The sequence below is a fragment of the Humulus lupulus genome, chromosome 9 (genome assembly GCF_963169125.1).
Source record: "Humulus lupulus chromosome 9, drHumLupu1.1, whole genome shotgun sequence".
Taxonomy (NCBI): Eukaryota; Viridiplantae; Streptophyta; class Magnoliopsida; order Rosales; family Cannabaceae; genus Humulus; species Humulus lupulus.
The window spans coordinates 128,068,202-128,140,290 of NC_084801.1; the positions used below are offsets into that span (position 1 = coordinate 128,068,202).

At 38.5% G+C, this 72,089-nt stretch overlaps 1 protein-coding gene across 2 annotated transcripts; it reads right to left on the bottom strand.

Moving 5' to 3' along the window:
* Positions 1 to 27,550: 27,550 nt before the first annotated feature.
* LOC133802406 (uncharacterized) lies at positions 27,551 to 31,009 on the bottom strand. 2 transcript variants are annotated; one of them, XM_062240701.1, is made up of 5 exons: positions 30,835 to 31,009; positions 30,070 to 30,123; positions 29,266 to 29,369; positions 28,672 to 28,710; positions 27,551 to 28,146 (listed from the first exon to the last, which is right to left on the bottom strand). In XM_062240701.1, exons 1-5 carry the CDS (start codon positions 30,908 to 30,910, stop codon positions 28,012 to 28,014), a joined length of 408 nt encoding a protein of 135 aa, XP_062096685.1. In that variant the 5' UTR covers positions 30,911 to 31,009; the 3' UTR covers positions 27,551 to 28,011. The 2 variants fall into 2 exon arrangements, with proteins under 2 accessions (XP_062096685.1, XP_062096686.1); XM_062240702.1 differs by having other exon boundaries at positions 30,070 to 30,142; positions 30,835 to 30,973.
* Between the last annotated feature and the right edge of the window lie 41,080 nt (positions 31,010 to 72,089).

Here is a 72,089-nt window from a genome sequence, read left to right on the forward strand (position 1 = left end):
GGGGCCCAGCCCTAAGATATGGGACTAATAAGTCACCCCGGGTCCCATTGCCTTATCCTCTGTATAACCAGCCTTGGAGCTGGCCCAGCGTACCTAGCGTTGAATTTTCCATGACCATTGGGTCAGACAAGCGTATGATCTGCTTCTAATTAGCCTAACCATTTCAATCAGCGTTTAGCGTGCTATTGCCACCCTTGACTTATGAGTCAATGCTTTCACCCAGCGCTCAGTGCACTATTGTCGTTCTTGACTTATAAGTCAAGTCTTTTCAATTAGATAATGCAGACAAGCATATATCATATATCAAATCTCCAGATACAGAGCATTCAACATGCTTAATCAACAATCACAGGCATAATCATAATCATGCACATTCTCAGAGGCCTAAGCCCTGATCAAATCTATATTCAACATTCAGTCCAAGCCTTAATCACGTACATCACGTATTGGGTGCAGTTTTCTTACCTTTGGTCCAAGCACAGGTTAAGAATGAACGACCCTCGAGCACGATCCTGGTTCTGATCCCCTAACGATAACCTAGTCACATCCAAGTATAGAATCCCATCAATAATGAATGAATAAAGGCTTCCAGACCGAGTCCTATCCTTCGGGATGTCGAATTCTACTAAACCGAGTAGTAGGATCGATCCCGAGCCCTTAGGCTTGAGTGCCCGAACTCAAAACCTCCTTGGGGTTCAAAAAACCCTTAAGCGTGGTGACCCAAACATTTGAGCCGCAACCCGACCTAAGTCAGAGAGCCCAAGGCTGTCCCCTGACTGCACCCGCGCCACGCCGCACCCTAACAGGCACCGCGACTCAAATGGCCCAAAGGCACCTGCTTCTCCCTTTGTCCAAGAGAGCTGTGATAGTCAGAATCCCGTGATCCATAAGGGGAAAGACCGGGTAAAGTTGTGCAATCACACACCGCCTAGGGAAGGTCAAGTGTGATGATTCTAAGACTGTGTAGGTATGGGACTACACAGTTGAAGAGGGCTTAAATGGATTGATAGGTACTACCTATATCAACAAGATGCGTCTTCTTTTTGGTAGCCAATCACTTAAGAACTCCAAAGTTAAGCGTGCTTGACCTGGAGTAATCTCAAGATGGGTGACCTCTTGGGAAGTTTTCCCAAGAAGCATGCGAGTGAGGACAAAGCACGCTGGAAAGACTCGTGTTGGTTTGTAGGGCCAGTCGTCATTCTAGAAAGTAGCCATAGTCACGTGAGGCGTTACAAATGGTATCAGAGCCTTGACCCAGCCGGAAGTGTGGCCGACGGGGACATTGGGACCGTAGGGGGGGTGATTGTGACAGTCAGAATCCCGTGATCCGTAAGGGGAAAGACCGAGTAAGGTTGTGCAATCCCACACCGCCTCGGGAGGTCAAGTGTGATGATTCTAAGACTGTGTAGGTATGGGACTACACAGTTGAAGAGAGCTTAAATGGATTGATAGGTACTACCTATATCAACAAGATGAATCTTCTTTTTAGTAGCCAATCACTTAAGAACTCCAAAGTTAAGCGTGCTTGACCTGGAGTAATCTCAAGATGGGTGACCTCCTGAGAAGTTTTCCCAAGAAGCGTGTGAGTGAGGACAAAGCACACTGGAAAGACTCGTGTTGGTTTGTAAGGCCAGTCGTCATTCTAGAAAGCAGCCATAGTTACGTGGGGCGTTACAAGAGTCGCGCCGCCCTAAGAATAGGGCCGTGGGTCAACATGAAAACTCTATTTTTTTCTCTGTTTTCTCAAGCCAAATCCCTCCAAAATCCTATCCAAACATAGCCAAATCCCAAAAGTAAAGTTCCCAATCAACTCAACAGCCCAAAACCATCAAAACCCGAGTTACAAACGAATCAAAAACTCATCAAAATTATAAAATCCAATCCAAGCATAAGGAAACCAAACTCAGAAACTTAAAGCTTATATTACCTCTGATTATGTTGTTTTCCAGCTAAATTCCCATGCTATTAAGCTTCTAATCTTTTCTAGAATTGTTATGACTCTAACCTCGCTTGAATCCCAGTTCTAAAACTCTAATTTCCTTTGAAAATGCTAACGAGCTAAAATGAGATAACAGGAGAGAGAAAGAGAGAGTTTTTTCTGAGTTATACGGTTATGAGAGGTTACTTCGAGTTCAAGTAACCTTAAGCAAATTCCGAGGCTCAGGGTACCCAAAAACGTCCCCGAGGGAAAAATGGTCAAAGTCCCCATAATTCCATCATAATCTCACTAACTTCAAATAAATCCTCAAATATTTATTCCCATTACCGAATATTCCAGTAATGTACTAAATACTCAAAATGCCCCTTGACTCATCCCGAGTCGAGTATTGGTCCCGTTATGACTTTCCCACTGCTTGCTCCCTAGGATCGCGTGTCGAGCAACCCAAATATATCCACATAATAACATGGTCTCACACATATATCACATATATGCACATATACTCAAAATATACCTGTAACGGGCCAAATTACAAAAATTTCCACAGGCCCACATGCATATTTAATACACCTAAACATGCATATCTAGTCGTATTATAATATAACTCATGTAATCATTTAATGATACACATATATATCACATAACATATAATCTTCCATAATTTTCCATCCTAGCCCCCTAAGCCTTATTAGGTAATTTGAGACATTACACTTGGATTAAGATGATTCTATCTCTTCTCAATGCTTCTAGAATGTTTAAAGGGCACCCAAAACTGAAATTATCTAGACCAAATATTACTGTTCCAAACTTTGATTGGCGACACCTATCGAAGGATATGGTCCCACAGTCGAGATCCAAGTATTAAGATGTACTAACCTTAGTGTTTCATAACTTTATTTTTCTTTAATTTAAAAAAATACTCACAAATGATTAATTGATTTTAGTGGAGATTGTGGTGTATTTTCCATCAAGCACTTGGAGTTTGTTCTTGGAGACGTTTCCTATCACATGCGATTGACGACCACATCTAGTACTTTAGGGATAAATTATGCATAAATATTTTTTTTATGAGAATGTGTACTCTTAACTTTTTTTAACTGTTAGAACACTAATTTTGATTTCAACATTGCATGGTGTACGTCCTAATATTTTAGCCCGGGTCTTTTGAGGCAGCTCGAGTACAGCTGGTTGGTCAAGGACAATGCTAGATGATTCACAAGTTCATATATCCTTTGCAAGGGTAGTGAGACTCCCTGGGGAAAATATCACGAGTTGAAGAATACGGAGCGGTAGGACACGAGCTGGACACGCATATAAAGCGCACCATCCTAGACGCGAGCTGGCGTTACGCCTAGGTCGGGGCACGTTGAAGATCTGCCATTTCCAGGAACCTTTGTAAACCTAGATACGCAATATAAACGTGTGTGATCAGACATCCCGTACGTTTATCCCTGAATTCTCGGACACGTAACATAAACGTGCCTAATCAGACATCACATGCCTGATTATGCTAGACGATCCCTGATCAATTTTACCTAATGATTAGACCTTACCTTAATATATATTGTAGTATTCATCATTTGTACAAGACAGGTCACAAAAAGGATGTATATTCACGTGATGACCCCAACACCTATCCTGGGATGGTTCTTCTATAAATACCAAGACCTTGGATAGAAAAGGGGGTTGAATTCTTTCTCTGTAATGCAAATACTCTGCCAAAATACAGAGAGATATACAGTAATAATATCGACTCGTGGACTAGGGGATTTTGGCCCCCGAACCACGTAAAAAGGAATGAGTGTTCTTAATATTTTATTCTGAGCATCCCTAAGTGTTATTATCCTTATTACTATTTATCCTTAAGCAGTAGTTTATTCCAGCTAATTACGTAATTCATTATTGGCGAAAAACCGCGTCAACAGTTTGGTGCTTTCATTGAGAGCTGCAAATTGGTGCTACTGAGAAAGATTCAGGGAAAAAGTTCATCATGCTAATTACTCATTCAAAGCATGGTAATGAAATGGATCAGCATGGTGGGCAGGAGGCTCACCATACCACTATTTCCAACAAACAAAGCCCAGAAATTCAGCAACGGTCAGGAAAGCAACCGATGGGCCACGGCGACACGGGAAGTTCAGCGCCTCTACCGCCAAATCCAAACCCAGATTACTTGACTATGGTGGAGTTGGAGAACATACAGTTGAGAAGCCATCTAGCCAAGGCAAACAAGCAAATCGAGGAGGTCTTAGCTCGGCTACCCCATCTTGTAACCGACGTTAACATCGGAAAGAGGCAAGGCGAGACTCGTAAGTCTCGCCGGGATAGTCGACCCAGGCCAAGTAAATCAGTTAGAACCTAAACTCCAAGTTCTACACCCATGTCGCACAATCACCAAGAACCCTTGTTTGACAACTTTCCCAGGGATCGTCAACGGACCAGTCGGTCGGTCAGGGCCTCGACTCCGAGTTTAGCACCACCGTCAAATGCGCCCAGGAGTGCCCATGGTAACCCACGTAGAGGGTCAAGGGAAAATTCACAAAGACGGCAGGCCACAACCGACTTCCCTTTACCGTGATTAGATCGCCAGAAACAGCGAATCAGGAATGATGGAGCAGAGCGACCGCGAGCTAACTTGGTCCGACCTGATGGGACAAGAATCGCCTCACTAATTAGACATCCTCTGTCATCGATAAGGCATCCATCCCCACCTCGTTCTGCTCGAGACGTTCCTACCTACAGAAACAACAGGAAGAATCCTCCTCTCGCCGTCCCTATCCAGGCCCCGCCAGCACGTGGAAATATCCCAGATCCTCACCCTCGACCACAAGCTATGAGCTTCTCTAATGGAAGCTAATGGACGGAGAGTTGTCGAAGTGATAAGACCAGCGCAGACGTGAGGAATCAGCTGAGTTCAGCTCAGAATCCTCAATTTGATCCGCAGACCGACCTGCGAGATCACCTGAACTCACAAAGGAGAAATCCAGCTCGCGATGGGGTTAGCGGCACTTACCACGAGGGAAGTCCTTCTGTGGTACGTGATAACAGGAATGTCCCACAAAACCAGGCTCGAGCTTGGAGGGACAATAACCCGCCAAACATGTACGGCCGAAAGGATGAATATGACTCGGGGGATGAGCTCGAGCTCTACCCCCCCAGCATCGCAGCAACACCATACCCGTCGGGTTTCAGGATGCCCCATTTATCAAAATTCGATGGAGATGGAGATCCATCTGACCACTTGGGAATGTTTAATACTCTGATGATGGTCGATAACATCGGACCTGAGTTAAGATGCTTGGTGTTCCCTTCGACTCTGGTCAGACCGGCCTGGAAATGGTTCAAGCAATACAAAAGGCATTCTATCAGCTCGTGGAAGAGCTTCTCTGCTGATTTCAAAATGGCGTTCCGGGCTTCTCAGGCAGCTCAGATTAAGGCAGACTCCCTTGCAAATGTGAAGCAGCAGCCTGGAAAGCCTCTGAAAGCTTACTTGAGCAGGTTTGCCAATATTACTGTGCGAGCTAGGGACGCGGATGAAAGTTCTAGGCTCATGGAAATGAGAACAGGAATCCTTGTTAGGGGCGACCTAAGGAAAGAAATCCAGAGAAAGGGCGTCAGCATCGTGGATGAGTTCCTGAACAGGGCTCAAAGGTGGATCAACTTGGAAGAGACATGAACTTCAGTCGAATGAACGAGCCAAGTCCCTACCCAACCCGTTGGAGCGGTAACGAATGCCACAGCTATGGCTCAAACCATTACCCAGAATAACCAAGGGGGAGGTAACAAAAGGAAGGGAAGTGGTGAGGGCAGCCAAAACGGTTCAAAGAAAAATAAGCCCATGGAGAAGTTCAAACTGGTCTATGCGACTTATGTCGACCTCACGGATACCAGAGAACGCATCTTCTTGGAAAATTCTGCCTGCCTTCTGTGGAAAAAGCTGGAGCATCTAAAAAATCAAAGGACGAAGAGAGACCCTTCAAAATTTTGTCGATTCCACAATGACATTGGTCACAACAGCGATGACTGCAGGCATTTGAAGGATGAGATTGAGACGCTCATCAGGGTCGGGCCTCTGGCTCAATATGCCTGGAATCGAGTCACTCCTAATCAGCTCGCTGGGCAAAACATTCAATTAGCTCTGGATTCTCCCACAAATCAGGCTGAAGCTCAGGTGAATCAAGATACCCCTCCTCTGATAATAGGGGGAGAAATAACAACCATCTCCGGAGGCCCTCATCTGCCAGGCACGAGTAAAAGTTCCCAGAAGAGGTATGTCAACGAGCTGAGGCTCACAATGGAGTTGAGTTCGTCCCAGAGCAGCGCCTACCTAAGCAGCAGAGATTGGAGAAGCAGCCAATCAGTTTTACTGAAGAAGATGCCAGACATGTACAGTTCTCGCATAACGACCCTCTAGTCATAACCGTCCAGCTCGCCAATCGAAGAGTTAGACGGACACTGGTTGATAACGGGAGTTCTGTGAACCTTCTATTCAGGACCACACTAGAGAAAATGGGATTATCTGTGACCGAGCTGAAGGCAACTTCCATGATGCTGTATGGATTTTCCGGCGAGGGGTCGGCGACTATCGGAACGATCGAGTTGGTGATAACCTTGGGTGAAGGACCACGAACTGTTTCCAAGATGCTCGAGTTTGTGGTTGTCGATTGTCCAACTGGGAACAATGCTATCCTGGGAAGACCCACGCTGATGGCATTCAGAGCCATAACATCTATCCGCCACCTCGTAATCAAATTCCCCTCATCTACAGGAATATGTACTGTCCAAGGCAATCAGCTTACTTCCAGGGAATGCTATAGCATTTCCAAGGCAATCAGCTTACTGTCCAAGGCAATCACAACCCAGGCAACAGACGATGGCCGTGCAGGATGGGGACAAGGAATCCCAAGAAGTAAGGACTGATCCTGGGATGGAAGAACCTCAGCAAGACAATGACAGGGGAACCACCCTGAATGATGATATTTATCCATGAATAGGCAAGGATAGGTCTGAGCTCCAGGCTATTGAAGAACTCGAAGAAGTGAACATCGATCCTAAAGATGCTTCGAGAGTATTTAAGCTCGGAAAAAGACTTGACGTTGAAAGAAAGGTGGAGCTGGTAACATTTTTACAAGAAAATCTAGATGTTTTTGCTTGGTCCCATGAAGACATGGTAGGAATCAGCCCGAGTGTCATCATGCATACACTAAACTTGGACAAAAGCATGCCTGCGAAATCCCAGAAACAGAGGCGTCTAGGTACGACCCGAGTTGAGGCCCTGGAAAAAGAAGTAGCTCGGCTTTTGAAGTGCGGTTTTATTCGCGAGGCTAAATACCCAATCTAGGTCGCCAATCCTGTCCTGGTCCCAAAGCCAAATGGGAAATGGCGGACCTGCATCGATTTCTCCGATCTGAACAAAGCCTGTCCCAAGGATTGTTTCCCTTTGCCAAGGATTGACCAATTGGTGGATGCTACCGCGGGGCACGAGCTCATGTCCTTCATGGATGCATACTCTGGATATAACCAGATCGCTATGAACCCCGCAGACTAGGAGCATACTAGCTTCATGACTCCAACCAACGTGTATTGTTATAATGTCATGCCCTTTAGGCTGAAGAACGCTGGGGCGACCTACCAAAGATTGGTCAATAGAATGTTCGCTGATCAGATCGGGAAAAACATGGAAGTGTATCTTGATGATTTGCTGGTCAAGTCAAAAAATGCCGATAACCATGTCTCTGATCTGAAGGAATGTTTTGGGATCCTAAGGAAGTATAGTATGAGATTAAACCCCCCAAAATGTACTTTCGGAGTGGTGTCGGAAAAATTTCTGGGATTCATAGTCAACACCAGGGGGATAGAGGTGAACCCCAACAAAATCAGATCGCTGCTAGAAATGCCTTCGCCCAGGTCGCATAAAGATGTCCAAAGTCTGATAGTAAGAGTGACAACCCTCAATCGGTTTATTTCTAAATCCACCGACAAGTGTTTGCCATTCTACAACCTGCTCCGGGGGAACAAAAAGTTTGAATGGACTGAGGAGTGCGAGCAGGCTTTCCTCGACCTGAAGGCACATTTGGCCGAGCCACCAGTATTATCTAAACCAACGGCAGGAGAGCCCATTTTTCTTTATTTAGCTGTGACGGAAAGTGCGGCCAGCGCCGTGCTGGTCGGGGAGGAGGACCGGGTTCAAAAGCCAGTATATTATATAAGCATAAGACTTCTCAGAGCAGAATCTCGGTATCCTCTAATGGAAAAGATGGCGTTCTGCCTTATTACGGCCTCCAGGAAACTTAGGTCGTATTTCCAATCCCATTCAATCCACGTCATGACCGATCAGCCTTTAAGGCAGGTGCTGCAGAAACTTGAGACATCGGGACGTCTGTTGAAATGGGCGGTCGAGCTCATCCAGTTTGAGATACTCTACGTACCCCGAACTACGATCAAAAGCCAAGCTCTGGCTGATTTCATGGCCGAATGCACTGGATTCCAGGAGGAGCCCTTGAGAGAACCGGTGCAGGAATTATTGAGAATATTCGTGGATGGCTCATCTAACGAGAACGGATCCAGAGCTGGGATCATTTTGATATCCCCAGAAGGGCATCGTTTCCACTCCGCGCTGCGGTTTGGATTCATAGCGTCCAACAACGAAGCCAAGTACGTGTTAGGAGTGTGTCCTAAAAGCATGTAAAGACATTTGTTTTTTCTGTGAATAAATAAATACGATGGGTTTATTATTATTGTTATATTTAGATTATTAAATTATTGTTTGAATAATTTTGTAAATATCAGAAAAATTCCATATTCATTATTGAGGATGTGATCTTGTATTAGTACGAGAGAATTAAGATCACATGAATGAATAAAAATAGTCAACAACAACAAATTAAAGTTATGGAATTCTTTAATTGGAGTTGTAAGTACGGTTTACTGGGTATCATTATGATACAAATAATCTAGATTCGGATTATTGATGTGGTAAGACATCTCGGTAAAGGTGCTTTATATAATATGATTATATATGACAAGGACCGATGTGAATTAAAGTCTTTATCCAAAAACCATTTAACAATAAAGACTTGTAATTCATATCATAACTGATGATCATTTATAGATCAACCTGAATCCTGAGTGTACATGAACTCCTGTTCATGTTTATTAAATCTTTTGATTCATTCGTTAAGGTCTCTTCAAAGAATGAGGCTAATGACTTTTGTTTTGGAGATTTAATATCATGGATGGCTGGGAACATGTATCAACAATACGGAATCTAATCTTTCCTAAAGGATCGTATATTAGTTCCCTTAAGGGTTAATTCTGGAACTGAATGATTTTGAGCTCAAATCTATAATTAGATTATAGATTAATTATTCACTAGTGAATTAATGGTACTTAAGGAATAAGAAGTAAATTAGAAAGGTTAAATGGCAATTCTTCCATTCTAATTTATGAACTAATTAATTAGAGGGTTGAACTATTGCAAGATGGTTATATCAATGGACGACTTAAGAAAAATATTTCTGTAAAAGTATATCTATAACATAAAGAGTGCAATTCTGAATTTATAGTGGAGTAATATCAGAATTAATAAATTAACTATTATAATTAAAGAGTTTAATTATTTAGTTTCAATTTATTGGAACTTAATGTTATAGGTCCATGGTCCCCGAAATGGCTCAAACAATCACTGTCAAAGGCAAATACAAAAATGGGCAAAAAAGGACTTATGTGATAAGTAAAATATTTTTCTATGTATCAAACATAATTATTGATTAATTATGTGTAATTAATTAATTAAGAATTAATTAATTATTTGATTTATCAGAAATATAATTAATTTTGAATTAACTTATTTTTGGGATTTTTTGGTATTTAAATAATAATAAGAATTGGGAAAAATCACATGCCTGCACATGCATGTGGTACACGTGTGGCACAGTGCACAGGCACTGTGCTACACGCATAAGAGATGGACTGAGTCTCTTGATTCCACAATTTTAGTTATTTAAATATTAAATAAATAATGAGATATTTTAATATGATTAAAATATTATTATTTAAACAAAAATCTGATAACTGATCAGTTATTTTGAATTTGTTTAAAATAACAAATATTTTAATATATTGGATATTATTAAATATTGGATATCAATTTTCACAGAACGTAAGTTTTCAGGGATAGAAAAATATCTAGGATTCTCTCAGAGAAAAAGATCAGTGACAAAAACAAAAGTCATTGTTCTTCATAAAACCTAGGTCCAAACTTTATCAGATCTCATGTGTTGAGAATATCTGATAAATAGTTATTGCCTATTATTTGTATAGCGAGCCCACACTCGTTCTTTGGGTGACTGAGAACATTTTGGAAGATCTTGGTTTGAGATCTCAAGGATTCAGCCATACGAAAAGATAGCAGCAAGGAAGGACCTGAGGTAATGTTTCTATTCTTGTCCTTGATTCAATATATATATGAGTGTGAAGAAGTAGATCTAGAAATCTTATGGGATTAATCTGACAATTTGATTGTTGTTCCGCTGCGCATAATCTCTGATTTGATCAATAAAAACCAACAGTACAAAACCTTATTGGTTGGGCTTAGAGTGGCGAAGGAATTGAAGGCTAGGGTTGTCCAATGCTACAGCGATTCCCAGCTCATGGTAAACCAAGTGTCTGGGGAATATCAAGCACGGGGGACCAAGATGGCGGCTTACCTGGCCAAAATAAAAAATGAGCTATCCGAGTTTGAATATGGCCTAGTCGAGCATATCCCTCGCGAGCAGAACGCCACTGCCGATGCTTTGGCTAGACTCGCTAAGACTCTGAGCATAGTACCAGTGGAATTCTTGGAAAGTCCGAGCGTGGCAGAAAGCGCGATGGAGGTCGAGATGATCGATATCAGTCCGACCTGGATGACTCCCATAATAGAGTATCTTATGACAGGGAAATTGCTTGATGAGCAGAAAGACGCGAGGAGAATACTCTATCACACTCCAAGGTATACAATCATAGACGGGGCGCTATACCGACGTGGACATTCCTTGCCTCTTCTACGGTATGTTCTACCAGAGGAAGCCAAAACTATTTTGCAGGAGGTCCATGAAGGCTTCTATGGGGATCACGCTGGGGGGCAAAATCTGGCATTGAAAATATTAAGGCAGGGGTACTTTTGGCCCACGTTATCAAAGGACTCCATATCCTATGTCCAAAAGTGTGATAAGTGCTAGCGATTTGCCACAGTCGCCCGAGCTCCGCCAGTCGAGCTAAAAATGATATCATCCCCATGGCCATTCGCGGTGTGGGGAATCGATTTAATTGGAGCCTTGCCCACGAGAAAGGGAGGAGTTCGCTATTTAGTAGTGAAAATCAATTATTTTACAAAGTGGGCGGAAGCGGAGCCCCTGGCAACAATCACCTCAAAAAGAGTCCTTGACTTCGTGGTCAAGAATATTGTTTGCCGGTTCGGACTGCCAAGAAAGATTGTATCAGACAATGGAACCCAGTTCGATAACGATTTCTTCACAGAATTTTGTGAAAGACACGGCATAATTAAAAGCTTCTCCTCAGTGGCCTACCCGCAGGCCAACGGGCAGGTCGAGGCCATGAATAAAACTCTCAAAGCAAGCCTTAAGAAGAGGTTAGACGAGGCTAAGGGAGTCTGGTCTGAGCAGCTCCCGTAGGTACTGTGGGTGTACCGGACCTCCCACCGAACTTTCACCTTAACTTTCGGAAGTGAGGTCGTCCTCCCCGTCGAAACAAAGATAACCACGCACATTCTCCATGTTGGGGTTTTATGCCCTAATTAAACCCCAAATTCTTTGTAATCTCATTTTATTATCAATAAAAGAATAGAAATCACTTTTTGACATTAATCACTTTGCTCACATGTTTTATTTTCATGATTATTTGTTTAATATAAACTTCTATTAAATCCCGAGCATATAGCTAATCTTATTTATAGTGACGTAATCACAGTGGAATATAAATATGATTATATGTTCAAAATAAGTTAGTCCTAAGATTAGTCAGTAAACCAGATTTACACTGACTTGCCAATCTACGATATGATCTACTTACACATTACAGTGTTATGTTCTTTCCAGAACATTAGCAAAGTAGATAAGATCATATGTATTTGTTACATCGGACAGGACCGATATTGACAGTTGATAAGATAAGTATACATATCGTTATTATCTATTCTAGTCATATCATATAGTTGACCATAGGTCAATTCAATCTCAATTCTGAGTGGTTAGTATTCTAACTGATTGTATTATTTGAGTTCTTTGACTTGTTCGTTACTAGCTTACCCTACGGACTAGCCCATACTTACATCTTGGGAACTTGGTAGTATAATTGAGTGGGAGTGTTAATCATAGATATGAACATCTATAGCTTCTGATGAAGAAGTGAAACGATGGTTTCCTTTTAGTTTGGTTCAAGGTGTTAAATGATAGAGATCTCATTTCAGTAATTAAATTAGTTTACTGAAATATCATTTACAAGGAACTAAGTGTTTTAAGGATAAAATACAATGAGGGGTAAAACTATATTTTAGTCCTATCTCATTGTAGACCGTCTATAGAGGATTGAGTGACAATTATGGTTGTAACAATGGATAATTAATAGCGTATCTATATTTTTTATAGAGTGCTCTATGAATTCAAGAGTGCAATTCTGAGTCTATAGTGGAGTCACGAGGAATTAATAAGTTAGTAAATTTATTTGTTAGATTTATGATAACTTATTGGAGCTTGATTTCATAGGCCCATGGTCCCCATTGTACCTTGGATAAAATCATCTAGATAGTCTCAATTAATTGATTTAACTATCAATTAGAATTATCAAAGTTGACTAGGTCAATTTTTGATAGTTTCACAGAGTTATGTAATTTTGAGAAGAAAAGAGAAATTAGGGCAGATTTATTAATTAAGATAAATTGGTATCTAAATTAATAAATAAGTTTAAATCAAGTTTCAAATTATAAATAATTAATTTGATAAAGGATTTAAATAATTATTTAATTAATTAAATCAATAGAAAATAATGCAGACCTTGATTTTAAGTCCAATGGGCTTATAATCAAATGGGAAATTTCACGAGCCTAAAGCCCATGATAATTTTGACCTAGGGCTTCAAATTGGCTATTATTTTATTGATTTTTTAATTAAATTAAATAGTCTAATTGAGTCTATAAAATGAGTGCTTAGAGAGAAGTCAAAACTCAAGTTTGATAAGTCACAAGTCAGATTTTCTGATAGTTTTAGATTCTCTCTAAACATAAGTCATTTTCTAAGCCTCTTTGTTATTTTCTCTTCTTCTCTCTATGTCTATCTCATGTGTTGAGAATTGCCCGCACTAGTCTAGGTGATTCTAAGGATACATTGGAAGACTATGAAGAAAATAGAAGATCGGTTCAGTTTCTTGATAATACTCTGCGACAGATAGGATACAAGAGTTAGAGAAACTGAAGGACTCTTTAATTCCGCTGCGTATACTGTAAGTATTCTATTCTATGTTTATCTTTGAATTCAATTTTAGAAACATGTTTTAGGCTATCTCGTATTAATTTGTTTAATATTAGATATACATGAAAATAAATAAATATCCTATATATAAGCTAATCCAACACTCCAGGCCTTCAGCCAAGAAAGGAATGATGAGTTGCTCAGCGCGTCCCTCGACCTAATTGATGAAAAACGAGAATATTCGCAGCTACAACTCGCGCATTACCAGCAAAAAATCACTCATTATTTTAATTCGAAGGTCAAGAAGCGTAACTTTGGTTTAGGCGACCTGGTACCCCGAAGGATCTTTTTGGCAGGCAAGGACCCCAAAGATGGTGCTTTGGGTCAGAGTTGGGAAGGGCCTTATCAGATAGTGGAAGTCATATAGGAGGGAACTTTCAAATTGGCTCAACTCAATGGAGAAAAAATTCCACGGACCTAGAATGCTATGCACTTAAAAAAGCATTATCAATGATCGAACCGCCTGACTATGTAAGGCTTAGTTATAAAAGCCATGTAATTTAAGAAATAAGACAATCTTTGTGTATTTATTGTGTTTTTATATGGTTCCATCTACGTGTTAGTTAGTTCGGGTGATAGCGTTGGTCCAAAGCAATCAGGAAATTTCCCTTTCTGATCGCTTGGGGGGCATGTACCCCGTGAAGGGGATTCAAACTTAGAAGTTGGCCAAATTGATTAACCAGTGTTTTTTTCTAAAAAATGCGAGGTGTCAATAAAACTAACACGAACTAAGTTTTAATTAAATATCCTGGATACGACCAAGTTCCGAAACTTAGAAGTTGGTAAAATTGATTAACCAGTGTTTTTTCTAAAAAAACACGAGGTGTCAATAAAACTAACACAAGCTAAGTTTTAATTAAATATCATGGATACGACCAGGTTCTGAAACATAGAAGTTGGTCAAATTGATTAACCAGTGTTTTTTTCTAAAAAACGCAAGGTGTCAATAAAACTAACACGAACTAAGTTTTATTTAAATACCCTGGATACGTCCAGGTTCCGAAACTTAGAAGTTGGTAAAATGGATTAACCAGTTTTTTCTAAAAAATGTGAGGTGTCGATAAAACTAACGCGAACTAAGTTTTTAATTAAAAACCCCGGATACAACCGAGTCCAAGGCCTGATACTTAACAGGTAGGATATAAATCCATTTTTGGTTACGACCAAAATTAAATTATCTATCTCGACCTAAGGGTCATTTCCTAAGGCTTTAAACGTATAAGTCATGAAGCATAAGAGAAATTAGGGAATAGGTAAAAGGTAGATGCTGGAATTATAAATAAATTGTTTCGAGGAAAATAACCTCGTACCAAGCCAAAAGTGGCAAATGTTTACCAAAAAAAAGTGTAAAAGTAAACAAAGGAAAAATAAAATTAAACCCCTCCTGGGCGCTCAGAGGATGTCACCTCCTCGGTCTCCTACCCGCCAGGGGTGGAGGCTTCCCCAGTCTCAAACTGCTCTTGTTGTGTCTGGGCCTTGAACTTCTCAAGATAGAGATCCCACACGTCAGAGGGGAAAAATGAGAAGTTGCCTTCTTGGTTGTAGGCCCAACAATGGTAGAGCATGCTCTCCATGGAGGATATTGAGGCCGCTTTCTCCTTAGTAGCTACCTCCGCCTCCAACTGCTTGGCCTTGGCCTCTGTGAGCTCAGCCTATAGGGCAGCCAGGGAAGCCTTTGCTGCCTGCTCGCCCTCTTGGGCCGCCACTAAGGCAACCTTTGCAGCTTGCTCACCTTCTTGTGCCGCCGTCAGGGCGGTTTTGGCGCTTAGTTTGCCTTGTTGAGCAGCTGCGAGGGCAGCTTGGATAGTAGATAGGGTGGCCTGAGCAGTCTAAAGCTCGGCATTGAGCTCTTCATTCCTAGCCCTGGCCCGAGCTATGCTATGGTGCTGAGCCAATACCGCCTGCAAGGAGCGAGAAAACAATTTAGACACATACTAGAATATAATCGAAAGAGCGCATTCAAATAAGAAAAATGGGCTTACTCTGAGGTTCATTCCCAGAGCTGACTCCATGACGTTCTCCGGGCTCCTCTCCTCAATCGCCCTCAGGTCCGTCGATTTGGCCTTGTAAAAGTGCTCCACCGTGTGGTTCGCCGTCTCGTAAATGGTCCCCTGAAATGTGTCTGGAATTTGCTCAAGGTCTTAAGCATTGACCGGGATGCGTATGGTGGTGGCAGGGATGACCAGAGCTGGAGGATCAACTGATGCTGTCTGGTCCCGAGCAGGACCGGAAGGAAACCGGGGAGGAGGTGGAGGCAGACCCCTTTTATGTTGAGCAGTAGCAGCTGGAGCTGTCGAGCTCTGGTCTTTCCCCTTGGCTGGGGATTTGGAGGTCGTTCCCGCCGTAGGTGGCACCTTCTTGGATGGAAACTGGGGTTTCTTTACAATCGGCCCCGAGCTGGATTTCCCTTCTTGGAACATCGCGCGGATGTTGGAAATCCCTTGCTGTGCCATCTCCTCACCTGAAAAAGAATGGTAAATACGTAAGTATGCATATAAATTCATCAGTTTACAAAGAAAATATATACGATGTAACAAAAATTCCTACCCTCAGAGCTGGAGGAGGAGTCTATTTCCACGACCTCTGGCCTCAGAACTGCTATAGGGGAAGGAGAGCCTAAGTCAATAACTTCTTGGATTAAGGGAGGTTCCGGATCAGGTTCTACCTCAGGACTGGACTCCTCTACATATTACCTAAGTCCAGGGGTAACGACACCTTGGAGAAGAGAAGGCCACAACCTAAGGTTGGTTCCATACTCTTTGAAGAAGACCAACCTAAAGGATAGGGTATTGTCTACTACTACGGTGCCCCTAGGATGGCCCATGTCATGACGCAACACTAAATGGTCCACGAACTGGAGCAAGGTTATGTTACGGTCGGGGTCATTAGGGTGACGGTGTACGAGATGGTTTGGGTTAAACCTAACTAGGCTAAGGTTGGCAACAACCCTATCTAAATCCCTAAAGGGATATGGGTTACCTTGGCCAGAGGGGTCGGCTACTGCCCCTGACGCAGCTCGCTCAACAATGGGGTCGTGGATGGCGTTAGGAGCTCGCCTCTTTCACACAAGGGGTACCTCGTCCTATTCTGGCTCCTCGCTTTCGATGGCCTCAGCGTTCCTTTCGGGGACAAGCGAGAGCTCACTAATTATAGGAACATTGGCCCACGTTCTTCTCAAGGCTAAGGTTTGACCTTCAGCAAGTAACTTATACACCAGCATCGTGACGTCAGACACGAGCTGGCGGTAGTCCTTCTCGCTGGGCGTGAGCCCCACCAAAGTATCATATTGACCCCCAAGGGTCACTGATTTGGCCGTCCTCGCGAAAATGGTTGCACGAAGATGCTCCAGTCAATATATACGCAAGAAAACTAAGTATGAAAAGAACTTTCTTTTTTACGAGCTAAGAAAAGAAAGAAGACTTATGAGGGTGGTTCAAGTATTGGTGTTTGCAGTTGCGAAACCCATTCGACATAAAGAACTGATATTTAAATTCGTTGGGATGACTGGGCAGCTCGATGACTGCGGATGAGTTTGGGAATCGGGTCAAGTAGTAGAACCCATCGCCTCGTCCCCGTTGATCCGGGCTGGCTTTGAGGTAGAAGAAGTAGAGAATGTCCGCCGAAGTGGGGACCTCCCACTCATGCTTCAGAAAAAGGTACTTCAACCCCGCCAATAGCCGATACGAGTTGGGGGGAGCTGGAACGGTGCTAACTTCACATAGTTGAGGAAGTCGGCTAAGTATTGATCAAGGGGAAGGAAGGCCCCTGCCCTTAGGTGCTCGTCACTACAGGCTGCGAAGTCATCCTGGAGTGGTGCGCAAGTTTGTTCTCCTTCAAAGGGAGGTCGGGCAATCAAGGCGCTGGACCCGACCTCGATGTTGTGGGACAACATAATTTTGTTGACCCTTCCTTGGGTCGTGATCTTGGAGACGATCCTCTCCACCTCGAAAAATGCATCAGGCCCGACCACGTCCTCCTCCTCCACCACAGGGCCGAACTAAGGGATGGGAGATTCGGAGGCAACCTCCTCTCCCTTGTTGGCTTGCTGGGATGATGAGCCAGCTACATTCTTCTTGGATGCGCCTTTCTTGGGTGCCATTAGCTCGCCTATCGAACAAGAACAATGGAACTCTTAGTGGGCGACCTAGAATTTTTATATAGGCAAGAAATAACAAAGGCTGAGGATTCTAACACACGAGCTGATGCAATCTCAGCCCACGATGTGATGTCACGCGCTACCTATGCTACGCGCCTAGACTTCCCAGCAAACCCCTGATGTTTAGGGATCCCCCTCCTTGGGAAGCGGTTTAGGGCAACACTGCCGAAGAAGCGTAGCCCCTAAGCAACCTAGTATCGAACTCTCAAGAACCTTTCATCTTCCACAAGCCGACCCAGAAATCCCAGAAACTACCTAGTTTACGAACATCGCAATCCTAAACACATTTTAGGGTCTACTCAATAAACCTAAATCAAAACCTATGTACCAGAAATGTTTAGAAGCAACCTAATGGTAATGAGGATGAAGTACAGATTGGCATGATATAAAAAAAAAATAGGGGGAAAAACATGTGAAAACCAGTAAAACAGAAAACTTACAGTGAATTCTTTGGCGGAAGGAATGAGCAATGTAGAAGGAGAGTTCCTGGAAAGATCCTTGGAGACTAGGTTTCCGAAGGTTTTGGTGACAGATTTCTGGGATTTTATGAGAAAAGGGAGAAGGGTTTTGAAGTGCAGAAGAGAGAAAATGAAGAAAAGTTTCGAGTGAAAGGTGGTGAGACTGAAATTAATTTGCCCCTTTTTATACGAAGAAGGCATAAAGCAACGTGGATTGTCCGATCAGTACAGTCCAAGATCCAAGGATAGCACTTCGAAAGACGAAACGGCGGCAAAAAGTTGAGCAGGCCATTAAATGCAATCCTCGAAACCCGAACAGACGCCAATCACAGTATTCCACGTGTCCAGTACTCAAGTAATGGGCAAGGCCTGGATAATTGCGACAGAAGTTTAAAAGTCACTACTGTGTAAGTCAGAAATGACATCATGATACACGAGCAGAGACTTGGGGGGCAAGTGTACGTCCTGATATTTCAGCTCGGGTCTTTTGAGGCAGCTCGAGTACAGCTGGCTGGTCAAGGACAATGCTAGATGATCCACGGGTGATATATCCTCTGCAAGGGTAGTGAGACTCCCTGGGAAAAATAGCACGAGCTGAAGAATACGGAGCGGTAGGACACGAGCTGGACACGCATATAAAGCGCACCATCCTAGACGCGAGCTGGCGTTACACCCAGGTCGAGGCACGCTAAAGATCTGCCGTTTCCAGGAACCTTTGTAAACCTGGATACGCAATATAAACATGTGTGATCCGACATCCCGCACGTTTATCCCTGAATTCTCGGACACGTAACATAAACGTGCCTAATCAGACATCACACGCCTGATTATGCCAGACGATCCCTAATCAGTTTTACCTAATGATTAGACCTTACCTTAATATATATTGTAGTATTCATCATTTGTATAAGATAGGTCACAAAAAGGATGTATATTCACGTGATGACCCCAACACCTATCCTGGGATGGTTCTTTTATAAATACCAAGACCTTAGATAGAAAAGGGGGTTGGGTTCTTTCTCTGTAATGCAAATACTCTGCCAAAATACAGAGAGATATACAGTAATAATATCGACTCGTGGACTAGGGGGATTTTGGCCCCCGAACCACGAAAAATGAACGAGTGTTCTTAATATTTTATTCTGAGCATCCCTAAGTGTTATTATCCTTATTACAGTTTATCCTTAAGCACTAGTTTATTCCAACTAATTATGCAATTCATTGTTGGCGAAAAACCGCGTCAACACATGGACTATACACGATGCTAAATCGATGTTTTTGTGATGTATACGCGATGCTTATTATGTTAAGTATGGTAAACGTATATAATACACAATGCAGCAATGATGGAAACACGATGCCATTGCGATGCTTTTTGATATATAGATGTAAGAGTTTATAACTACACATAAATATGCAATGGTAATTTGATGCTAAATCGATGATAATTCGATGCTAAATTGATGGTAACTCGATGCTAAATTGATGATAATTCGATGCTAACAGGCATGTATAATAAACTCGAAGCTAAATCGATGTCAATTCGATTCTAAATCGATGATAATTCGACGCTAACAAACATGTATAATAAACTAGAAGCTAAAGCGATGCCAATTCGATGCTAAATTGATGATAGTTTGACACTAACAAACATGTATAATAAAATCGAAGTTAAACAATGCCAATTCGATGCTAATGCAATGTTAAGACAATGCTAACAGACATGTATAATAAACAAAAGTTAGTGATTCTATTTTGATGCAAAATCAATGCAGATACAATGCCAAATGATGGTTCGAGTTAGGTGTATCAATGCTACATCAATGTTATTCGATGCCGATGCGATGCCCAATGAGTGTTTATGTTGTCTAAAAACTCAAGGCCATTTCTAGCGATGCATAACAATCATAAGACTTGGGGTAATTGTTTTGATGCTAAATTGATGCATTTGCAATGCATGCGTGATGCCAAAATGTGGTTTGATGTAATTGATGTGATTCTGATGTTGATGCTAATTCGATGATGATGTGATGCAGAATCGATGATGTTTCGATACGAATACAATGTAGATCCAATGTGATAAAAATTCTAAGTCTTGAATTCATTTTAATCTAAATTTAAAGTTTAACAAAAGCATTTATTATATAAATTCAAAGTCTAACAAAATCCTTTAATATACAAATTAAAAGTCTAACGAAATCCTTTATTACAAAAATTAAAAGTCTAACTAATTTCAAACTCGAACTCTACAAGTTGCCCTATTATGGCCCCGACCTCCACATATGCTGCATTTACGTTCTAAAATCAATTTTTCTCCATTGGAAGGATGGTGTTTCTTCTTCAGCCTACCTTGTGTTGAGATTGGTTAAATATAATGGTTAAGATGTTTACACGTTGAGGTGCAAAAACACTTAACGGTTTTCACTTAAAGAGAAGTGAAAACATGAGATTGTGTAGAAGGCATATAAAAGTGACTTTTATGGGTCTAAAGTGATACAATGAGGTATCCAAACATTCCAAAGAAGTTGATAGCATTTGGAGCAATTTTAGGACCATTAGAGTGGTCCAAAGTCAGAGAGGGTGGCGATATGCCACCCCCTAAGTGAAGTAGCATCGCCTAAATGTGAAGGGCTTCAAAAACCCATCACCTGTCAGGCGATACATTGCCTGCATGCATGTGCAGGCAATACATCGCCTGGGCAATCTTTTAGGGTCGTACAGTTTACGTAAAATGCTCCAAATTATATGTTTTAAATGCTCTAATCCTATTGATTAGACTAATGATGATGCCTACACTATATATATGGGCTATTAGAGTTGAAAAGCCTTGATCACACTTTCCAACTCTCTCTCTAAAGCTCATTCTCTCTCTAACTCTCTAAGACCAAAGTTTTCTCCAAGAAACTCATCAAGCTTGCTTGACTTGCATGAGTTTCAAGGCTTGTTCAATCCTAAATCTCATTCTACTTAGTTGAAGCTTCAAGCAATTGGGAAGGCTTGGAATAGAGATTTTGGACAACAATATTCATATTGTGTACAAGCCTTAGAAGTTCCCCAAGTTGAAGATTCAAGTTGCTTAATACAAAAGTTGTATCTCTCTAACCCTAATCTTGTATTTTGTGATTCTATTATGTTATTGATTGTTTGTATTGATGATTAAATGTATCTAAATTCATCTTATCATCATTTAATCATTTAGTTCATTATATTCAAGATTAACATTCATATCATGAACATGTTTATTTGATTATCAAGAATTGCCTTCATACTTTGAATTGAATCTTGATCAATATCTAGGGTTTGGAATATTGGATTATTATCATAATTCATTGTTGATTTGCAAAGAGTAAAGCTATATATTCCCAACACCTTGTTTCTTCTTTAGACGACCAACAAGATTTTTTTGTGCGGGTGTTCTCACTTTCATTATCTTGATGCATGTGGAACAATCCATTCTTCCTCGTTATCACAAGGGTATATAATTTCTATATAAGATGACCTCTATGTCTCAATCTTATAAAAATCTGAACACAAAGAATAAAAATTGATCCCTCTTTTAAGGGACCCAGATAGTGCATTAACACATGGAATACCAATGATCTGAAACACACCACATGTGCATGTCTTATTTAGGAGGTTGACTTCACCATTTAAGCCACCATCTAACACATGAAACTCATGCTTCCCTATTGCATAAGGGATCAAGAATCGAGCTTTTTCAGCCATGTCATCCAAATCTTTCTCATAAGTTGGTGCAAGAGTTGTAGTACTCTTATCGCTACTTTCTCTCCTATCACAGAACGAGGACTGAAGTGTGACATGAATATATTCGACGGATGTAGTTATCGGATAGCTCCTTGCATCTCGTGTCTTGTTGTTGAAACTTTTTGGATAATTGCTTGTCATTATATTGTACCTAGTTTTCAGATTAAACTAACAATTAAAAATGAAATTATTTAATGTGGTGGAATAAAATAAATTAGAATTCATAATGATATACATGTTTCTAGGAAAGTAAGCTCGGGATCACTTATCAAAACCAATGCCTTCTAAGTACTGAGCTATAGTTGGGTCTTTGGATTTGATTTTGTCGAAGTAAACTTTGAACTTGGATTTCCTAAAATCATGTGTCACAGACCACATCTATTTATGACAATGATCAGTCTTGAATTTAGCAACCACATTCATACTAATGTGATGGTAGCAAGCACCGTGATAGGCATCTGGGAAAATAGTTTCTAAGGCATGTGTAATACTAGCATGCCAGTCAAATACAAATGCCAAGTCCTCAACTTTCCTAATCGCTTCCTTTAGCTTTGACATGAGATACGTCCAAGATTCGTGATTTTCACTATCCACAATCCCAAATACAATTGGATACAGATGATTATTTGCATCCAAAGCAACTGCACATAACATTTTCCCACCGTATTTTGTCTTTAAAAAAGTTATGTCCACACATAACACAGGAAGACATGTACGAAACCCTTTTCTACTTACTTCGATTGAGAAAAAGAAATATTTGAACCGATCATCCTCAGTGACAAAATCTGTCAATGTATCGAGATTTTTTTGTTGGAACATTAACATGTATGACGCTAACTTCTAGTAGTATGCTTTAAGTGTCCCCCTGACATACGTAAGAACCTTCTCTCGACATCTCCAAGATTTTCCATATGACAATTGGATGTTGTAATCATTCTTTATGTCTTTTCTTATGTTGTTTGTCATGTATGCATTCAATCCAGTCTGATATTTTGTCTTTATGCAATTCACAATAATCCAAGGTGAAGCTTGGTAGTGGCCTTTATATCGAAGTTCAAGTGAGCAAGTGTGTTTGTTGGTGAAATGAGTTATCTCGAACATATCAAATTTAGGCATTCACATCCCCCTCAATCTCCACCCACAATCAGGATCCTTGCAAGTGATAGACCAAACTTCAGTACCTAACTTCTTCACCACAAACTCGAAGTTTTGCTTCATTGCATACAAGTGGGCCTTCGTCTTCAACTCCAACTTGTTCTAAAAAAACCTCTCAACTTTTATTACTCCACAACTCATTCCAGATGACGTGGGGATAACATAAGAAGGGCATGTAATATCTTCAATAGTATATGCCAAAGAATTCCATCTTTTTCCATCATGTTGTGTATGTGGGCGACTACTCTCTGAGCCAGGAGTCCTGCATCCTTTGGCTTTCTTGAAGTCTTGGCTCGGGTCGTACATGACCATTTTCCACTTGCTCCACATGTACCATGGGTAACCAACCCTCAAAATTATCATCATAAGTACTACACCCCTCAACTCTGTCATCCTTAGCACCCAAATGGGCAACTGGATCATCATTGACATAGGACTCGTACTCATACCCATCATCATATAGGAGATTTGTTTGTGGGAAAAAAATTTCATTCTGACTAGGACCTTCGATGCATACAATTGGGTCAGGAGCTGTCTGTGGAACAACTGTGCAAGATTGATTATGATAATCCTTATTAACACTCACTCTAGGAGATGAATTAAGAAAAGCAATGTTCTTTGCAATTGAAGTGGCACATAAAGAAACCCAATGTTTTAAGGACTTGGAATTGTCTAAAATAAGAGCACTCACTCCTTCTCATTTGTGATTTCAATGGGATCTAAGTAAAAATCATTGCATGTAAACGACACCTCCAACTTTAAGTCAAACAATGACCTATCCACTTTTAGCTTTGAAGACAACTTCCCCAATAATTATGTGTAACCAACATCAATGGGTACTTGTATTATAGTGTTCAAACCACCTTTGAATTCCATTTCTCTCATTTCCGTTCCCAAACACCGTTGTAAGAAATAATTATATTAACTCTGGGTCCTGTGAATTTACACAAAATAAAAGCTTAAGAAAATAAAAAAAAAACTACAGTAAATTCGATGCTTAATGATGGCTTTCGATGCGATTGCGATGGTAACAACTATTGCGATGCAAAAACGATGTCTATGCGATGTTATTCGCAATGGCATCAAAATTGATAGAAGACTAGTGTTTACCGAGTTTTTCGGAAAATAGAATTATCAAAGATAAGAGAGCAAAAAGAAAGGATTTAAAGAGAAAAACACAAGGGTTTTTACGTGGTTGGGGCGTTAAAGAGCCTTAGTCTACGAATCTATTGTATTAGAGCTTAGAGAGCTTTAATAATGGAGTTTTTCTATAAGTTTGAGCAGAGTATGTGCTTACAAAAGAAAACTCGGATCCTCACCACAGTGCACAATTGGCCCCATTTATAGGCAGTTGGATGCACTGGACTTGGGCCGGACTAATCCGGGCCCAATACGGATGTAATTAGGATTTGCGCACTAACGGAGGCGTAATACAAAGGGTTCTATTAAATAAAATACACTAATCAGGGCCCATTGGGTCAGCTCGAGCATAGCCATGTTGTATGACTGACAATAGTATGCAGCTTCAGTCTGGTCCACGTGGGCTTCTAAGGAGATCCTGGGGACAGGATTCGCCAGAGTAGTGGCAGTATTGTTCTGCATAACGACGGACATTCCGTATGTAACCTCTTCTGTAGGTTAGTTGAGGAGACAAAAGTCCGTGTTTCTCGGGGTGATGTCAGTGTTGAGGACAGTCTATCATACCGAGTTCATTTACCAACGTCCCGGTCCATTTACCAGGACCCTAGTTCATTTACCAGGGCTCAGGTTCATCTGCTATCGTCCTGATCCATTCTTAGACTTGGAAACACCTTCCTTAATCGCACCTTGGACGACGACGCCTTATAATGGGTTTGGGAAGACAAATCGTGCCCAAGTCATGGTCCCAGCTTCCTCGGCTCAGGGATGTCTAGTGGATAATGTTGGGCTTGTTGATATTTGGGGCCACCAAGATTCATTCCTTCCCTGTCCCCTGGGCTCAATCTGGGCCCCCGATCCCTTCAGGATAGCCCATGGACCTAGAGTATTGTGCCACGTGTGTGGGGAGGAAACGGGGATAACAACTAGCAATGCCAAATCGATGCTCATGCGATGCAATGACGATGCTAAGGCAAGAATAGAATGGTGACATGTATTGCGATGCATTATCGATGGTATTGCGATGCCGTTACGTTGTTCATACCAACTCAAAGCGCATCATCACAAAATCACAATACCATCGATAATGCATTGCATATAATTGTCACCATTCTATTCTCATCTTAGCATCATCATTGCATTGCATGAGCATCGATTTAGCATCACTAGCCTTCTATATTGCTTCTCAGAAGCTATCTAGCACCTTAACGCTATCACATCAATTTAGCATCGAATTGGCATCGCATTGCTATCGTTAGACATAAATATTTTCAGATCCGAAAAATAAATAAAAAAAATGCAGAAAAAATACCACAATCAACACTAGAATAGTTCGAAACTAATATCTAACTATGACATTTCATATTCATAAGTAGATTGAATGAGATAATACTTACCCATGAATTTTCTCTTAAATAACAGCAAGGATAACAATTTCTTCAGAGTAAATGTAACTTTCAGATCCGACCAAAACACAATGATGCGTTGGGTTGAGTATGTTTCGACAATTCGACGATGGGATGCTGCAATATTTTGCAGATGGGGTGCATTAGTGGATGGAGAAGGGAGAAGGATGTTAACACATGAAATTTTTTAAGGAAAGAGGCATTTTTGTCCAAAATAAAGTCGGTAGCACACTTATGGGAAGTGTATTTATGTTGGCATATTAAAAAATTTCAACATGTTAGGATGCATATACCATGAAATTTCCCTCATTTGATAGTAATTTTAGTACCACCAATAATAAATAGGACTTATTGGGTTCTCGTAGCTTACCTGAGCTCCTTAAGAGTATACTTGAGCGACCTAAATGGATTAATAGTCCAAAACTGAAATGGAGACTCTTAAACTCCTTGGAACAAAGAATAATTGTTAGAATTTTTTTAAGTGAATTGTTTAAAAATGAAAAGGATCATTGAGTCTCTTTATTCATGAAAGTCCTACACAATTTTGGAACACTTTTTTTTTAAGTGTATGTAGAGTGGTGGCTTTAGTTTTTGAACACTCATTTTTGTTATTTTATTGACTTTTGCGAAGGAAGGAAGAAATAGACCTATGCTCAATTGACTATACGCATGTGCTACAGTTGTCTGACACACCTAAGTAAGATCATCTCCGATGGGAGATGTAAATAATGTGCTATATTTGGCATAAAAAGTTAATATATTATATATCTAACACAATTTTTAGCATTATGTTCTAATGCATAATTATAAAAACTGTTGTAAAATTTAATATTTCATTAATGTTAATTTACTATTTATTGAAAATATACAAAAAGTAATTATTTTTATTTATATTATATTGTTAATAATATAAGATAATAATAAAATAATAAAGTAAAAAGTATAACATTTAATGCAAATAGATAAAAATAATACTAAAACAATATAAATGGCATAAAAGTAAATAAAAAATTGTAGTATTTATAGTGATGCAAAATATACACCATGCTATATTGTGTACCAAATTTGACCCAACTTTTAATATGTAACAAATTTGGCATAACTTTTGGCACACCATTGGAGCAAGTTTTTTGTAAAATGTTCTATATAATAGCAATGCATCACTAATTTGATATCCATTGGAGATGCTCTAAGTGTGTGGTGGTTGTTTGGCAAAGGTCTAAAACAAAAACCAAGTAAATCCTGCATTTTTTTTTTTGTTAGAATAAACCTACTCTTTAGTTGTTAGCCACCCTAGAATATGTTATTAATTTTAGTAATAAATGACATAAATTTATCTGGAAATTTTGTTCTTATTTTCTACCAAACCGTTTCCAAGACTTGAACTCTGGAACAATGGATATACTACATAGTGAACTAAACAAGCATTTCAATCACTACACCAACACCTCAATGGTTAACTTTAATTGGTAATTAAAATTAAAGGTCTTTATAAATCACAACACTTCTAACTTTTTAATTCACAACCAACTATTGAATAAACTAACCATACTAAACTAAATAGTCTATTATAATTTTATATACTTGGACAACTTTTGGATCTAATATCAGCTTGTTTTGGCCTAGTCTCATTGTTAGAGTTACAAAAAGGATTTTCTTAAATTTTAAATATGCCCACTTGTTATCACAACGTAATTTTTATTTAATTATTTGAGACTTTGAGTAATTGATTAATCTGAAAATGGAACTTTCCATAATGTCATTATTTCCATAATTTTTTGTAAAATAATCTTTCCGACATGTAAAAAATGCACAGTAGAACAATGAACATATTCAATATAGTACCAAGTACCTGGTATATTTAGTAAAATAGTTTAAATAAACTCTTAAACCAGATGATTTTGATGAAAAATAAAATAAAAATAAACAGCACTTTTATATATATAAAAGTAACATTTAAAAAATTTTATTTTTGCCAAATGCCCCAAATAAATAATGCTGACATGACATTAGAAGCAAAATGTCGAAATTTATTTATTCATTTCATTCTCTTGCAATGCTGAGAGATCTTGTTTCTGTGCCAAACTTTTCATACCCTTTGATAATAGATCAACACAGAACAAGTAGATGCTGATATCTATCATTTTAATACATTGTAACCTAGTATTTTCCCAGAAGAAACTATATTTCTCTTCAGAAAAGAGGAGAAGGGAACCAATTTTGAGTTCCGTTTCTAAGCTATCAAAATCTGGTTAACCGGATGTTAGGGTGAGTCAAGGCTTTGGGGATCCAACGAAGATCAAAAAACACAAATCTTTCTCCCCCAAAAAACAGAATCCCTCTAGACCAAACTAAAGTACAACAGGATTGAAATGGTTGGGGAAAACATTCTAGCAAAATGCCTTAGCCTACTTACTATCTTGATAAGGTGTTAAAAATATTGTAAGATTTAGTTTGGATTAGATCTCCATTATGCAGAAATGCTTGGTAGGTCTTCAGAGTTTTCTTTGGGTTCAACAGGTGGGGGAACCGGCTTTGGAGCAGGCAGCGGCTTAGGCGGCCTATTCGGACGTGCTTTATCAACTTCTTCTGATGGAACCTCAAACTACAACCAAGAAAAATATCTTTTTATGTGTTTGCAAATTGGATATTTGATCAACAAGGGCAATGTAAATGTAATTGAACAATAGTGATCTCAAGGCAAATTTTACAAGATAATGGAGAAGCAGCAGTGTCTTCAAATGAGCTTCCCAGGGATGGACCTAGCTCATTGGCAGGGGGTTTCAGCAAGCCCTACTCTATTTTTTTTTATTTATTCTAAATTTTTTATAATACAGTCAAATTTTCTTAATATTTAAAAAAAAAAACAATTTGAAAAAACAAAAACTACTAAATTCAGAAGCTGGCTCCGTCTCTGATTGTGTCCATATAAGATAAGGATCATACTACAGTCAGAATCTTATGACCCAATGCAATGGAAACAAAGGCAGCTACTTTCCTAACTAAACTAAAGAATTTGATTCAAAATATCATTGTGAGCACACATTTCCAACAATATCTTAATGCAGAAGAAGCTAAATAGAGTTAATAACATGAATCTATACACAAAGATTTATGAGAATGATCTAACCTTGTAACCACATCCGGATACACAAGCGGAGAAACATAGCTGTACAAAGAGATGGTCAACAATCATTAGGTTGTTCAAACATTTATGATCAAAGCTAGAAAATGGGAGCAAGCACATCACACTGTAACCTTAATTGTTGCTTCTTATTATTGTATTGCACAAACAATATCTTATTATTCAATGTTAAAATGGTAAAGCATAATTATAACATCAAAAAATTCAAAACTAGGCATGTTTTGTGATGGATGATATTATTAAAACTAGCCCTATACCCTAAAAATCAACTTTTGCACTAGCTTTTACTTTGAAAATCTAGACCTTCATTGATTTTGATAGGAAAAAAGAAAAGGGGTCTTTTGAGAATGTTCTATTAGAAAATGTACACAGCTTGTCTAGAATGACAAACTCCTACACAAAATGCTTGCCATTTAGAAGTGGACTTAAGTTCAAGGGACCCAAGAAAGGATATGGCCATGGAAATATTTAAGAAAGTTTAATTGTGCCTACAATGAATAAATATAAAGCAAGCTCTAAGAAACATTCTGCATGATGCCTCCCTGAACCCTAGAACTCCTAAGGAAATAGATAAGACACCTCGGAGTAGCTATCAGCTCCAGGAGAGCGGTCAATGTAAGCGCTCCATTGCTGGTCCTTTAAGACAGGATCCTTATAGCATATCTCAGTGCATTCATCCAAACCTGCATATCAAAGACTTAAAAATCAAGGAAATCTAATCATCCACTAAATAGTTAAGTACATAATTCCTAGTCCCAAGCCCTTTTGTATTGATAGGTATTTACTCTAGCATTGGTGCAATAACTCTTTGAAAATGATGATTTGCCTCCATATCAATTCATGACAAGGGCGAATTCAAGCTTTGTAGTAAAAGATTCTCTCTTTTCTCCAGGGGAAAGAACTGGGGTTCAACCCCACATCAAATCCAGAATATGTTTGTATAAGAACCATAACCTTGCAATAAAACAAAATGAGCTAGAGCTTTATAAAACTAAGAGAGGCTTCATTCCCATAATATTTCCACTGAATTGCTCACAATAAACCCGCCTCATAGTTAACCAATCATAGAAAATGAGAATTACCCAAATTCCAATTGAAAAAAACATTCACAAAAAAGAAAAAAATCAATAAAGCTGAGCATTGTTAAGAAAGCTATAAAAGGAAAACATAAGTCCTCAAATCGATATCGGCAATGGGGCTTTGTAAAACTATGACAGATGGCATTCCCATAACATTTCTACAAAGTTATATTGTTCTAAACCAAAATTTTACCATAGAAATTGCTCATGTATCTAACATCTTATACCAAATGATGGGGAAAAAGAACTCGTCCATAAACTACAAAAGAAAATATAAGATAGCTACAATGAAAAATCTACTTACATTCTTGGAAACAATCTCCGTCAGCATCACACCCTTTTTTGCAAAAGACTCGCCCTATCATAAGCCATTCAGTCTTACAAAATCATAATTACCAAAAAAAATTATTAATAATAATAATCATAAAAGAAGGAAAATTGCTTAAAATTAACTATCATGTATCCAAATTGCCAAAATCTAATCACAATCCAATTATGCATCATATCCAAGAGAGATAGCTCAAACTGTCAGCATATGATTTGTTCCCACAAGAACTGAGGTTCGAGCCCCTCTTAGTACCAACATATTAATTGTTATACTTTTCTGGTCCCCAGTATCATAAAGTATTTATGTATCATATTTAACAAACATTAACCCAAAAAAATAAAAATTGGGCAAACTATATGAACCAAAATATTAATCTTTTAGCTCATATATCATAAAATCTTTCAGTTATTTTCTACTAACTCAAAAATCATAAGTTAACAATAGTTAAATTAAGCATTTTTATAACGTTCTAGCTGAATTTCCTGAACACCCATAAGAATTTATTAGCTTATATTACCATTTTGAATAAAACTGAAACTAGTTGCAAAGCTCAAAATTATGCTCATTTCATACTCCAGTAGCAGCACCAAGTAAAAAAGAAACAAACCCAGTTCTAATATAATGAAAATTGAAAAAAGACAATACATAAATATACTTGAAGAGACAAAATTTAAAGAATAGTGGAAGAGAAAATCAGTATAAACTTTGAAAATGGAGAGTTTGAAGAAGATTGTTACGTACATGGAATCTTAGTTAGGGCTGCGTATTTCTGAGTGCATTGGTTACCGCACGGAGACGACCATTGCTGCGGTAACATTCCTCTCTCTCGGCTCTCTCTCTCCTCTTTCTCTCTCTTGATTGTTTGTATGAAGCAGCGAACACTGAACAGGAAAGCCGAGAAGAAGATGGACCAGATGGCCCAATGACCTTTCAGTCATTTGGTTGGTAAATCTACAAAAATGCAATAAAAGTTTAAAAAAATATAAAAAATATGGTATATTACAAAAAATACGGAATTTTTAGATAAAAACATGAAATGAAAAAAGTGTAAATACAGAGTGGTAAAATCGTAAATAAAAGCTGTAAAATATAATTTTTTGTGATCAACATTTACAAACTAGTAAATATCTGTTACAAACTTGTAAATATCTGTTACATATTTGTATATAATATTTACAAAATCAATTATAGAATTGTAGATTTTTTTTAGATAAAACTTACAAACAAATTCGTAACTAAATTTTTTATTTTTGTAACAATAGTTTACAAATCTAGTTTTACAACTAAGAAATATATTTTTGTAACTAACATTTACGAAAATATTTTATAGTTAAGAAATCATAAATTAAATATACATAAAAATATTATACTTTTTCATATTGTTACAATATTATACCAAAAAATTACATGAACCATCATATTTATGTTGTACAACTTAAAAATATAAATTTAAGATATTCATTATTTATAAAACACTTTATTGAATATATATATACATATATTTATATGAAAAATGCAGTTACAGAGTGGTGAAATGCAATAATTTTTTAAAACAAGTTTTACTTTTTTGTAACAACAATTTACCAAACTAATTTCACAACCAAAAAATTTATTTTTGTAACTCACATTTATATAAATATTTATAAATTTATTTTAACATGATTATTACAAAAATTTACAAAACTAATTTTTTAACTTTAAATATATTTTTGTAACAAAACTTGAAACTTTAACTGTATATTGTAACATATAGTTATTAATATTAATTTTAATTAACTGCATATTGTAACTTGTATAAATATTTTTTTTTTGAGTAATTGTATAAATATTAAATTTAATATTAATAAATATATTTATTTTAAATAAAAATAAATTAATCTACTTTATTAATTTCCAAGGACAATATTAGAAAGGATTTATCTGGAGTCTGTCTTTCTGTTTATTTTAATGAACCTCTCTCTTCATTACAGAAGTGTTTTGAAGATCTGGAGTACTAAAAACTGTCCATGGTACTCCATGAAGCCTAGAAGAAGTACGGTCAATAAGTTACACTACCGTATTTTTGTAATTTGTTGAACATACTGTATAAAACGATTTTTTTTTTAAATTACAATGGGAGATGTAATTAATCCCATTTGGTTTGGGTCGTTCGTGGCATGGGCCCAATATTTCATGGGCTTTGGACTTGGTTTTGCAAGAATCCTCATTTAGAGTCTCTAATTTTTTTGAAATTGCAAGCAAATATTTAACCTAAGTTTGATTCTAAGCTAACCACTTATATGATGAAACACAAGAAAGTCGTCCATTGAAGTTATTTTGGTGTCTAAGATTTATTATATTTAGCAAAATCAAAGACATAAGAAAAATGAAGTTTACAAAAATACTTAAGATTTTAAAAAAAATATATACTAAAAATACGGAATTTGGAAAAACAAATTACAAAAATATGGAGGGGCATAATCGTAAATATAATTTTTTTTTTGTAAATAAAATTTACAAATTTGAAATAATATAATTTTTTTGTAACCAAAATTTACAAGTTTGTAACCACATGTTACAATTTTGTAAATAACATTTACAGACTAAATAGAAAATTGTAACAAGTAGTAATATAACTGTTACAAACTATTATCCGTATTTTTGTAATTTTTATAATTTTTTTTTTTAAATTTATATTGTTATGTGTAATTTTTCCTATCAATATACGAATCACCCTTGTCTAAGATGGGTCTAGCCCAAACTTAGGGTCACCAAATTTGCAAAAGAAATTTAAAAGAAAAAAAAAACTAAAATAATCATTAAAGATATATTTTCATAAAATTTATAAAATTACGGGGACAAGAATGATGGATTTTTTAAAGTTAGTTTTTAAAATTTGAGCTTTTAAAATATTAAAATATAATTTGCCACAAATATATTTATATATATATGTAAATTATTTTTCAACTTTTAGTTAAGTCCAAATTTTTTAATTGATAAATGTTAAAAAAAAATTTTCCAATTTTAAATTTTAATACTTAATAAAATTTAAGAATCCTTATTTATATTTGTAAATATATTATCATTTTTAATGAGGTGGTGTATTTGCTGGTCTCCTGAGTCGGTGGTGGTTGCGCTCCTGTTCTCCCAACTTAGTGGTAGTATTTTGGTCCTTCCCTTTGTAAAGAGGATTCAACACTCCTTTTCCTTGGGGTTGTACCCCGATCTGATCTAACTTTTTTACTCCTAACTAATCAAATCCAATTAAAGGTTGGATGTCAGAAATCATCATCCAATCCAATTCAATTGTAATTGGATTTGCAATTGGATTGGATCGGTTATTTTATCTTTGAACCTAAATTTTAATATTAAAAAAATATACAAAAAATAGACACTATGTAGTAATAATACTAAATTAAGTCTTTACAATTGCCTCATTAAGTCCTTGAAATATTAAGTTTTGAAGAAATCGTGAATAGCTTGTTTTTCATTGATATGTTTTTGTCATGTATATATACAAAAGAATAGAAAATAGGAAACTAATGCTGCAATTATAATCTAATTATTAAACTCACGCTTAACCATATATAAATTCACAAACCCACTGCAGTGGTAAACACATGCCCATAGCATTCATACATCAATCATAATTCATGATCTTCCAACATTCATACCATGCCTCTGTTACACCCAGATTTCGAGACCTGAGATTGTGACCTCGAAAGCTGGACTCGTCAAGTGTGAGCTCGAGATATATAAAACGCATGTTCGTGGACCAGATGTCAAACCCTCGAAGCAAGACGACAACCTCGAAGACATGTAACCTCGAAATTCTTTCTAAGCTCGAAAGAACATAGCATCGAGATATCAAGTAGCCCAAGCTTAAAGAGTACAAGCTCGAAATGTAACAGCCTCGATGGTGTCTATCTGCTCCGAGCTGGTCTTGGAATAAGGCGGCTAGTTCGTAACTTATCCGTAAACCTTGACCGACATGATGCTGGTTGCTGACCTTGAAGATTTGATGAGTCATCTGATGTAACGCGTTCCGTACATTTAAAGATATTTATTGTTGTAACATCCCAACATTAAAGGGATATTAACAAGTCTGTTACCCGTTTCCTGGTCTTCAGGGGACGTTTCCTTATATATAGAAGTTACAGTATTTAATATCATTATTTTAATTAATAAGCAGAAGTATTTTCCCAAAATATGTGGGAATAAACTCTGAGAACTCTCTATTTATAGAGACCGATCTTCTGATATCTGGAGAGAAACTCTATTGAATTCATCTCTGAAGGATTTCCAGAAAACTCCAAGTCTTAATAAAATAGACTCGTGGACTAGGCAGAGTTAACTGCTGAACCACGTAAAATTCTTGTTGTTCTACCATATTATTCATCTGCGCCATAGTTCCTATTGCTTAATTGCTCTACATTTTAAGTTGACGAAAAACGGCATCAACAGTTTAGTGCTTTCATTGAGAGCCTTAAGCAGTACAATCCCTGATTAGCTATGGCCGCAAATGATCATAATAGTCCTGAAGAAAACTATCCACGTTGCCCTGGGAAGCAGCCAATGACGAATCCAGAACCAGAAGAGAGAAGTGAGTCCTCCGATTCTTGAGGACCGCCGGCACCTCCGGCTCCCAGGGACGACTCATTATTTTAATTAATAAGCAGAAGTATTTTCCCGAAATATGTGGGAATGAACTCTGAGAACTCTCTATTTATAGAGACCGATCTTGTAAAGGACCGATCTTCTGATATCTGGAGAGAAACTCTATTGAATTCTTCTCTGAAGGATTTCCAGAAAACTCCAAGTCTTAATAAAATAGACTCGTGGACTAGGCAGAGTTAACTGCTGAACCACGTAAAATTCTTGTTGTTCTACCATATTATTCATCTGCGCCATAGTTCCTATTGCTTAATTGCTCTACATTTTAAGTTGACGAAAAACGGCATCAACAGTTTAGTGCTTTCATTGAGAGCCTTAAGCAGTACAATCCCTGATTAGCTATGGCCGCAAATGATCATAATAGTCCTGAAGAAAACTATCCACGCCGCCCTGGGAAGCAGCCAATGACGAATCCAGAACCAGAAGAGAGAAGTGAGTCCTCCGATTCTCGAGGACCGCCGGCACCTCTGGCTCCCAGGGACGACAAGGACATGTATTATAATCCCGAGCGGTATGTCCCCATTGTGGAACTCGAAAATCGACAGTTAAGAAAACAGTTGGCTGAGGCCAAGAAGCGTAACGAGGAGCTAGCTAGATTGGCTGCGGAGGCGCAGGCGACACAGCCTCAACCTCCGCCTGAGGTCCAAGGCCCACCTCCGCGGGACGTTCATGTTCCTCCCCGCAGGCCGCGTGGGCGACCTCACAAAAATGCTGCCACAAGAAGAACGGAGCAACCTCCGCCACCGGCACAGCAACCTGCTCCCTCGAGGCCCCGAAGAAACACCCGGGCTAGAGCTCCGGTTAACTCAACTGCTGAGTTACCAGCTGAAACTGGGAGTAACTGAGCCCCTGCAGAGGCTCGGATTCAAAATCCTGGTAACACGCAGAATGTTACCAAGCCGGCACAGGCGAACTTGGGACCATCCAGACCCCGAAATGGGTGGCAGCCACCATCACCCATACGGTTCCCTCCATCGCCAATAAGATATCCCTCATCGCCTCGGAGGAACACACAACCGATTCAAGGTGATAGGGAAAGGTGGGTTGGACGGAAGCAAGGGAACGGAGAGGCTGCTAGAGAACGGAGAGGCGCCCAGCCTACGAGAAGCCAAATGTCTCAGTCTCGCACTGTAGAGACGAGGCAGCCTGAAAGGAATCCATCTCGAAACAATCATGCGACGAGCCTCGCCACCGATGACTCAGGGGACACCAGATCAGTCAGTATGTATGATCAGGGACGTAGAAATACTGGGAACCAAAGGAACCACCCTGACTTGCGGGAACACCTGAATCAAAATCGGGGTGGTGGTAATCCCTCGAACCCAGACCTGAGAGATCGCCTAAATGGGCGCAAGGATCCCCTGCGAAGGCGCGAGCCTGGAATTGTGATCAATGATAACCAATTTCAGGTGAGGCCCCCTGTGGACTCAGTTCAGGAAAGAATTGATCAACTGGAAAGAGCATTTAGGCTCTTACAGAATGAGCGAGATTGGAATCGGGACGAAGATTCTGATGAGGAGCTCGAACCATTTGCTCCCCACATTTCCAACACCCCCTTTCCTCAAGGGTTTCAGATTCCTCATGTCCCACCTTTTGAAGGGAAATCCAACCCGTACAGTCATTTAAGTACATTTAACACTATAATGAGAGAAAGTAATGTGGGTTACGAGCTCAGATGCATGTTATTCCCAGCATCGCTTACAGGACCAGCGAAAAACTGGTTCGAAAAATATAAGAGACATTCAATCACTTCTTAGGATCAGTTGTCAAAAGATTTCAAGAAGCAGTTTGGAGCCATGATCGGGATAAGGCCCGAAGCATCGGCCCTGACCAACGTCCGGCAACAACCAAATGAAACGTTGAAGAGCTACCTTACAAGATTCAATCTGGAAGTCGCCCGAGCTCGGGATGTAGACGACAGCGGTCATTTAATGGCCGTCCGAGCTGGGGTAATGCCGGGAAGTCCCCTCTGGGAAGATATGCAGAGGAAGCTGTAAGGTCAATAACCGAGTTTAATAGACGAGCTTAAAGGTTTGTCAATGTAGAAGAGGCGAGGTCAACACTGAACATGACCTCTCAGCCCATAACTACAACGACAAACACCTCGGCAGACCCATCAGCCTTGAAACCCCTTGCAGAAAACCCTTCCAAAAGAAAGAAGAATGAAAGAAGTAACCCCGAGGCAGAAGGGGGAAAGAAGAAGAAAGGGGAAAGGTATTTCTCCGTGTACAAGGTGTACACCGAGCTCAATGAGTCTCGGGAGAATATTTACCTGGCTAATGAAAACTAGGTCCCTTTCAGGCGACCAGACCCCATGAGAAATCAAAAGTCCAAGAGAGACTCCAGTAAGTACTGTCGATTTCACAGAGATACTGGGCACACTACTGATGAATGCAGGCAACTGAAGGACGAGATCGAAGGACTGATCTCGAGAGGATACTTCAGGCAGTATGTTAGGAACCAGAACAATAATCAGTCTTCTACCAGCCAGAGGACAGCTGCGCTGCCGCCGCCCAAAACAACAATTCCTGGGCTAGGGAAGAAGAGAGACCCCCTCCGATTGATGGAGAAGATGTGGTAACCATCTCGAGCGGGCCTCACCTCGCAGGATCGGGCAAGAACGCCCAAAAGCGATACGTGAACGAGCTGAAAACTGGAGACAGGTCCCCTTATGAACCCGAACCCACAGCTCCAAAGTACCAAAAGGTTGAATCTCAGCCTATAACCTTTACTGAGGACGATGCGTCCTATGTTCAGTTTCCTCACAACAACCCGCTGGTCATCACTCTCCAGCTCGCGAATAAGAGGGTTCACCAAGTTCTCATTGATAATGGGAGCTCAGTGAACATTCTCTATAAGGCCACCTTAGAAAAGATGGGACTCACGCTTCGTGACCTAAAAGCTTGTGCAACGACGCTGTATGGTTTTTCAGGAGAAGGGATTGCCTGTATGGGGTCCATTGAACTCCCTGTGGCCCAGTCTCAACAACCAAGATGATGGAGTTTGTAGTAGTGGACTTTCCATCGGCCTACAACATGCTTCTCAGGAGACCTGCCCTAGTAGGGCTGGGGGCAGTCTCGTCTGTAAGGCATTTGGCCATCAAGTTCCCGACTTCTAGTGGCATCGGGACACTGAAGGGAGACTAGTTAGCCGGAAGGGAATGCTATAGCATTTCCATAAGAGGAAAGAAGCAGACAAGCGCACAAGTGCTCATCGTTATTCAGACGAAGGACGGGATAGTCTTCGAGATAAATGAAGAAATTGATCCAAGAGTAGAGGAAAGTGTTGATCTCGAACCATTGGAAGAGCTCGAAGAATTAGACCCCCCGAAAATGGTAAAGGTCGGGAAAAACCTCCATGAAGAAACCAAATAGCAATTAATTTGCTTTTAGAAGAAGAACCAGGATGTCTTTGCATGGTCACATTCGGACATGATAGGGATAAGTCCGAATGTAGTGAGCCACGCGTTAAATATCGACAAAAGCTTCCCGCTGAAGCAGCAAAAGCGAAGACTACTGGATGACGATAAGAAGAAGGCCCTTAAAGAGGAAGCCGACAGGTTAAAAGAAAACCGATTCATCAGGGATGCTTTTTACCCCGATTTGGTAGCCAACCCGGTACTAATCCTGAAGCCTAACGGGACATGGCAGACCTGTATTGACTACTCGGACCTCAATAAGGCCTATCCTAAGGACTGATTCCCTTTACCACGGATCGACCAACTCGTGGATGCCACGGTAGGGCATGGACTCATGTTGTTCATGGATGCCTATTCTGGATATAACCAGATTGCCATGCATGCCCCTGACCAAGAGCACACGAGTTTCATAACAGACAAAGGGTTGTATTGTTATAATGTTATGCCATTCGGGCTCAAAAATGCTGGAGCCACTTACCAGCGACTCGTGAACATGATGTTCTCCGAACAAATAGGTAATAACATGGAATTTTATGTTGACGATATGTTAGTTAAATCTCAACTTAACAATAACCATGTGGATGACCTCTAAGAATGCTTCGCCGTGTTACGGAGATATAACATGAAACTTAACCCTCAGAAGTGCTCTTTCAGAGTATCTTTAGGAAAATTCCTGGGCTTCATTATAAATTCTCGGGGGATAGAAGCTAATCCAGACAAAATCCAGGCTCTTATTGATATGCCCTCACCTCGGAAACATAAGGATGTCCAAAGTTTGACTGGCAAGATGACGGCGCTAAGTAGGTTTATCTCAAAATCTACGGACCGTTGTCTTCCATTTTTCAACCTTTTGAGGGGAGGCAAGAAATTTGAATGGACGGAGGAATGCGAGTTGGCTTTTCAAGAGCTCAAGAAACACCTTGCATAACCCCCCATCTTGTCAAAACCCATTACGGGAGAAGTTCTGTACCTGTACCTTGCTACGACCGAGCACGCCATAAGCGCGGTACTTGTGCGAGAAGAAGAAAAAGTGCAAAGGCCCGTGTATTACGTCAGTAAAAGATTACTGGGGGCAGAATCAAGATATCCCTTGATGGAGAAGTTAGCTCTCAGCCTAATTCACTCATCTCAAAAGCTCCAACCCTATTTTCAGGCGCACCCCATCCATGTACTTACTGATCAACCACTAAGACAAGTCTTGTCCAAGCCAGAAGCCTCAGGTCGACTGCTCAAATGGGTCGTTGAACTCGGATAATTCGAGATCACTTATCATCCAAGGACGACCATAAGGGGACATGCCTTGGCAGACTTCATAGTGGAGTGCACTGGCATGGCCAACGATGAAGTTATAACCCCGGCCCGCGAGCTGTGGAAACTTTATGTTGACGAGTCTTCTAATGAAAATGGATTGGGAGCAGGAGTAATTTTGATCACCCCTGCAGGAAGCTGATTTCACTCTGCCTTAAGATTTGACTTCGACGCGTCGAATAACGAGGCCGAGTACGAGGCTTTATTGACAGGACTTCGCATAGCCAAGGAGTTCAAAGCCAAAGCGATACATTGCTACAGCGACTCCCAGCTGGTGGTTAATCAAATTTTGGGAGAGTACCAGGCTCGCGGTACGAAAATGGCGGCATATTTAGAAAAGGCAAAATCGGCACTAGAGTATTTCGAGTTCTATGCGATAGAACAGGTCCCCCCAAAACATAACTCGAACGTAGACGCCTTAGCCAGGCTTGCTACCTCTACCGAGAATGACGAACTGAATGTCGTGCCAATCGAACATCTCGTGATGCCCAGTATTGACGAGCCAGAACAGGAGGATGTGTGTATGATCAATTCCGAGCCAACCTGGATGACTCCGATAGTTGAATACCTTGAGATCGGCGTTCTCCCGGAAGAACGGACCAAGGCTCAAAAATTGATGTATCAAATCCCTAGGTATACCATTATAGATGGAAAGCTGTATAGAAGAGGATATTCCATGCCACTACTCTGGTGTGTGACCCCACCCGAAGCTAAGAAAATCATAGAAGAAATTCATGAAGGGTTCTGTGGAGACCATACTAGGGGGCATAGCCTGTCCAAGAAGATCATACGTCAGGGATACTTCTGGCCAACCATCAAATCAGACTCATTCGACTACGTCAAGAGGTGTGATAAGTGCCAACGGTTCGCCACTATTCCTCGAGCTCCACCATCCGAGCTAACTATGATGACCTCTCCGTGGCCATTTGCAGTCTGGGGAATCGACCTCATAGGCTCACTTCTGACTGGCAAGGGCGGAGTAAAATACGCAGTAGTCGCCGTAGATTACTTCACGAAGTGGGCTGAAGCCGAACCTTTGGCGACAATAACCTCGAAGAAAGTCCTTGACTTCGTGGTGAAGAACATCATATGCCGATATGGGATGCCAAGGAAGATTGTGTCTGATAATGGTACACAATTCGACAGCGATCTGTTTACCAACTTTTGCGAAAAAAATGGGATAATAAAGAGCTTTTCATCAGTGGCCCATCCCCAGGCGAATGGCCAGGTCAAAGTTGTAAATAAGACCCTAAAGAGTTCACTAAAGAAAAAGTTGGAAGAAGCTAAAGGCAGATGGCCAGAAGAATTGCCCCAAGTTCTATGGGCGTATAGGACCACGACCCGTACATTAACAGGACATACCCCATTTTCTCTGGCGTATGGTTGCGAGGCTATGTTGCCAATCGAGGTAGAAATTCCCACAATTCGAGCCCTCGCTTATGATCAAACCTGGAACCACTCTCAGCTCGAAGAAACTCTGGACCTGATCGAAGAAAGAAGAAACGAAGCTCAATTAAAAAATGCTGCATACCAACAGCAAGCTACCCGGTACTTCAACAAAAGAGTTCGAGATAGAAAATTCTGTGTAGGAGATTTGGTGCTGAGGTGTGTATTCTTGGCAACACGGGATTTAGCAGCTGGCGTGCTCGGGCCAAATTGGGAAGGACCTTATCAGATAGAATCAGTCATCCGACCCGGCGTGTACAAGTTGGCAAGATTGGATGGAAGTCTGGTACCACGAGCATGGAATGGTGAACACCTACGACCTTACTATCAATAATGTAGGGAGGGTGTCGCCTATAACCATGCTTGTTTATCTGTACTGTTTTTCTATTTTTGGATTTTTCAAATAAAGTTTGATTTCGTTTTAATATGCCGTATTTTTTGCAATCTCTCTTAATTTTATAACCTATGGTCACATTCATAGGATATTAAGGGGGCATTAGTGGTACCTATACCATCAGCTTGAAAAAATAAAAAAGCATATAAAAAAAACATACAAGTGTTTGGATATAACCAAATGTGCGAGCTAAGATAGTTTGGATATAACCAAGCTATCAAAAACATACAAGTGTTTGGACGTAACCAAATGTGCGAGATAAGAAAGTCTGAACATAATCAAATTATCAAGAGATAAAAATATAAGTGTATGGATTACAAACCTAACATGACCTTAATAGGTTTGGAACAAACCAGCTAAAACTATTCGACATTAAGTTAGAGCATAACCCACTTCGCGTTAAGTCGAGATCGAGGCTAGAGTATCTTGCAAAACAATAGTTTCGACCTCATAACCTCGGGGAGGTACCCGAGGACGCAAAAAAGTAACTAAAAAACTAAGATATAACTAAACCATTTGCATTACACACCATATAAGTACTTTCAGGTGCATGGTAAAAGTAATATCCGACCTTGATAAATAACAAGATCGGAAGCGGATAATTCGAGCAAACTGTGCATGAATGCATTGAACCTCGAGCTTAAAATCCAAACTATGTTTGTATGAATAAGCAGGCATATATGACACTTTAATATAAATTGCGCAAAATATTTCTGCTCATACAACGGCTCCCATCGGTTTCCAACTTCCTGTGTCTGTACAACTGGTGCCACAGGAGGTGGCATAATAAATGCAACACTCCCTGACAGAGCTTATTGTCTCAGAAGATAGATCTGCTCTTCCTGGCTCTAAAGTCAGGCTTGCATGTCTGCCATAATCTGTTGCCAGTTCTCAGGGACTGGCAGAGGGTTCTGGACCTGGTCATCATCCCTAGCCTCAGACCTAGTGCCGGCTAGTCGTATAGATCGCCTTGGACGCATAGCTATCCAAGTTAATCTGCAATCAACGGCTCGACTGTAACGCCCTGGATAGCCAAGACCGCTACACTGTGTGTTTATAAAGATGGAGGACTTGCTAATCAAGTCATTTAGTTAAAATGTGATACTGAAACCACTAATGAACTAGGGTTAAAAGGTTTTGGTCTCAAAAGTGTACATTCTATATAACAAAACATTTTATACATGGGATCCCAAAAAGGAACAACGTTCGAAAGTTAGTTTACAAAATTTCCAAAGTTTAAATAACCATTAGCCATTCTAAGGAAAATAAGACATTTTTGGTTCCCCTGTTCCTGTTTTCTCCTCAACCGTGGCGGCTGAGCAGTTGGTCATGTACATTCAGCTCATAGAGCTCTCCAAGTCAGGGCTGATCGAGTTTGCCCTTGCCTTTACCTGCACCACGTAGCACCCGTGAGCCAAGGCCCAGCAAGAAAACATAATATGCATCACAAACAACAATAACCGATGAATAATCCTTTAAGCATGATCAAACACTTAATACTCATATTAACACATAGCACGTATTCAGAATCGAAGATGCAACTAAGCATTAATAACAATCAAGTCACATGATAATCAGGGCCGACAACTTAGGCCGCACCCTCTGTTAACCCCACTGACTCCGGCCCGCTTAAACCGAGCTCAGTGCATAATAAGCTTTCCTCGGCTACCAGTGGCCGAGTCGCGCCCTCCTCAAAACTCCAGCCCAAATCACTGAATTCCCAGCTGAATTCCCTTCGATTTCAGTAGTTTCCTTAAGAGAGAGAAGAGAAGGAAGAGAGAGGAAAACTGGGTCGATTTGTGTTTTATTCTACCGGTTTCTATTTTGTTTAGTCTAACCTTAGTTAATTAAGTCAATCCCGAGGGCTCGGGGTACCGGAAACGTCCCCGAGGGAAAAACGGTAAAATTCCCCAATATTCCCGCCTAAGCCTCCTAACCTCAAATATATCTCCATATATTTATTTCTATGACCCGATAACCCAAATAATCATCTAATACCCAAATTACTCCTTGACTTACCCCAAGTCAAATATTAAGCCCCGTTGTGACTTTCCCGCTAACTGGCTCCCTGGGATCGCCTCAAATCTCACGCTGCAGATCTACCCACATAATAATGTGGTTCTCACAGATATAACATTTAACCACATTTACATTCATATAATCATACAAGCATGCATTAAATCAATAAAATTCACACATAAACCAATTATGCCCTCTTGGCACACTAATAAAGGCCCTTAAGCCATATTAGTGATTTTGGGTCGTTACAACTATCCCATCCTACTGAGAATTTCGTCCTCGAAATTTACCTAAATAGCTCGGGATACTAATCCCGCATCGCTGCCTCTAACTCCCAGGTCTCTTCCTCAACCTTGATATTTCTCCACAACATTTTAACTAACGGAATCGTCTTATTCCGTAGAACTTTGTCCTTTCGATCCAAAATCTGAACTAGTCACTCTTCATAGGACAAATCTGTCTGTAACTCTAAGTCCTCATACTTCAGCACATGCGTCGTATCTGAGACATACTTCCGCAACATGGAGACATGGAATACATCATGAACTCCTGATAGCGACGGTGGCAAGGCCAACCTGTAAGCCACATGTCCAATCCTTTCTAGGATCTCAAAAGGTCCAACAAACCGAGGGCTCAGCTTGCCCTTTACTCCAAACCTCCTCACCCCTCTCAGTGGTGAAACTCGCAGAAACACGTGGTCCCCAACCTGGAACTCCACGTCCCTACGCTTAGGATCAGCGTAGCTTTTCTGTCTACTCTGCGAAGCAAGCATTCTGGCTCGAATCTTCTCAATAGCTTCATTAGTCTTCTGAACCATATCTGGCCCCAAATATTTCCTCTCACCCATCTAATTCCAATGAATGGGTGATCTACACTTTCTTCCATATAACATTTCATAAGGAGCCACTCCAATTATGGATTGATAACTGTTGTTATACAAGAACTCAATCAACAGAAGATACTTACTCCAAGATCCCTCGAAATCAATCACACACGCCCTAAGCATGTCCTCAAACACTTGAATTGTCCTCTCAGACTGTCCATCTGTCTGAGGATGAAAAGCTTTGCTAAACTTTAACTGAGTCCCCATGGCTCTCTGCAGAGCTCCCCAAAACTTGGAGGTAAAGACAGGGCCTCGATCAGATACAATAGACTTTGGAACCCCATGGAGACAAACTATCTCCCTTACATACAACTCTGCATACTGTTCCACTGTATAGATCGACTTCACTGGCAGAAAATGAGCTGACTTGGTGTATCTGTCTACTATTACCCACACCGAGTCACAAAGTCCCACTGTCCTGGGTAGTCCTCCCACAAAATCCATCGTGATGTCCTCCCACTTCCACTTTGGGATACCCAAAGGCTGAAGCAATCCTACTGGTCGCTGAAGCTCAGCCTTTACCTGCTGACATGTCAAACACCTAGCCACATACTCTACCACATCCTTCTTCATCCCAGGCCACCAATATAATATCCGTAGATCCTGATACATCTTCGTGGTACCCGGATGAAGCGAGTATGGCGTAGTGTGAGACTCATCCAGTATCTCTTGTCTGATCCCCTCATCTGCCGGAACATAAATCCGTCCCTGATATCAAAGCATACCAGTCTCAGAAACAGAATAATCCTTAGCTGTCCCAGCTAAGACATGCTGCCTAACATCTTGCAACCGCGCATCCATTAATTGTCCCTCCTTAATCCTCTCTAGCAGGGTCGACTGCAAGGTAATATTAGCTAACTGGCCCACCACCAATTCTATCTTTTCCCTGGCCATCTCATTAGCTAACTCTCTCGAGATCTGGGTGGAACTAAACAACTGTCTTGGGCCTCTCCTACTCAACGCATCTGCCACCACATTGGCCTTCCCTGGGTGGTAAAGGATATCACAGTCATAATCCTTAACCAGCTCCAACCAGCGCCTTTGTCTCATGTTCAGATCCTTCTGAGTGAAGAAATATTTCAAACTCTTATGGTCAGTGTATATCTCGCACTTCTCCCCATACAGGTAATGACGCCACACCTTCAGTGCGAATACCACTGCTGCTAGTTCCAAATCATGAGTAGGATACCGTTGTTCATACTCCTTCAGCTGCCGCGATGCATAAGCTATAACTTTCTCATTCTGCATCAGCACGCAGCCTAAACCCATCCTCGATGCATCACAGTAAACTACAAACTTTCCTTCCTCCGAAGGAAGACTCAGCACAGGTGCATAAATAAGCCGTCGCTTCAACTCTTGGAAACTATTCTCACACTTCTCTGACCAAACAAACTTCTGATTCTTTCTTGTCAATTCTGTCATCGGTGAAGAAATCTTTGAAAATCCCTCCACAAACCGCCTGTAATAACCTGCCAACCCAAGGAAACTCTGCACCTCCGAGGCGTTCCTTGGCCTCGGCCAATCTCTCACCACTTCCACCTTGGACGGATCCACCTTAATCCCTTCTTTGCCAACTATATGTCCAAGAAAAGTCACCTCTGGCAACCAAAACTCACACTTCTTAAACTTGGCGTATAACTGATGCTCCCTTAACCTCTGTAAAACCTGTCAAAGATGCCGCTCATGCTCTGCCTCTGAACTAGAGTATACTAGAATGTCGTCGATGAAGACAATGACGAACTAATCCAAGAAGTCCTTAAACACCCTGCTCATCAAATCCATAAAAGCTGCCGGGGCATTGGTCAAACCAAAAGACATGACCAAGAACTCATAGTGCACATATCGCGTCCAGAAGGCCGTCTTCGGTATATCTTCATCTTTGATCCTCAGCTGGTGATAAACAAATCGTAGATCAATCTTTGAGAACACCGTCTTTCCTTGCAGCTGATCGAACAAGTCATCAATCCTTGGTAGAGGGTACTTGTTCTTGATAGTCAAATTGTTCAATTCTCTATAGTCTTAACACATTCTCAGAGTCCCGTCCTTCTTCTTAACAAGCAACACTGGAGCGCCCCATGGTGAGTAACTTGGTTTGATGAATCCCAAATCCAGAAGCTCCTACAACTGTATCTTTAGTTCCTTCAAGTCAGCTGGTGCCATTCTAAATGGTGTCCTTGATACTGGCTCCGTCCCCGGTGCTAACTCAATAACAAACTGAATCTCCCTGCGTGGCGACAATCCCGGTAGCTCCTCAGGGAATACATCCAAAAACTCACAAACCACCCTGGTCTCTCCCGGCCTTGCTGGCAACACCTTGGTAGTGTCCACCACACTAGCCAGAAAACCTATACATCCACCCTGTAACAAGTCTCTGGCCCTCAATGCAGAAATCATGGGTACGCGGGGTCCACACACCGCACCCACAAAGACGAAAGGATCCTCACCCTCAGGCTCAAAAGTCACCATCTTCTTCCTGCAGTCAATAGTAGCCCCATATCTGACCAACCAATCCATCCCTAAGATCATATCAAAATCCTCCATGTCTAACTCAATCAGATCTACCGAAAGTTCCCTACTATCAACCATCACTGGCAGTGCCCTGACCCATCTCCTAGAAATTACCAGTTCCCCTGTAGGCATTAAAGTCCCAAACCCTGCAGTACGAAATTCACTAGGTCTACACAATCTATCAATCACTTTACTAGAAACAAAGGAATGTGTAACACCAGAATCAATCAATACAGTAAAAGGAGAGCCAGCGCTAGAAAGCTGACCTATCACTACCGAGGGACTAGCCTCGGCCTCTGCCTGTGTCAAAGTGAATACTCGAGCTAGAGTCAAGCTATCCACCTTTCCTGCTTCACCTTTCTTCACTGTTGGGCAGTCTTTCCTAAGATGCCCCACTGTTCCGCACACAAAACAAGCTTTGGCCTGACATTCGCCCAGGTGACGCCTTCTACACCTTGGGCACTCTGGATAGGTCTGCCACGCCTCGCCGCCACCCTGACGGCCACCCTGACCACCCCGACCCCTTCTATCAGGACTAGCAGCGGTCGAAGTGTCAGGAGTCTTTCTCTTGAAGTCACTAGGGCCTCCGCCCCTACCTGTCCCTGAATAAGGAGGCACCACTCTGCGGCCCTTGCGCCTTACCGCACTTTCCCTCCAAATCTTGTTTTCCGCTTCCTCAGCGGTAAGAGCCTTCTCAATGGCCTGGGCATAAGTTGTTCCTCCAGGTATCGTTGTAATCCTAACATCCAGGGCTATCATAGCATTAAGCCCCCTGATAAATCTATCTTGCCTAGCAGCATCGGTAGACACAAGATCTAGTGCAAACTTCGCAAGCCTGTCAAATTTTAGGGCATACTTTGTAACAGTCATATTGCCTGCACCAAACCCACAAACTCATTAACTTTTGCTACCCTGACGGCAACATTATAGTACTTCTGACTGAACAAATCTTTAAATCCTTCCCAACTCAATGCAGTAACATCCCTGGTCTGTGATGCCACTTCCCACCAGATGCGGGCATCCTCCCTCAACATATAGGTGGCACAGGCCACTCTGTCATGCCCCTCCACTCTCATGAAATCCAAAATAGACGTGATCATAGTCAGCCATTGCTCAGCCTTCAACGGATCAGGTTCCCCCCTCAAAGATTGGGGGTTGTTGCTTCCTGAACCGCTCATATAATGGCTCCCACCTGTTCCCAACCTCCCCAGACTGTGCAACTGGTACCACTGCAGGTGGTACAATAGGGGCAGCACTCCCTGATGGAGCCTACTGTCGCAACAAGAGAATATGCTCATCTTGACTCTGCAATCGCGCTTGCATATCTACCATAAGTTGCTGCCAGTTATCAGGGACTGGCGGAGGAATCTGGCCCTGGTCATCACCCCCGGTCCCAGACCTAGTGCCGGCTAGCCGTGTAGATTTTCTTGGACGCATAGCTATCCAAGTCAATCTGCAATCAACGACTCGGCAATCAGACCATGATGACAGGGCAAAAGCTTCTCCAAAATCCATCAAAAGAACATAACCAATCACAAACATTCAGAATATAGGCATTCATCCACATGCACCGGCTGCTGATAAGCATACCCCAACATTACCACACAACAACTAAGATAAAAGCATTCATCCATGCACAATATACAGCTAATCATCCAAATATTCATTTACATGCACAACGATGCTAATAAGCATGCCTTAATGTTTTCATACAGCAGTCAAGGGCCAGGCCCTATCAGCATCTCATTCTTCCTATTAATCCAATAAATAACCACATTCATAATTCATTCCAGACATACAAGCATATAAGCATACATACACATTACCAAACCCTGAATCGAGCTTGTCTCTAGCAGCGAATGTACATGTCCAGCTGGTCTTCAAAAACCCTTAAACCTAGGACGCTCTGATACTAACTTGGAATGCTCTGGATAGCCAAGACCGCTACACTGTGTGTTTATAAAGATGCAGGACTTGCTAATCAAGTCATTTAGTTAAAATGTGATACTGAAACCACTAATGAACTAGGGTTAAAAGGTTTTGGTCTCAAAAGTGTACATTCTATATAACAAAACATTTTATACATGGGATCCCAAAAAGGAACAGCGTTCAAAAGTCAGTTTACAAAATTTCCAAAGTTTAAACAACCATTAGCCATTCTAAGGCAAAACAGACATTTCTGGTTCCCCTGTTCCTGTCTTCCCCTCAATCATGGTGGCTGAGCAGCTGGTCATGTACATTCAGCTCATAGAGCTCTCCAAGTCAGGGCTGATCGAGTTTGCCCTTGCCTTTACCTGCACCACGTAGCACCCGTGAGCTAAGGCCCAGCAAGAAAACATAATATGCATCACAAACAACAATAATCGATGAATAATCCTTTAAGCATGATCAAACACTTAACACTCATATTAATCACATAGCACGTATTCAGAATCGAAGATGCAACTAAGCATTAATAACAATCAAGTCACATGATAATCAGGGCCAAAAACTTAGGTTGCATCCTCTGTTAACCCCACTGACTCCGGCCCGCTTAAACCGAGCTCAGTGCATAATAAGCTATCCTCGGCTACCAGTGGCCGAGCCACGCCCTATGCGCTAGTGTAACCTTGGGGACTCTTAGGCCGTGGTTTACTGCTTACATGGCATAATACCATCCTTTCAAAGCATACATATTAGGGAACCCTTAGTCCCATTACAAATACACAACCGGGTGCAGTTTTCTTACATTTAATTTCCACGTTCACTGACTATGAGCGACGACTCTCGAGCATGATCCGCTTCTCGAGCCCTAGCTTAACACCTAGTCACAACCAAGATAATGGATTCCATTAATATTCAAATAAAGGTTTCCAGGTACAATACTAGCTTTCGAGACATCGAATTCCACCAAACACGGTGGTGGAATCGATCCCGAGCACCCTAGGTTAGGTTCCCGCGCTTAAAATCCCCAAAAGATAAAAAATGCACCTAAGGGCTGCGACCCCTTAAACCTAGCCGCGGCCCACCCCTGATACAGAGGCTAAGCTTCTCTGTAGACAGACACGCGCCGCGGCCCTGCCCTGTGGCGCTGCGACGCTCCCCTTCGGCAGAGCCTCCCTGGCTCCTTTGCTTCGTAGGGCCACAGCGCTCTAGAACAGAGCCGCGGCCCAACCCTTCGTGCCTAGAAAACCCACCATTTCTAACACCCCAACCTTATTCAAAACCACCCCAAAGCACCCTACTTCCAAAACCCATTAATCACAAGACTTTTAGCATGATCCTAACAGCATTATCTAACAGAAATCAAGCTTAAAAACCCCTCAAAACCCCATTTTGATTTCTGAAACCCAGTAACTCAAGAACACAAAAACCAACAATGGAACACCAGAATTCAGTCATCAATTTATGGATTCAAGCTTACCTCCACAGCAGAATCACTTCTTTAAGCAAAATCCAAGCCAACTCCCAAGCTTTTCACCTTAATTCAACCTTGAGATTGAGAACCTAGGTACCCTTAGGTTTCAACCCATAAACCTTATAATCAACTAGTCAAAAAAGAAATTCAATGCTTACCTTAGTTTATGGTTGAATTCCCTGGCTGAAACTGAGCTATTTCCTCAAAACTCCAGCCCAAATCACTGAATTCCCAGCTGAATTCCCTTAGATTTCAGTAGTTTCCTTAAGAGAGAGAAGAGAAGGAAGAGAGAGGCAAAATGGGTCGGTTTGTGTTTTATTCTACCGGTTTCTATTTTATTTAGTCTAACCTTATTTAATTAAGTCAATCCCAAGGGCTCGGGGTACCGGAAACGTCCCCGAGGGCAAAACGGTAAAATTCCCCAATATTCATGCCTAAGCCTCCTAACCTCAAATATATCTCCATATATTTATTTCCCTGACCTGATAACCCAAATAATCATCTAATACCCAAATTACCCCTTGACTTACCCCAAGTCAAATATTAAGCCCCGTTGTGACTTTCCCGCTAACTAGCTCCCTAGGATCGCCTCAAATCGCACGCTGCAGATCTACCCACATAATAATGTGATTCTCACAGATATAACATTTAACCACATTTATATTCATATAATCATACACGCATGCTTATCATATAATCATGCATTAAATCAATAAATTCACACATAAACCAATTATGCCCTCCTGGCACACTAATCAAGGCCCTTAAGCCATATTAGTGATTTTGGGTCGTTACATCGGCGATCAAACTATGATGATAAGGTAAAAATCTTTCCATGAATCACCATTGAAACACAATCAATCACAAGCAATCAAGATATAACAATTTATCCAAATATTCATCCACATGCAACAACAATGCTAATAAGCATGCCTTAATATCATCACACAACAGTCAAGGGCCAGGCCCTATCAGTATCTCATGCTCCCTATTAATCAAACAGATAACATCATTCGTATTTCTTTCCAAACACTTAAGCATATAAACACGAATGTACAATTACCAAACCCTGAGTCGAGCTTGTCTTTAGCGGCGAATGTACATGTTCAGCCAGTCTTCAGGATCCCTTAAACCTAGACCGCTCTGATACCAAATTATAACGCCCTGGATAATCAAGACCGTTACACTGTGTGTTTATAAAAGGTGCAAGACTTGCTAATCAAGTCATTTAAGTAAAAATGTGACACTAAAACCATAATCGAACTAGGGATAAAAGATTTTGGTCATAAAAGATAAATTTCATTTAAATAAACATTTGATACACGGGATCCCAAAAATAGGGTTAAAGAACAGTTTAAAAATTTTCAAAAGTTATATACAACCACAAGCCACTCTAATGGCAAAATAAGCATTTTAGGTTCTCTTGTCCCTGTACCGTTCCTCGGCCGTGGCGGCCTAGCAGCCGACTATGTACATTCCGCCCCCAGAGCTCTCCAATTCAGGGTTGGTCTAGCCTACCATTGCCTTTACCTGCACCACGTAGCACCCGTGAGCCAAGGCCCAGCAAGAAAACCATAATACAGAGCATAATCAATAACAGTAATCAAATAATTCACAAAACATTAACTAAATACCCAGCAGACCACAACGTTCACATAATCAGTGATATCAACCAACAAATCAACATTCTATCATCGAGATATTCATCATTATATAATCATCAGAAATTAACAACAGTAAACATGTCATGCAATATCTAGGGTCGATGCCCTTAGGGCGCACCCTCTGTTTATCCCACTGACTTCGGCCCACTTAGGTCAAGCTCAGTGATTATATAGTTAACCTCAGCTACCAATGGCCGAGCTGCGTCCTATGCACAAATATCAATTCCGGCACTCTTAGGCCATTTATTTCATGCTCACATGGCATAACACAATCAAACAACATTGTATACAAGTATAGGGAACCTTTAGTCCCAACATAGCCACACAAACGGGGGCGGTTTTCTTACCTTTGGTCCAAGCACAAGAAAATAAGCAAGCAAACACGACCCCCGAGAACGATCCTCTCCCGAGCCCTAGCGGAAACCTAGTCACAACCCACAATAACATTCTCATTATCATTTGATTCCATGATAGAGCCCCGAGACCAATTCCATGCTCTCAAGACCTCAAATTTCCCCAAATGGAATAAATAAAACATCCCCCCGAGCCCCTGGGCTCATGTCCTAAAAATACAAAAATTCAAGGGCCTAGCGCCGCAGCACAGGCGCCACGACGCACAGCCAGGGCCCCCCTTGCCTTGGTTCATCCCAACGTCGCGGCACGGAAAAACAGGGCCGCGGCGCTCCTTCGCGAACCCAGAAAAACTAGGTTTTTCCACCATTTTTCCCTGAGCCAAAGCTCTCAAATCCTGCCCCAAACTTGTCTAAAAGTCCCAAATGAGCTTAAAATCACAAATAACACATAATAGACAGTACCAACACCTCAAAAGCTGAACCCAAACTCTCACTCAGATCAAAACCCAATCATAGGTTTAAAATTCTGCATAAACTTAAACCACCACTAAAATTTACCAAGAAAGCAGAGCAGAGCCTTACCTCAAAGAAGAATCACGACCTCCAAGTTATTCCACCTCAATCCTAGCTCCAATTCCTCAAGCTCCTTTCCTTTCCTTCCCAAGATTCAGCAAAACTTCCAGGTCTCCAAGAGATAGAGGGAAAACCAAAGAGAGAAAGTTAAGGGTGCTGAAAATGTTCTATTCCTTACACTAGCTTCTGAACTAAGTATAACCCCTCCTTAGGCTAGGAATGACCAATTTACCCTCAGCCCATTACCCATTCTCTAAAGCTCATAAGGGTAAATGAGTTTTTACCCTTCTTTTCCCTGCTAACCATAACTAGCACCTTGCAAATTCCCGTGATCTCTTCCCTCAAATGATTACCAAATAATTTCTCATTACCCGATAACCCCCGATAAAGTGCTAAATGACCAGAATACCCCTAGGTTCACTCCGAGCCGGGTATTTGACCCCGTTGTGACTTTTCCGCTAACTAGCTCGCTAGGATCGCCTCGTGCCGATTAACCCAAATATATCCACATAATAATGTGGTCTCAATCATAACACATACATATATTCAAATATGCCCTCAATGGGCCAAAATTATGAAAATGCCCTTCTAAGCTAAACAAGGCCCACATGTATATTAATACTCATAAACATGCATTTCACATATCCATATAATCATATAATCATGCATTTAATCATTTAAATCACACATAAACCAAATATATCCTCCCGACACGCTAATCAAGGCCCTTAAGTCTTATTAGTGATTTTGGGTCGTTACAGAGCACGTTTACCAGGTGGTAATTTTTCCATAGTCAAAGTACCATTATCCTCTAAAGCACAAATGTCTATTTGCATAGCATGATGCCATCCTACATCTGTCATAACTTCTTTAAATGATTTCAATTCACAACCTGCAGTAACAACGGCAAGAAATTCCCGATGGCTAACATAAAATTTTGCACAATTAATATAATGTGTTATAGGAAAGGGCGTACCTGAGGAAGCAGATGGCGCGGTGAACTTGGAGAGAGAGTAGATGGAATTTTTGTGAGAACAGTGTTAGTAACATAGTCACGAAGTCGAATGGATGGAAATTTTTCATGGAATCTACGTCCCATGTGAGGTTCATCGATAGCATTCGGAGCAACCCCTTCTGCCCCCTGTAGATGGACGGTATTGTGGAGATGTGGGTGTAACTGGACTTTGTTTATCATTCAGGCTAGACTGTGATTCATTGGCTGCAGGAGGAATAATGGGAGCAGGCTCTAAAGTGGTAGTTGTTGGGCTTTGGGTGGTGATATGCAGTGGGGAGGATTTGTTTGTAGGCTCAAGTTCATCGGCAATGATTCAGGATCCCCAAAAATATTAAAGTCAAAATCATCATCACCCAAGTTCATGCTTCTAAAATTATATTTAGAACGAATAGTAGCAGGAGCATTTTCAGCAAATGGAAATTTATTTTCAAAGAACTTAACATCTTTAGAACACAAAAAACTTTTATTTTATAGATCAAAAAGTCTCCACCCTTTCTTACCAAAAGAATACCAAACAAAGACACATTTTCAACTTCGACTTGCAAATTTATCATTCTTAGCTCGTTGATTATGGGCATAACATAAAGATCCAAATACTCGCAATTCATAAAAAGCTGGCAAAGTATTAAATAAAATTTCATAAGGTGTTTTATTGTGAAGAACACTCGAAGGTGTTCGATTGATCAAATGAGAAGCTGCCAAGACACTTTCACCCCAAAAATAAAAAGGAAGGTGACTTTGAAAACGTAAGGCCTTTGCCACTGTTAAAATATGACGGTGCTTACGTTCAACTCTGCCATTCTATTGTGGAGTCCCCACACAAGAGGTTTGAAATAAAATCCCATTTGAAAGAAAACAATCTGTCAAACAATTAAACTCCATCCCATTAACACTCCGAACAATCTTAACCTTTTGTCCAAATTGTCGATCAACCATAGAAAAAAATGACATAAACATTTTAAATACCTCTAATTTATCAATCAACAAATAAACCCATGCAGCTCGGGAAAAATCATCCACAATAGTAAAGAAATAATGAGCCCCATAAGAAGAAACTATATTGTAAGGTCCCCATAAATCACAATGAACCAATTCAAAAATTTGGGAGGCCTTATGATCACTAAGAGAAAAAGAATCACGAGATTGTTTGGCACGAGGGCACACATCATATGCCTTATTCAATTTATCACTAGAATTACGTAAGAAAGGTAATGACTTTACTACTTTCTCTGAAGAATGTCCAAGACGTTGATGCCAAGGTTCCAACAAAGATGAAGAACCATCCACTGAGATAGCTTGCACTGTAGACGGTTGCCAGAAGTAGTAAAGTCCATCTCTCCGTTCACCCGCTCCAATCAGCTTCCTCGTATGACAGTCCTGTATAACACACATATTAGAAGCAAATTGTACAAAACAATGCATGTCATCAATGAGTTGTGTAACCGAAATTAAGTTGCAGTGCAATTTAGGAACATAAAGAACATTTTTAAGATACAATCCGTCCAAGAGCCTCACACTTCCCTATTTAGTAGCAATTATTTTTTGGCCATCAGGGAGTCCAACGGGACATGCGGCAATATCATGAACATCAAACAAATATGATTCATCCCCCATCACATGATTAGAAGCACCGCTATCAATAAGTCAAGAAATCTTAGAAAACTTACCATGTAAACGATCAATAGAGGAATGAGTATTACCAAACATAGTAGCTATAGTCTGCCATTGTTTTGCAGTCAAAGTAGGAAGAGAGGTAGGAGTGTTTGACATGCTGGCTATAGTGTTGGAAGAATTTCTCTGCCCATTGATCGAAGCTCCAACCATAGTATTGCAGTCGTCTACCGCCACCGCTCGCACAGCGGCTCCTCTTCCATGACCAGTTGCAGGTGAGTATGTACCACAACTACCACCTTATTTGCCGTGAGCATGAGTGCGAGGTCTATCGCTCTACCATTCTAGATACCCAAGAAGCTAAAAATAGGTAACAATGTCATGTCCAGATTGGTGATAGTGAGAACATAGTAGCCCATATTTGTCAATCTTATCTGGTTTCGCTCGGCCACACCCTTTTAGACGAACAGCAAATCCCACCACTTTTGGTAGAGATTCTCGAGCATGAGTAATTCCACGAACACGTTCTTCTTGAGTAATTTGTTGATAGGAACGATCAAGAGAAGGTAAAGGTTCTTGAGATAACAAAGTAATACGTAATTGTGCATAATAATAAGAATTTAAACCCATCAAAAATTGATGAAAACGCTCGTTACTTCGTCGTTTTTCATGTTCCTTACCCAAATTACATTCACATTTTCCACACTTACATGTAATAATAGGTTCATGATTAGCCAATTCATCCCACAAAACCTTTAGCTTGCCAAAATATGTAGAAATAGGCATGATCTTGGATTGCTCACACTTAGCTAAATTAGTTTTTAACTGTTGAGTTCGGGGTCCGTTAACAATAGAGAAGCAAGCCTGCAATTCATCCCACAAAATTTTAGCATCATCATAAAAAGAAATAGTAGACTTAACCTCTTGATCAATAGTGTTCATTAGCCAAGAAACAAGCATCGAGTGAATGGTAAGTCAATCCTCCGTTGTGAAAGGTGCTTTAGGTTCCATAATCGTGCCATCGATGAAGCCGTATTTCTGGCGGGATAGTAGAGCAAGACGCACAGACCTTGCCCATTCATCATAATTTTCGTGTTGAAGACGAACATGAGTGATTAGATCTCCAAGCCTGTCTTGTGAGCCAAGGAAAAAATGAGACGTATGGTCATTTCGAGAAGATATAGGTGGAGGTGGAGTCTTAGTCGTATCGTGACCATCAGCCATTACCGTACGTGTATCTTAGCCGTGTGGCTCTGGTACCAAGAAGAAATTGTGAATAGCTTGTTTTTCATTGATATGTTTTTGTCATATATATAAATATATATATATATACAAAAGAATAGAAAATAGGAAACTAATGATGTAATAGAAAATAGGAAACTAATGTTGTAATTCTAATCTAATTCATAAACTCACGCTTAACCATATATACATTCGGTACAATAAAAGAATATCTCAATATATCTCAATAAGTTTACAATATTAAGTTAATTAAATTTTTATTAATAATGTGTCAAAACTAATAACTAAAGTGTTATAATAAACATAACATGAAAACAATAACAATAACATCTCCAAAGTGCTAAAACTAAGAAAAAAGATGAGAAAATTAAATATATTTATAATTAATATAATATATATATGAAAATAATATAATTTTTTAATTATAATCGGATTGGATCGGTTCTTAATTAGATTTCCTTAGTCTCAACTGTCATCCGATCCAATCCAATTAATGTCCAACTTTACAAATCCAACCCAATTGTAATTGGATATCCAATATTTTGTAATTAGATTGATTTGGATTAGTTCGAGCTAATTGGATTGGATTGGATCCTGAGCACCCCTAGTACCAAGAAAGTGCTGCCAATAATAGAGAACAAAATAAAGAACTTAAAGAAGTTGTATAGTCGCCAAAGTATTTTGTTTGGTGGGTTGTGTGGAGTTCACGATTGATGGTGCAAATAAAAAAGATGATCATTGATTGATATATAATCCATTATAATGTATATTTCATTGTAACATATAATAAATTAAAAAAAGAAATTGTTAAATTATAAAGGATTTATTTTCAAATTTTCATTCAATGATTTTGAATTCTTTAATAATGAATGATAAAATTTACAAATTAAGCTTAAAATTATATTGCTTCCCTTTGGCCAAAATATAATTTCCAATTCACTATTTTTCTCATTCTAAACTCTATTCATTTAAAAAAAAAAAGTAGTAATAATAATAATAAATAAATAAATTTACAAGATTCGATTCCAATAATAAGTCAAAATTTACCATTTTCAGTGTCACTACATCCGGGGTCAATGAATCTGAATCTAACGAATCTTCTACACCATCGAAGAATAAACTACAATCTCACACACAGGTGACACAACAAAACAATAAATCTGTCAATCTCAATTTTTCTTATTGGTTCGTCACCAGACAGAGGCGTGAGTTTTGCAAAGACCCCACCACCCAACGCAACCACTTACAAATAAGACCCCTCACGTCACGTGCAACTCAATTAATTACAGTGGAACACGTGTCAAGATCTGATTGGATACTATTTAAAAAATGAAAGATATTGAATTTATTTAAACTCTTATCTTTTCCAATGCACGCATTACGTGCTTTTATTATTATTATTATTATTATTATTATTATTATTATCTCTCTATTTTGTCGAAAAGAAAAAGTGTCTGTGTTTGCCTCTCCTCTCCGCCATTATTGTTCAGAAAAAAGCTTACTGAAAGAGGAGGAGGTGGCCATGGAGAATCGATTTCAATGGAAACTTTTTCCTCTTCTAGCAATACTAGCTTCTTATTTGCTCTTTATTTACGTCCAAAGCTATTTCAAGGTCGGGTTTTCTTTCCCTTACTCAATAATCTTCAATTCAGATTAATATATATATATATTTATATTATATATATACTAGATACAAGCAATATGCAATATACATGTTTGCTTAGTTTTATTTATAGATTTTATTAATTATTTTTATTAAATTTTTATTAATGTCATATAAATTTCAAATAAATATCATATTTTAATTAAATAATTTATTTATTTATGTTTGTTCTAGTTTTTAAATTTGGGAGTGACAACAAGAAATTATATATTATATGTTTAATGTAATATTAAATATTATACGTGGATTTTAAATTTAAGTTTATTGCTAGTTTTTTTTTAAAAGCAATTTGTTGCCAATTGACAGTAGATTATATTATATGTTTAATATGATATTATTCTAATAAATGAGTTTAAGTTTAATTAAATTTTATTTAATTTATAAAATGTATGATTTTATTATTTTTAAATAATTATCATCGTAAAATATCTCAAAAATATCTTATTTTAATTTGTTTAATTATTTATTATTTTTAAATAAATTGTCATTGTAAAATATCTAAAAAATATTCTATTTTAATTTGTTTAATTATTTATTATTTGTAAATAATTATCATTGTAAAATATCTCAAAAATATCATATTTTAATTTTTTAATTATTTATTTTATTTTATTTAAGTTTAAGTGTTTACAAACTACCGTTAAATATAATAATATTCTGTTAAATATAAGAATATTCCGTTAAAGTTAACATTAAAAAAATAAAAAACCGTTAAAACCAATAATTTTCGTTATCTACACACTTATTATATAGAACCGATATCAATTTTTTTCTTTCTCAAAAGAATAAAAAAAGAGTGAGAAGAAATTGAAAAAAAAAATCACGTGATAGTGATGAGGAATCTACTGTACTGACTTCTGTTCATATATATATACAAGATACAAGCAACGTGCATATGCACGTTTGCTTAGTCTTATTTATAGAATTTATTAATTATTTTTATTAAATTTATATTAATGTAATATAAATTTTGAAATAAATATCTATTTTAATTAAATAATTTATTTATTTTTGTTTAAGTTTATGTTTGTTCTAATTTTTGAATTTGGGAGTGACAACAAGAGATTATATATTATATATTTAATGTAACATTAAATATTATACGTTGATTTTAAATTTAAGTTTCTTGTTAGTTTTTTTTTTAAATGTTGCTAATTCATAGTAGCTTATATTATATGTTTAATATGATATTATTCTAATAAGTGAGTTTAAGTTTAATTAAATTTTATTTAAGTTATAAAACGTATGATTTTATTATTTTTAAATAATTATCATTGTAAACTATCTCAAAAATATTATATTTTAATTTGTTTAATTATTTATTATTTAAAAATAATTATTATTGTAAAATATCTTAAAAATATCATATTTTAATTTGTTTAATTATTTATTATTTTTAAATAATTATTATTGTAAAATATCTCAAAAATATCCTATTTAAATTATCATTGTAAAATATCTCAAAAATATCATATTTTAATTTTTTAATTATTTATTTTATTTAAGTCACAAACTAAATATAAGAATATTCTGTTAAATATAAAAATAATCCGTTAAAGTTAACATTAAAAAAATAAAAAATCGTTAAAACCAAGAATTTCTATTATCTACACATTTATTATATATACTAGATACAAGCAACGTACAATATGCACTTTTACTTAGTTTTATTTATAAAATTTATTAATTATTTTTATTAAATTTATATTAATGTCATATAAATTTTAAAATAAATATCTTATTTTAATTAAATAATTTATTTATTTTTGTTTAAGATTATGTTTGTTATAGTATTTGAATTTGGTGGTGACAACAAGAGATTATATATTATATGTTTAATGTAATATTAAATATTATATGTGGATTTTAAATTGAAGCTTATTCCTAGTTTTTAAAAAAAAAAACAAGTTGTTGTTAATTCACAGTAAATTATATTATATGTTTAATATGATATTATTCTAATAAGTGAGTTTAAATTTAATTAAAATTTTATTTAAGTTATAAAACATATTGTTTTATTATTTTTAAATAATAATTATTAAAATATCTCAAAAATATCATATTTTAATTTATTTAATTATTATTATTTTAAAATAATTATCAATTTTAAATATCTAAAAAAATTATATTTTAATTTGTTTAATTATTTATTATTTTTAAATAATTATCATTGTAAAATATCTCAAAAATATCCTATTTTAATTTTTTTATTTTGTTTTATTTAAGTTTAAGGGTTTACAAACTACCGTTATATATAAGAATATTCTGTTAAATATAAGAATATTCCGTTAAAGTTAACATTAAAAAAATAAAAAACCGTTAAAACCAAGAATTTCCGTTATCTACACACTTATTACATAAAAGAGATATATAATCGAAAAAATGACATGAAATTTCGTTGATTTCGATGGATGGAATCTTTGTTGTTATGATGTACATTTGAGTTAACTATTTAAGTTAACTTAGGGAAACTACACTAACCAACCTTATTTAGTAGTCTAATACTAACTCTAACACCTTTTTAATGTTTCTCACATTTTTAAACTTAATTTATGTGAAATGACTAAGTTACCCTTATTAACATTAGTGCTTCTTCCTCCTCTTTCCCATTTCTTTTTCAGCTACCAATCACCATCTCATTCGCCATTTCTTCTCACCATTTATCACTCCTCACTATTTATTCTTTGAAATATTTATTTATAGGTTATGGCTGTCTTATTTAATAGTTCATATGGAATTTTCAAACTATTTCGGGTTGAAAATTTTGTGAAAAAAATGTTTTTTATGGTGAGATGACCAAGTTCCAACTGATTTCTACGATTTAGGTTATTGGGTTCACACATAGTTCACACATAGTTCTCACATAATTCACACATAGTTTACACATCATTCACACATTATTCACCATAAATTCAGAACATGGTTCACACACTATTCACACCAAATTCACACATGGTTCACACTCATTCACACATTGTTCACCATAATTTCGGAACATGATTCACACATGGTTCACACACTATTCACACCAAATTCACACAATGTTCACACTAAAATCACACATGGTTCACACATCATTCACACATTGTTTACCATAAATTCGGAACATCGTTCACATACTATTCACACCAAATTCACACTGAAATCACACATGGTTCAGACAGCATTCACACATCATTCACCATAAACTCAAAACATCGTTCACACACTATTCACACCAAATTCACACACTGTTCGCACTGAAAGCACACATGGTTCACACCAACTTCAATTCATACATGATTCACACTAAATTCACACCACAATCACACATGGTTCACACCAATTTCACACATGGTTCACACTAAATTCACACCAAATTAAAACATGACTCAAATAGTTAGAACAAAGTAAGAAATTTAACCAAAGTCCGAACCTTACCTTCTTCTAACATGTTTCCAACCACAACCATCAAATGTTTGAAAATTCCATATGAACTATTAAATAAGACACCCATAACCTATAAATGAATATTTCAAAGAATAAATAGTGAGGAGTAATAAATGGTGAGAAGAAATGACGAATGAGATGGTGGTTGGTAGCTGAAAATGAAATGGGAAAAGGGAGGAAGAAGCCCTAATGTTAATAAGGGTAACTTTGTCATTTTACATGGGTATAAGGTTAAAAACGTGATATACATTAAAAAAGGTGTTAGAGTTAGTATTAGACTAGTAAATAGGGTTAGTTAGTGTAGTTTCCCTTAACTTATTACTATTTGTAACTATTTTTATTGAATTAATAAATTAATATTTAAAAAAAATAATAAAACTTAAATGTAATGTTATCCCCAAAATTTCAGTTCGATGATGTGGCAATCAAAAGTGACAAATGGCAATGCATGGTCAGTAAATGACACATTAATAGTCAATAAATGTGTTGGCTCTTCGGAGTTGTGATAAAGTGATCTGACCGATCTGATAGAATTTCTGTCCAACCGGTAAAGATTTTTGACTGACCAGTCAATTGTTTTGGCCGACCAATCAATTGTTTTGGCCGACCAGTCAAGTGTTTTGCTAGACCAGAGAAGTGTCATGCTAGACCAGAGATGTGCCATGTTAGACCAGAGATGTGTCATGTTAGACTAGAGAAGTGTCATGCTAGACCAGAGATGTGCCATGTTAGACCAGAGATGTCTCATGTTAAACCGGTGGAGTGCATGGCTGACCAGTGAAGTGTTTGGGCGACCGGTGGAGTGCATGACCGACCAGTGAAGTATTTGGTCGACCGGTGGAGTGCATGGCCGACCAGTCAGCTATTTTGGCCGATCAGTCGAGTGTTTTGGCCGACCAGTCTTTCTTCAAGGAGTGAAGTTGGCCGACTAGACAGATCATCGTTATGCAAGCGAAGTTCCAGTAACGGCTTCGGCTAGAATTAGTTGTATCTACGCGGGAATCTCTCAGTTTATCCCAAAGAAGTCGCATATTGTTGTATTTTAAATATTATTATTAATTAAATATTGTGAAAGTAACAGAAATGACTCGGTCAAAGGGAATATCTGATGTACGATCTACGAGCCTATAAATAAATGGCTCATGGCATCATTTTTTGGGAGCTGATCTTTTTAGACTGAGAAAAACTCTCTAGTTTGGAGACTTTGGGACTGTTACTTGGGGTAATCTTGGGGCATTATTTGAGAGAGTTTAGAGAGAGAAACTATGTATTTTTCTACTTACACTTAAGAAACTCAGTTGGCTCAAGTTCATCTGATCTTGAGCGTAGGATATATATCACAACTCCAAGTGGATTAGGCTATTACCAATAAATTGGGGCTGAACCACTATAAAATTATGGTTGTCGTATTTTTCTCTTGAAGGTTTATTGTAGTTTTGACGTCTACTCGTCGTTGGCCAAAATCGTGGTCTAACATGTAATATAATTTTCAAAAATTTACAATAATTGTAAATATCTAAAATATTTATATGTATATATATATAAAATCTCTTATTAAATTTGTGACAAATATTTTTCTCTATTTTTCATTATGAAAAATTTCTTTATTAAAATTCAAGGTCCAAACAAGATTTAAAAAACTTGAAAAACCAAAACATCTCATTTTAAAGTTTTTTTTTTTTAAAAAAAAATGTTTTGATTGAGTTGGTTAGTTTAAATTTAATCATAAATAAGAAGAGAGGACAAACAGTAATGGTTATTTTTAGTTTGTTTAGTAACTCATTTTAAATTTGTTAATAATAAGTTTAACCCGATGGGTGTGAAAGTGGTAATTTAAAAAAAAATGACAAACAATTAAATGTAACTTTTTTTTTCTTTTGACAAATTCGACAAACAATTTTATATGTATATGTTAAAAAAAATTATAAAAATCTATTTAAAACAAAATTTTTTGTTTGGTTGCGGTTACACATGTAAGTGTGATAAGTGGGGAATGACTTTGGGTCACATTCTAAGGTGGGCAAACTATAATACTTAATTAGGAAATTCCAAATCTTAAAATTCAAAATTAAAATACATATTTAGGAAAAGAGAATTAATTAGGTAAGAATGTTTTTATATAAGAAAAAGAAAACAATAAATGAGAAAAAATAAATTTAAATTTCCCATCACAACTTTTAAAAAAAAAAACAAAAAATAGCTAGCTAATCACTTTTCTACATTTATTGACTAATGTCACCAAGTATTACTTTGGCCCACTACTTTTTTTTTGGTTCACTATCTATATCTATATGTACTAAATAGTCATTGTTAGAATCTGCAGCTTCTAACTCCAAGACACAAAATTAGTACACAAATGAAGTTTATGGTATTTTTGCAATTATTTCATGCGTCCACAAAAAATGGCAAAATTAAAAACCAAAAAAAAAAATCATTAAAGGGCCCAGTCCAGCCCAACAGATATTACACAAATAAAACACTGAGTTATTCTACTCAGAACTCAGAAATAAAAAAAAAAAACCTTTATATCAAGAACACGGGCACACACACGAACAACAATGAAAAATTAGGGCTAGAGTTCAAGAGAATCAAACAAAGGGAGAGAGTCTGAACACCAAAGTTGATCTTGGAGTTCACCCCAGAATGATGGGCTACGTCTCCGTCAAGCTACCTCAGAGTGCTTGATTATCCACTAGTCACAACAGGTATTACACAATGTTAGCAACAGATTTCGAATCACAATCTTTGATTGAATCTTTCTTTCTCTCTGTGTTTCTTTTCTTTTCACTCTTTCTAACTCTCTTTCTGTTCTTTCTTTTGCATGCAATTACAACTGAGCTCCTCGGAGCTTCTCTCTCTAACTCAGCTCACAGGGAATATAAGAAGCGTTTTTCTCCAGGTTGATCTTGTTGGGGTTTTATGCCTTAATTAAAACCCAAATTCTTTGTAATCTCATTTTATTATCAATAAAAGAATAGAAATCATTTTTTGACTTGGTCAATCACTTTGCTCACATGTTTTATTTTCATGATTATTTGTTTAATATAAACTTCTATTAAATCCCGAGCATATAGCTAATCTTATTTATAGTGACGTAATCACAGTGGAATATAAATATGATTATATGTTCAAAAATAAGTTAGTCCTAAGATTAGTCAGTGCACCGGATTTACACTGACTTGCCAATCTACGATATGATTTACTTACACATTACAGTGTTATGTTCTTTCCAGAACATTAGCAAAGTAGATAAGATCAGATGTATTTGTTACATCGGACAGGACCGATATTGACAATTGATAAGATAAGTAAACATACTATTATTATCTATTCTAGTCATATCATATAGTTGACCATAGGTTAATTCAATCTCAATTCTGAGTGGTTAGTATTCTAACTGATTGTATTATTTGAGTTCTTTGACTTGTTCGTTACCAGCTTACCCTACGGACTAGCCCATACTTACATCTTGGGAACTCGGTAGTATAATTGAGTGGGAGTGTTAATCATAGATATGAACATCTATAGCTTCTGATGAAGAAGTGAAACGATGGTTTCCTTTTAGTTTGGTTCAAGGTGATAAATGATAGAGATCTCATTTCAGTAATTAAATTAGTTTACTGAAATATCATTTACAAGGAACTAAGTGTTTTAAGGATAAAATACAATGAGGGGTAAAACGGTATTTTAGTCCTATCTCATTGTAGACCGTCTATAGAGGATTGAGTGACAATTATGGTTGTAACAATGGATAATTAATAGCGTATCTATATTTGTTATAGAGCGTTCTATGAATTCAAGAGTGCAATTCCAAGTCTATAGTGGAGTCACGAGGAATTAATAAGTTAGTAAATTTATTCGTTAGATTTATGATAACTTATTGGAGCTTGATTTCATAGGCCCATGGTCCCCATTGTACCTTGGATAAAATCATCTAGATAGTCTCAATTAATTGATTTAATTATCAATTAGAATTATCAAAGTTGACCAGGTCAATTTTGGATAGTTTCACAGAGTTGTGTAATTTTGAGAAGAAAAGAGAAATTATGGCAGATTTATTAATTAAGATAAATTGGTATCTAAATTAATAAATAAATTTAAATCAAGGTTCAAATTATAAATAATTAATTTGATAAAGGATTTAAATAATTATTTAATTAATTAAATCAATAGAAAATAATACAAGCCTTGATTTTAAGTCCAATGGGCTTATAATCAAATGGGAAATTTCACGGGCCTATAACCCATGATAATTTCGACCTAGGGCTTCAAAATGACTGTTATTTTATTGATTTTTTAATTAAATTAAATGGCCTAATTGAGTCTATAAAAGGAGTGCTTAGAGAGAAGATTTCAAAGACGACAGATAAGTCACAAGTCAGATTTTCTGATAGTTTTATATTCTCTCTAAACACAAGTCCTTTTCTAAGCCACTTTGTTATTTTCTCTTCTTCTCTCTATATCTATCTCATGTGTTGAGAATTGCCCACACTAGTCTAGGTGGTTCTAAGGATACATTGGAAGATCGTGAAGAAAATAGAAGATCGGTTCAGTTTCTTGATAATACTCTGCGACAGAAAGGATACAAGAGTTAGAGAAACTGAAGGAAGGACTCTTAATTCCGCTGCGTATACTGTAAGTATTCTATTCTTTGTTTCTCTTGAATTCAATTTTAGAAACATGTTTTAGGCTATCTCGTATTAATTTGTTTAATATTAGATATACATGAAAATAAATAAAGATCCTGTATAAACTTTTTCCAACAGATCTCTCCCAACTTGATCTGATTAATATATATACTGAAGAAGTAGTCTAGGTTGTTGAGTTGTAATTAGTTAGACCTTTTCTTGTTTCTGTTAATTTCTGTTGTAACTAAAAGATGTGGTTGTTCGAGTCTTTGTATTGTGTGACTGTACTGATATTTGGCCTACGGGCAAACTTGTAATTTAACCTGTTATAGTTAAACTGAGCTTATAAGGAGATTTACATAACAAATTCCACCTAAATCTCCTTATGAGCGATGAAAGTTTAAGGCACTCTGAGGGTCTTAGCTTGATGACCACTAGGGTCAGTTTCCTTTGTTGATTCCTAGCAAGTTCATGCAATGCTTGGACTTAGCTAGGGTTACCACTTTTGTTCCCATATCAGCTGGATTGTGTTAAGTGGGAACCTTTTCCACTGTGACCTCTCCCTGAGTCACTTTGTCTCTGATAAAGTGGTATTTAATCTCAACATGTTTGGTTCTGTCATGAAAGACAAGATTCTTACTGAGATGTATACAGCTTTGGTTGTCAGAGTAGATTATAGGGATACTCTTCAGTAAATTTAATTCCTTTAGCACACCCTTAATCCATACAGCTTCCTTGATAGCTTCTGTTGCAGAGATATATTCTGCCTCTGTAGTCGACAATGCAACCACTGGTTGTAATTGGACTTTCTAACTTATGCAATTTCCCCCAACTAGAAAATAGTAAGCAGAGGTGGATCTTCTAGTGTCCCTATCACCAGCATAGTCAGAGTCACAAAATCCTTCTACTAGAGTTGGGTTTTGTGACTGTTTAAACACTAATCCAATATCTGTAGTTCCTATTAGGTACCTAAATATCCACTTCATAGCCAACCAGTGTAATTTTCCAGGGTTAGCCATATACTTACTTAGCACACTTATAACATAAGCAATCTCAGGTCTATTGCTTACCATTAGGTACATTATAGACGCAACAACATCAGGGTAGGGTACTTTGCTCATCTCTTCTGTCTCTTTATCTGTCTTAGGGCATTCATCTCTAGAGATCTTGTATTGACTTGTAATTGGCTGACTAGTCTTCTTAGCATTAGTCATCTGAAACTTTTCAATAATTTTCTGTATGTAATCTTCTTGGCACAGCTTTAAGATCCCTTTGCCTCTGTCCCTGACAATAGTGATCCCTAGGATTTTAGTAGCAGTACCTACATCCTTCATTTCAAACTCAGACTTAAGCATTTCCTTAACCAGGTTTACCTTAGACCTTTCTTTGCTGATTATCAACATGTCATCTACATATAACAGTAAGTAGATGACATCCTTGATATCACTTCCATGGAAATACAGACAAGTATCATAGTAGCTCTTAGAAAAACCTTGCTTAGTCATGAAGACATCGAATATCTTATTCCATTGTCTGGGAGATTGTTTTAGTCCATACAGGGATTTAACTAGCTTGCATACCATATGTCCTTTTCTCTTTTCTATATAACCCTTAGGTCGTTCCATGTAGATATCTTCCTCTAGTTCCCCATGTAGAAAAGCAGTAGTGACATCCATCTGATCAGTTTCCATGTTGAATTGATTTGCTAGAGCAAGCATTAGTCTTATCATTTTGTACTTGACTACAGGGGAAAAAATCTCTGTGTAGTCAACTCCTTCCTTCTGAGTGAACCCTTCAGCCACTAATCTGGCTTTGTACCTCACTGGTTCATCCCTGCTTCTCCCTTCTTTCTGTTTGAACAACCACTTGCATTGCACTATACTCTTCCCTTTAGGTCTAGGAACATATATTTAGGTCTTCCTCTTCTTTAAGGAGTCCATTTCCTCATCCATTGCTTTACTTCATTTCTTTGCATCCTTGCATTTAATAGCTTCTTCATAAGTTCTAGAATGCTTAACAATGCATAAGTTGTATCCTCATTCCAGATATTGAAGCTGTACTTAGGATTAGGTTTGGGAACCCTTCTAACCCTGTCCCTGACCAACTGATAATCTGTCATGTTCTCAGTTTGGATTTCCTCTTGGTTTTCCTGCTGTTCCACCTGAATAGTGTCACCTCCTTGTTCCACCTGATCGGCATCCTGGTCTAGTTCATCTAATTCAACTTGTCCTGAATCACGAGCATCTCCTGGAATAGCTGGCTTTAAATCAAAACTGATGGTGTTTCCTGCAGAATTAGTATTAGTGCTATTTCCTGAAACATTAGGGTTAGTAGTAGTGCATGGAAAAATGTTTTCATTAAAAATCACATCTCTACTGTTTATAGTTTTCAAACCAGGTTTCTCCCTTACCCATAGTCTGTAGCCCTTAGTACCTTCAGGATAACCCAAGAAAACACATTTTAGAGCTCTAGGCTCTAACTTACCAATGCTTTGGTGTGCATATGCTGCACATCCAAAGACTTTCAAATGTGATAAGTCTGGTGGTTTACCAGACCACCTTTCTTCTGGAGTTTTGAATTCCACAGCACTTGATGGATACCTGTTGATCAAGTAAGCTGCTGTAAGCACAACCTCTCCCCAGAAACCAGTTGCTAATCCAGCTTGAAACAACATGCATCTTGCTTTGTTTAGGATAGTTCTGTTCATTCTTTCTGCCACACCATTCTGTTGTGGTGTTAGTCTGACTGTTCTGTGCCATTGAATACCTGTTTTTCTACAATATGAGTCAAACATATCATTGCAAAACTCTAGGCCATTATCTGTCCTTAGAGTCTTGACCTTTTTATTAGTCAGATTTTCCATTAAAGTTTTCCAGTCGTGAAACTTGGCAAATGCATCATTTTTATGTTTTAAAAGAAATATCCAAACCTTCCTAGAGTAATCATCAACTATAGACAAGAAATAACTACAACCCCCATGTGTAGTAACCTTTTCTGGACCCCATAAATCAGAATGCACATATTCTAGTATATCTTTAGATTTATGTGTCCCAATTTTAAACTTAAGTCTATGATGCTTACCCAAAATGCAATGCTCACAAAAATCAACTTTACTTACTTATCTTTGCATAAAAGATTCTGTTCACTTATTAATTTCAAACCTCTTTCACTGATGTGTCCCAACCTCCTATACCATAGAGTAGCTCTAGAATCCTCAGGTGAATTTTCTGCTGTGTTGTGGCAATTAGAAACTGGTTCCCCTTTTAGATAGTAAAGACCTCCCTCCTTGTAGCCTTTTATTATTGTCATGGAACCCTTGCTTAGTTTCATAGTACCTGTTTCAATTTTACTCACAACACCAAGGTCATCTAGAACACTTATAGAGATTAGATTTCTGGCTAAATTAGGTACAAGACTTACCCCTGTCAAAGACCTTACCACACCATCAAACATTCTGAAGTTTACAGTACCAGAACCTTCAATGTGACATGTTTGATTGTTGCCTAGAATGACCTTTCCACCTTTAGATTCCCTGAAATCAGTAAGTAAAGATTTATCATTAGTCATATGAAAAGTATAACCTGAATCAAGAATCCATTCATTTTTAAAATCAGAGGCAACAATATAAACTTCTCCACTTTCATAGCCATCACTTAGATTGGTTGTTGTTTGTTTTTCTTTCTGTTTTGAGAAGTAGTTCTCTCCATGATTTGCATCACTGTCTTGATCATCAGGCTTATTCTTATTATTTCTTTTCCATAAGTAGCAATCCCTCCTGAAATGTCCTGGTTTTCCATAGTGAAAGCAGCCATTAGGATCCTTAGGACCCCTAGATTGAGACCTGCCTCTTCCTTGTTTTCCACCTCTATTAGGGCCTCGGTTGTGACTTCTCCCTCTATTGTTCCATGGCTTCTTTTGATGAGACCTTCCTCTGCTTAGGTTTAATTCCCCATTAGAACTGCCTAGCTTATCATTCTTTAATTCTAGGTCCATCAATTTTAGGGCAGAGATAACTTCATCCAAGGTTATAGAAGTCCTTCCATATTTAATGGTTGTTTTTACTTCCCTGTAGGATTCTGGTAGAGAATTTAAGATGATGATGGCCTGGTTTTCATCAATTAAAGACTCATTCTCACCAGAATTAGCCAGTTCTATATGCATTCTCAGAAACTCATCTAGATTCTGCTCAAGATTCTTGGATCTGTTCATCTTGAAACCAAAGATTATTTCTTTGAGAAAAATCTTATTGGTTAAAGACTTCTGCTGGAACTGTTCTTCTAGCTTTCTCCATATCCCTGCTGGAGTCTCTTCTTTGTCCACTAATCTGATGATTGCATCACTCAGATTGAAAATGATAATTCCAGTGGCAGTTTCCAGGTATTCTTCCTGCTGGATCTTGGTTGTATTTTCTGGCCATTCAATAGGTTCTTCCAGAACCCTTAGCAGCTTTTGTTGTGCCAACAAAGATCTGATCTTTCTCCTCCAAATCCTATAGTCACCTGAGCCATCAAACTTATCAATGTCAGTCTTAAAACTACTCATATTGATTATGTTAGAATTTAAATAAGAGATAAGGTTAGGAATCTCAGGTTGATCATTCAGTGACACATCCACTAAATCTCCAATGTCATTGTCATCTTCTTGTGGATTCAAACCCCCCTGATTTTGAGGATCAACTTCCTCCGGTCCTTGATTATCAATTTCTTCCAGTCTTGCTTGTTAATTGTATCAATTTGTGTCTTGAATCTTGCGGAATAACTTGGCTTTGATACCACTGTTAGAATCTACAGCTTCTAACTCCAAGACACAAAATTAGTACACAAATGAAGTTTATGGTATTTTTGCAATTATTTCATGCGTCCACGAAAAATGGAAAAATTAAAAACCAAAAAAAAAAATCATTAAAGGGCCCAGTCCAGCCCAATAGATATTACACAAATAAAACACTGAGTTATTCTACTCAGAACTCAGAAATAAAAAAAAGAAACCTTTATATCAAGAACACAGGCACACACACGAACGACAATGAAAAATTAGGGCTAGAGTTCAAGAGAATCAAACAGAGGGAGAGAGTCTGAACACCAAAGTTGATCTCGGAGTTCACCCCAGAACGATGGGCTACGTCTCCCTCAAGCTACCTCAGAGTGCTTGATTATCCACTAGTCACAACAGGTATTACACAATGTTAGCAACAGATTTCGAATCACAATCTTTGATTGATAATCTGTTCTTTCTTTCTCTCTGTGTTTCTTTTCTTTTCACTCTTTCTAACTCCCTTTCTGTTCTTCCTTTTGCATGCAATTACAACTGAGCTCCTCGGAGCTTCTCTCTCTAACTCTCTCTCTAGCTTAGCTCACAGGGAATATAAGAAGCGTTTTTCTCTAGGTTGATCTCTCCCAACTTGATCTGATTAATATATATACTGAAGAAGCAGTCTAGGTTGCTGAGTTGTAATTAGTTAGACCTTTTCTTGTTTTTGTTAATTTCTGTTGTAACTGAAAGATGTGGTTGTTCGAGTCTTTGTATTGTGTGACTGTACTGATATTTGGCCTACGGGCAAACTTGTAATTTAACCTGTTGTAGTTAAACTGAGTTTATAAGGAGATTTATATACATATAATATTTATGCACATAAATATTATATGGCATCCACTAAATCTTCTCTATATATAGATAACATAAATTTTTGGTTTTAATATTTTTTTATTTTTTTTAATGTTAACTTTAACAGAATATTTTTATATTTAACGGTAGTTTGTAAACACTTAAACTTAAATAAAATAAAATAAATA

What these genes read in the sequence shown, in the direction of transcription:
- LOC133802406 (XM_062240701.1), bottom strand. Translation starts at nt 30,910, where the DNA reads ATGTTACCGCAGCAATGGTCGTCTCCGTGCGGTAACCAATGCACTCAG. An exon ending in GAGCTGATAGCTACTCCGAG is followed by an intron (nt 28,711 to 29,265) that starts GTGTCTTATCTA and finishes CTCTTTGTACAG; the next exon opens with CTATGTTTCTCCGCTTGTGT. An exon ending in TATCCGGATGTGGTTACAAG is followed by an intron (nt 28,147 to 28,671) that starts GTTAGATCATTC and finishes TCTTGGTTGTAG; the next exon opens with TTTGAGGTTCCATCAGAAGA.